This window comes from Solanum dulcamara, chromosome 8 (assembly GCF_947179165.1).
Source record: "Solanum dulcamara chromosome 8, daSolDulc1.2, whole genome shotgun sequence".
NCBI lineage: Eukaryota > Viridiplantae > Streptophyta > Magnoliopsida > Solanales > Solanaceae > Solanum > Solanum dulcamara.
The window spans coordinates 24,908,095-24,980,183 of NC_077244.1; the positions used below are offsets into that span (position 1 = coordinate 24,908,095).

The following is a 72,089-nucleotide window of genomic DNA, read 5'->3' on the forward strand; positions in this document are numbered from 1 at the left end:
AAGAGTCTATACACCATAAATAAATATGCAAATATGCTTATACACAATCAATAAAAGAGCATCAGTCACATTTGTAGGCAATGACCTAGGCCTCACACCCTCACGGGAAATGACCTTGGCATCACACTCACGATGGCAATGACCTCGGCATCACTCTTTCAACAAAAATAACCTCGGCATCACACTCTCATCGGAAGTGACCTCGGTATCACTCTCTTCGGAAATGACCTCGGCATCACACTCTCACTAGAAATGACCTTGCCATCACACTCTCACCGAAAATAACCTCGGCATCACACTTTTGCCGAAAATGACCTCGCCATCACACATGTCCAGCTCATCATAGTGTCCAAGAAAAAAATACAATTCGGCATGTCCACATGATAATGATAAAATGACAAGTTTAAGCAATTCACAATCATATTGGACTATCAAGGCATATCACAAGCTCCATATCAATGTCAATATCAAGCATTTCACACTCACAATCATAGCAACACATTGCCTTTTATTTATTAAGATCAACTCATGTGAATAAATAGGCCATCACCTCATTTTCATTACTCTCCAATGCATATAAGAAAGGAAATTCGAGGAATCTAAAGATTTATGGAGTTTTAGAAGTTCACCTGCCTCAAATAATCGAATAATCACTCTTGGACTTGAGCTTTTCCTTTTTGTTGGACTTCCAAATCAATGCAATCTATTCAAATAAATAATCACAATAAGCTTTCGAAACTAACAACACCTATATTACCATATGTCCAGCCCAGACTCAAAAGTTCACACAATTCTATAATCAATTTCCTAAATCTCAAGCCTACAATTAAGTCTCAATTTCCTACACCCTCATTATTACCCATATAATCATTGCAATCCTCAACTAATGATTGGCTATGGAAATTGTCTCAAAACTTGAACCACCCTACACGCAACAAGTTATATATATATAATATTTCCTTCAATGATCAGTGCATCACTTTAGTCATATACCTAGTAATTTAATTAGTGCTCACTTGATTGAGACTTTTAAAGTTCTAAACTGAATGGTTGTTGCTGATAAGTAAGTTTTTGTTGTTTTCTATTTTTTTTCCTTTTTCAAATTAATTATGTACTAAAAAAATAAAATGTAATAATTTATTTTAATAAATATGGGACAACTGGTATAGGATATTAAATAAATTATCAATTTATCCCATTAATTAAATTAATTCTCTAAAATCACCCATCAACTAATTAATCGTAGTTACCTAAAAGTCTAAAATTTCCAATTTAAATTTACGGAAATGATCTTTTATGAAAGAGGAAGGACTCGTTCTAAAAATAACCTAACGGGTCATTACAAAGTTCTTGCTCGTTAACCCAAAAAAAATTTCGATTTTCAATAGTGTTCTTGTACACAAAATCATATAATTCATATAAAAAAATGACTTACAGTTGGCGACGACAAGTGACAACGTTGAGTGTTTGGACAAAGTGACGGTCGGCGGCGATGAGGCGAGGTTGGTTGCAGAGGAGCCGCTGATGGTGGTCGTCTTTTCAAGTTTGAATGATTTTTATTTTTTAAATAGGTATATGTTGAAGAATGGGGTGTCTTTGTAGTTTAAAAAGATTAAGAAGTTTTGGTAATATTAATTTGGTCCCTAATTAACGTAATTAAATTTTTAAGTGACTTTAATCATTTCCTTGGTCAAAGAGTCACCAATATTAAAAATAAGATTTAAAAGAACATCTGGTTCACTTTTCACCAATCTAAAGGTATCTATTTATTTTGATTGTATTTATATATTTTTGATAATATCAAACACTAATTGAGTAGTCTTTTTACTTAAACACTACCTATTATATATTTTAATAGTATTAATGAGTAATTAAGTAATATTTTCGTTGATATCATCGAATTATCAAGCAATAAATGTAAATTAGTTAATGGCAGCTGCTTTTGAATAGTTTTTCTTTTCGATACTGGTGTCTTTTCCCTCAATAATATGGGCGAGACTTGTTAATAAAGAGGTAATCCTATCAACTATTGCGCCATCTCCTTTGATTTTGCGTTTATTAGGAAATATACTCGTTGGTCTGAGTCCCATTTGCAGGAGGAATCGTTCGGAAGTGTGGATTATTCAGACAATACACTGTATAATTATAATAATGGAAGAACTGGTAAGAAGCTATTAGAATTGCAGAATCAAGTGGGTCTTTTGAAAAATGACATTTTTGAATTCGGTCAATCAGCAATTATTAATCCTTATTTGCTTCGAATCAGAAAAAGGATGACTTGCTGAGTGAGATACAAAAACTACAAGAAAAAATTGACAGTGATCCTACTGCGCAGAAAGTATTATCGCTTCTCCAAACGTCCAAGGTGGGTGCTGAAGTTCACTCTCTTTCAGTAAAAGATTGTATATGCTTTGTTTTTGATGGGTTTAGTGAGCTCTTACTTTGAAATAGTTTTTCGCGTAGAAAACCTATCATTGTTTAACCTAAAATTCGTTTATTAGATCAATCAGTTAAATTATTAATAATGAGGTCATAATTATTGTAATTAATTCAATTTTTGTTTATTCTTGATAATGTGAATGTAATTGGAATAAAGATAAGAAAATAACAAGACGATTAGCCAAATTTAGTTAATTGATAAAATAAGAGATAAAGAGATTCTTATTGTATTTTCTGGCCCGTGGATAGTGAACAATGATCAAGGATAGCGTTCATTGGGAACATTTTTAGTAACATGTGTATTCAATTGGTTACAGTAGTGGGGAAGAGTGGGGGAATTTATAAGGTAAGCCAGTGATTCACGCTCATTTCAGCTCTTACATGGCTAAGATCATTGCCATTAGATGAGATTAAATGGAATCCCAGATATCTCGGAATCTGCCGTTGTTTGAATTATCTCCTGTCCGGGTACTCTGAACCTACCCGAATGGATTCTTCCAGGGTCCTGCTGTCCGGTGTTATTAAGTCGGGTATAGGAGATGATTATTGGATGGTCCAACAAGTATTTGGTCTGATTGGTGTTGATTGACTCAATGGTTGACTTGACACTCAACGGTTGACTGTGATCCTCTCTATGCTTTTAACGTGTCCGGTCAAATAGTCTTCGCTTCCGGTATATGTTTACCAAGACAATCAAATTGTTGCATACTGGTCCTTGTGGATGATTAAATAATAACACTGTTAAAATTGTTTCTACATTTTTGGATGAAATCCTTTTCTTGAAATGAAATGTTTAACCTGATATCTGCTGGCTTTTGCGATCATGTAGGTGAGCATCATTTGTTGCTTACCCAATATCTCAACCTAGGTCAGATTTTAAATCTTAAAAAATTAAAAGATTCCATGCAATTCTATTGAGATCAGTTAATCTTTTTTCGGCGTTCTCATCATCTTTCTTCTCTTATATATACTCAAAATAATGGAAGCATTTTCTTTTTTAATCTCATTTTAAAAGATTGTCTTGTCACATGGAGCTTCTTCTTTGATGTCCTTTTACCACGCTTAAATGGAGATGACCAACTTTTGCTTTGGATTCTTTTAGGCCCTTGACAGACAAGAATCTGAACTCCAATCTAGGTGCCTCTTAGAACATGGTAAATTGCAAACTAAGGTTGATGAGTTTGAGGAGCTACTGCAAAGAGGCAAAGAGGGGATGTTCTCTGAATGTTTGGACCATACTTTTCAGGTTTCCGCTGAGAAGCTTGATTCTGCAAAGAGGGTAAGAAAACACTTTACTTTTTACTAACATTAACAAAGAACTAATAGATTAAATTATGCCCTTTCACATGGTGGGCACGCAACGACATGACCCAACATAGCCAGCCCAGCTTTTAAATTTATGTGAGCCCCCTGACAAAGGGCGGTCTGATGAGAGCGGGCCTAGTAGGACTAGCCAGCTAGAAGGCTGGCAAACTTCTGAAGATGAGGTGCACATGACACCTTAGGCGAATCCCATATCGAAATGGGAGAGGAAAATAAAGAGCTTTATAAGGCATAGCTCAAGTTCACATGGTATGCACGCTTTTGGGGCTTGATGTTGTGTTGTACGAATGATAAATCCGCACCAACAATACGTCCCATGGATTAGGTTTGTGACAATTTTAATTCCCTTTTTGCTATGTCAACTTACCTCCAACTCACTTCCAACACCTAAATCGACATCTACATCAATATTCAAGCGCCAAAATTAATTATCAACATATAGTATAACTCAATTGACATGTTTTAAAGCATGACACAAGTTTAAAAGTACCTAAAAAAATGTGGGGAGTGATAGATTGAGTTCGGATGCATAGTGACCAACTTTTTCAGTCAGAATGATAAGCTAGTAGATGTTCTTACCAAATCCCACGGAAGACCTTGGATCGAGTATATTTGTAACAAGCTTAGAGCTTATGATAGATACGCTCCAACTTGAGGGAAAGTAGTATGATTGTATAAGATTTACAATAATTAGAATTGATTTTATTAGGAATTTGATTATGATTTGATTTCGTGATTATACACTTACTATATTACAAGAAGTTACAATAAATTCCCAACCAAACTTGGGGGATTAATCAAGCTTCTTACTTGATTTCTCTCTAATTTCTCATGGCTGGGCCAATGTTAGTAGCCTTTGTCTCGTATGCTTTGTTTATGCTTCTTACAAAAGTTTATGCTTTGTTTGTTGGCTTGGGTGTTCATCATACAAACTTAGATATTGCTTCAGTTTAATAAAAAAAATAAAGAATTATATTTACTTTGAATCACATCAACCTATTCTGTTTAATCTATCATGGTTTATTATGCTGTATGAATCTTCTGTACATCACTTCTACATTGTTATGCCCCTTTTCATGATATTTTTGGAGGTTGTAGTTAGTTGGTAAGGACTGAGACCATAATTACTAGATTCTGCTTTACCTCAAGAAAGGAAGACGAAAGAGGAGATGGGCATGGAAGATTGCTCCATTTGCTCTTATATGTGTAGTGTGGAGAGAAAGAAATATAAGAGCTTTTGAAGGAATTAAATATGATTTTGTATATTTGAAGAATAGCCCTTAATCCCTCATGTATCTTTGGTGCATGAAGAATAGCCCTTTATCCCTCATGTATCTTTGGTGCACCCATGAGTTTTCTATTTGTTCGGATATCTTTTTTGGTATACTACTTGTATACAAGAGTTTTTTCCTTTTATTAATGAAATTATTCCTTACTTGATCACAGAGAAAAAAGAAGTAAATAAATCCACATTTGTTTAGGGAGGTTGTTGAGAAACATACAAAATAGAAGGTATCTTCAGGCTCTAAAAAGGTAATCTAAGATGGAAGTACAAACTTGTGGGTATAAATCCTCTTTGCTAGATTTGGTGGTTATTGTGGGACTTGAAAATATCATGGGGTCAAATGGACACGTTTAACATTTACCTTCTATAGCTGGTGTTATTTGCAGTGTTCAACTAATTATACGTTTTAAATTATGCACAAGTGTTTGAAAAAGAGCTCTTTCTAAATGTTCCGCAAAAGTGAAATTACCTCCAAACTAGAGTTATTTGAACTCCATCTGAGACTATTGTTAGGTGCAGGCAAAAGCTTGCAGTCAGTGGCAAATGTGGATTCAAGGTATAAATGTTTGAGTTAATCAGATTATAACTAACAAAAAGTCAATATAATGGCTCAAGGTCTTAAGTTTCTCTTATGTAGGTGAGTCAAAATCTATGTTCTCACTAACTTTTCCTTGTTTCTAGGACATTATTTTTCATGTCTTACTTCAGAATTACACTATGGTTAGCATGAAATATTCTGTGTAAGTGTTAGTAATGAAGAATTTTAGGGGATTGAAAGAACTGGGGAAAAATCTTGCTTACGATGTGTGTGAAATACAATCTGAGAGAAAATATTACAATGATCCATAAATTAATTGTCTTTACACTAAGCCCTATTTATATATAGACTATACAAACACATAATACCTATCTTCCTATGTGGGATTATTAGTTATTATACTTAGTATCTAACACTCCCCCTTAAGCCGTTGCATATAAGACTCCCCCTTAAGCCATTGCATATAGGAATTCCTATCTTCCCATGTGGGATTCTTAGTTATTAGTTATTATACTAAGTATCTAAGACTCCCCCCTTAAGCCGTTGCATATAAGTCGTGTGTACCGAGCTTGTTACCGATGAAACTAATACGAGGACTAGTGAGGGACTTGATGAAAATAAATGCAAGTTGATCATTTGACTTCACAAATTTTGTAACAATATCTTTTGAGAGTATCTTTTCTCTAACGAAGTGACAATCAATCTCAATGTGTTTAGTCCTTTCATTAAACACCAATTTGGAGGGCATCTTGATTATCACACATTTCATCTGACTGATTTCTCTGAACTTCAATTCTCTGAGCAACTGTTTGATTGAAATTAGCTCGCACGTTTCCATAGCCATTGCTCGATATTCTACTTCTGCACTAGATCAAGCAACAACACTCAGTTTTTTGCTTTTCCAAAACACCAAATTACCTCCATGCAAAACACACTATTCAAACATAGAATGTCTACTAGAAGGTGATCCTACCGATCAGTGTTTGTGTATTTAACAATTTGCTCATGACCTCGATTCTCGAATAGTAGTCCTTTGCATAGGCTGATTTTATAAATCGAAGAACACGAACAATTGCATCCCAATGACTATCACAAGGGAGAGTCCATAAATTGACTTACAACACTCATAGGAAAGAAAATGCCAGGTCTAGTCACTGTGTGGTAATTCAACTTACCAACCAACTGCTATATCTTGCAGTGATCCTGTGTTCTGGTAGAAACTTTGCATTTGAATCCATAAAAGTGTCAATAGGTCTACAACCTATCATTCGTGTCTCTTCAAGAACGTGTAAATCGTACTTTTGTTGTGAAATAACAATATCTGATCTAGACTGAGCGAACTCAACACCTAGAAAATACTTTTAATCTACCGAAATCCTTAGTCTGGAAGTGCTGAAAGAGATGTCACTTCAGATTAGGTGATACCATCAGGATAATTGTTGGTAATAACAATATTGTCAACATAAACCATAGAATAAATACACAATTTGGGAGATCAACTACACTACGTGTCATACCATCAACCTGAATAATCGTGGTGTACTTATCAGATCAGACTTGAGGAGACTGTTTTAGACCATAGAGTGACCTAAGTAATCAACATACAAGACCACTAGACTCCCTATTGAGCGGCCAAATAAGGTGGTTTGTTCGATATAAACCTCATCCCAAGGACACTATGGAGAAAAACATTCTTAATGTTCACTGATAAATAGACCAATGGCGAACAACAACTATGGATAAAAAAAGGCGAACATATGCTATTTTAGACACGGAAGAGAAAGTATTATTGTAACCAAGGCCAAATATCTAAGTATACCCTTTGGCAATAAGGTAGGCCTTTAGCTAACTAATTTGGTCGTCTAGACCAAATTTGATTGCATAAACCCAATAACAACCAATAGTAGATTTACCTGAAAGGAAAGGAAACAATTTCTAAGTACTACTCACATGTAAAGTGGGCATCTCGTCAATCATAACCTGTGCCATCCTGGATGAGACAATGCTTCACCTGTAGACTAAATAAAAAGATACAAGCATAACGGGGTGATGACATACAATGATAACTTAAATGGGTATAATGGGGATTAGCATTATGAGTGGATCTTACAACTTTTCAAAATGCAATTTGTGGACTAGGAGGAGAGAAGTCCGCAGTAGGTGTAGAGTTAGGTGCAGGACGTGAATTAACTGTGCTTGATGCTAGACACAAATGACTATGATAAGTCAAGAGTGGTGGCTCTGTGGTTGGGGATGTAGGGACGCAACATGACTCATCAAAATTTGGTATAGGTAAGACCACAAATATATCAAGATGTTTTTTTTTTCTTTTACTTCTACTAACCATCTTGACTTAAGATACTGACAGAGGTTAGGTTAATAGCAACGATATCATTTTTGAACCCGAGAATAACCAAAAAGGACAAACTTGAAAGCACGAGGAGTTAACTTTATCTTTCCTAACAAAGTTATGAACATATAATGTGCACCCAAACACACGAGTGGGAATAGAATGTAAGGGTGACCGCGGAAACAATACTTAATGCGGAATCTGATTCTAGATGGAAGATGGAGGTATTGATTAATCAATAACAATCCATGAGAACGGCGTCGCCCCAAAACAACACAGCTGGACATGGGACTAAATGTGAAGTGAGCGAGCAGTGTTAGGGAGGTGCCTACTCTTTCTCTGCTACTCCATTCTACTGAGGCGTATATCATAATCTTGTTAAACTGAGAATATAAGTATTCCGAGGCATTGTCACTGCAAAAATTGCTAATATAAATACCAACTTGACTTTTTCTTCAACACAACTCTACAATATAGAAAACAACTCGGAACATTCTTTCATTAAGAAAAACTAAGTATATCTTGAATGAACATCAATGAAGATAACAAAACAATGGAATCCAAAGGTTGAACTAATTCTACTAGGACCCCATATATCAGAATAAACTAAAGAAAAAAACAAACTTTGCATTGCTCGGAGCACTATGTAGAAAGGTTGCTTGGGTATGTTCTCCAAGTTGATGTGATTCACAATCTAATGTAGACATATTAGGCACCATCTTTTGAGCCTGGGGTAAATTTTGATGTGTCCCAAACGTCTGTGAATTATGTCTGGAGGTTCTGTAACAAGACATGCTTGGGGCCATTGTGTTTCACGCCCTATGCTAATCGTCTGTTCTATACTGTGGTCTTGCATAGCAAAAGAATCATCAAGGAATATTATGGCTCAATTGAGGGGATGAGTCAATTAACTAACAAATGCAAGTCTAAAAAGATATCCAGAGGCAAAGAACAAAATTTAGAGTATTTAAGGATAGGGAATTAGCTTGTCTAACTCCTGCTTTTGTTTGGAACCCATTGGCTGAAGTAACAAAAAAAGGGGTTGTGAATATATATTATTTGACAAAAGTGATTTATTACTAGAAAAATGGTTAGAAGTGCTCGAGTCCCTGACCCATGGGCCAAGAGTATGCCTTTGATGCAAAGAATCACCAGCAACCAAAGTATCAGTTTGAGCAACTGAGGCTATTTGCGGAGATGTCTTCTTACTTGCTTGATACTAAATGAACTCATTGTATTCCTCTTTAGATAAGGAAAACCTCTGGTACCTTGGTGTTGATCTGAGCAACTTGAGCATTTTAGGGTGTTTTGACAAATGCAAAGAGTAGCATATTTCACGAGAATATCTAGACTTATTACAATAACTACACTTGGATCGATGTCTTCCAAAACGACCCCCTCCTTGTCGATTCTCACTATTTTGAGATGTCCAAGGAGTCAACATTTGAGGATGAAGAACTGTGTGATTGGGTGGCGTAGTTAGGCAAAGTAATTGAGATAATAGTTCATCAATTGTAGGAATAGTAGGACTAGACATACACATTGAGTCTAGGTCATTAGGAAGTCCAACAAGTGTAAGAACCAAAAACATTGTTTGTCGTTGCTCTTGTTGTTTTTCAATGGTAGCAATAACTAACATCAACTTTTCAAATTAATCCATGATTGCCTATTCCTGTCCTAAGTACATATCCAATTCATGTTTCTTTTAAATTTGTCACCCTAGGTATGACATCATAAAAATGAGATATCATTAGTGTATAAAGTGTGGTCCTTTTCCCAAACTGAATAAAATGTATGAAAGGGACAAAATAAAGGCATCAACTTGTAGTCAATAGATTGCCACAAGTGACTACATAATTGAGCATCAATCCTTTTTCATTGTGCTCGAGCCTTGCCATCTCCCTCGATAGTTCTTTGGTTAAGTGATCTTAAACACCTTGATCTTTGCACCACAACTCAATCGAGGAAGTCCTGGCTTAATAGTTTGAACTTCCAATTAAGGGTTCTAAAGTGAATATGAAACTTGAATTTCCTATTCTCATTTTCTTTTGAACCCAAGTATATCAAACTCAAAAGATATATTCGATGGAAGAGATATCTAGCAAAATCACAGCTGAAAAAAGTGAAGAAACAACCACTAGAAACAGGCTGAAAAATAGTGAAGTCACTGTACAGTTGGAAAACACTGTTCTAGTGACTGTTTACTAGAAAAATCCCCGTGGGTGGGGTTGGAAACAACAAGTGACCAGCATAGGAAAAGACTCCGACTTGAAGAATACCGGAAAACCACCTCACACTTCAGCATGTGACTTTACTTGCTTTCCATAACACCTAGATGCTGATGACGCATACAAGGTTGGCTGCCGAAAAGTCTTACTAGGGTTTGATCTCCGGTCGATGACGAATCTTGTGGTAGTGTTGGTTTTCACACAACACTGAAGTAAGAAGAGAATGATGCAAAACAACCAAGACAGTTGTCGGATAATTGAGGCTCAGTGATTGTGTTCTCTTTACCTGAATATTTTTCACCATAGCTTTGATACCATGTGTAATAATGACCCAAGAAAATATTATTAAGATGCGTGAATTAATTGACTTGCATTGAACCCTCTTTACATCATACATGATATGTGCAGTATAACATACTATACAAATTTTACATAATACATGATATCTGCGCAGTACAACAGAGAGTTTTATGCTGCATACGGGAATGATGAATCTCTCCCGAAAAGGAATCTATTGATTCTCTCTGAATTAGTTGGACCGTAGGTGTGATGATTTACTTCATGGGTGAGGTCTGTGGACATTTCTTTTTACTCTTTTTCAAATTTGATTAATATTGGTTGATCATGTATTTCATTATAGTTCTATTATTTTAGGTACTTTTTATCGAAATATGGACAAACAAAAGCTTAACTCCGAAGAAGCACTTCATGAAGCATTCCATCTTCAAATGTGGGACTCGCTGGTGGTTTGGTATGTAGGATGGGATAGACAATGATATCCCATGGGATTAGCTATCCCACCTTCTATATGGGATAGCTAATCCCACCATTTTAGTACAAATGATGGGAAATAATCTCGGTACTAATTAATACTAATAGCCGCACACATGATAAAAATAATCCCGGATTTTATATCGGGATTGTTATCCTTATCCACCAACCAAACAACTGCTTAGGGGATGTATCGTTGGTGGGATAAGGATAATAATCTCGGGTGTCCTATGAGATTATTTTATCCTGTCCTTGTAATGTGTATTATTTAGTCCGAGATTATTTATCCTACCATTTTAGTATAAATAGTAGAATAAGTTATCTAATATAAAAGGTGCTCAAACAATCCCATGGGATATCCTTGCTATCCCATCCCACCAAAAGGCCAATGACAAAAAATATTCAAAAGCACTCAAAGACGAAATTCTATTTTCAAGACAAGTCAAGATATGCATGAAAAGTTATATTTTCAAGACTAGACAAGATATGGATGAAAGAAAGATTCGTGTTAAACAATCAGCTACCCATAGACATGTGAGATTTACCTTTAGTTATCAGCTGCGTATAATAGTTATCAACTACGTGTAAAATAAATGGTGTGTATTAGTGTACGGACACATGTAAAATATATAGCATTTATTAGTTAGACAATGATATCCTATGGGATTAGCTATCCCACCTTCTATATGGGATAGCTAATCCCACCATTTTAGTACAAATGATGGGAAATTATCCTGGGACGAATTAATACTAATAACCACACACATTATAAAAGTAATTCCGTATTTTATCTTGGGATTGTTATCCTTATCCCACCAATCAAACAACCGCTTAGGGGTCGTTTGGTTGGTAGGATAAGGATAATAATCCCGGGTATCTTATGAGATTATTTTATCCTGTGTTTGTAATGTGTATTATTTAGTTCCAGGATTATTTTATACCACCATTTTAGTATATATAGTGGGATTAGTTATCTAATATAGTAGATGGTAAAATAATCCCATGGGATATCCTTGCCTATCCCATCCCACCAACCAAACACCCCTTTGGTATATTTATTATACTAATTATCTAATAAGATGCATATGATAGGCTATGTGTTCCTTGCCATCGTTATTGAACAATAAATGTTCAATGAAGGCAAAAAAGGATAATAGAAATAGTCTCGTGAAAACCCAAAAAGCAAATAAAACCATTCAAAATGGGAATGCTTTTTCTCTTTTCATATCTTGTGTATTGTATACTCTAAATTTTGCTTTTTGAAGTGTAGTTACCATGCTAACTAAGGAAATTTATAGGTCAACATCTCAATGGTCTTTTTGCTCCACTAATAAGTTTGCATTCTGCAAAAATCTTTAACAGTATACCACCCTAATTTTTACTCTCTCTGTGTTGACGCCAATTTGAAAGTTAAATGCAGAGTTATTTTCCAAAGATAGGAAAATATATACTCTCCAAAGTAAAAATGGACCACAGACTTAGTTGCTGCTTGTGAGATATTTCTTTAGTCTGGTACATAGAGAAAGCTTTGTATTCCTCCTCTCCTTGGCTAAAGAACTTCCCCAGGTCCGGTCCTTAACATGGATCTTGGTTTCTTGTTTTTTACTTCTTGCATATCTCACGATAAACCCCATATTGATGAATTTTCTTCTTTCAGCTCTTAAGAAAACAATGTCGAGTGGACAGCTCTGCGCATTAATTGCTTTTATGTTTCATATTTTAATGATCCAGGGAAAGTTGACATCAACTTAGACTATTTGTTAGATAGCCAATGTACCATTATCAGTTCTACATTAAGATGTTTAGTCTAACAAACATTAGGATTGCTAATACAAGTATGAGCGTCCTTGCTATGCAGTCAGTTCTTTTAGCTTCACCTGTCAACTTACATTGCATGCATCTTCCTACTTAAATTTATAGCATCTTTGTTTTTGGATAAGGTAAGATTTAGATTTACAGCATCTTTCTACTTAAATCACAGTACCGTTGTACTTATGTTCACTACTATAACTTCACCTTGATGATGTATGACATATTAGAATTACAGTTCTTTTTCTTTTGATAGGAACTTGCAGCTAATTTGAGGTCAACTCTGTCATTTAAACGGCAGCTCGATGATGTGCCATCACAAGCTGAACTCATTCAGTATGTTCCTCTATTAGTGCTTTTCCATTTTGTGCATTATATTCCTCATACCTGTTGAATGTGGAAATACCTCTTTAATATATTCGGTATACAAGGAGCATGAATGTTGAATCGGTGTGGAATTGTTTTATTGAATTAAAAACCAAAAAAATTCTAGCTCTCTGAAAAAGTTTGTCTGGAGCAAATTCAAGCTAAAGATTATGTGGGAGTCTTTTTTGTTTTGTTTTGTTTTAATAACCGTGGTGTTTGGGCCAACTTTTCCACCACTGTAGGTATTGGGTGACTCTGTCCACCAAGGTTTTGATAGATTGAATGAAATCACCTAGTACTTTTGTCTCCATTAAGATTTGAACCTGATATCTAATGATTGTTAACCCACTTCAGTGACTAATAGGCCACACTCCTTGGGTGCAAGGTTATGTGGGAGTCTATCCTTATCTAAAAGTACTTAAACTCTTTAAGCTTTCATCATTTATCAATGAAACCTCATTCCATCCTAGCCTAAATGTTGTAATCCCTTAACTTTGTGTAGAGGTGTTTGCTTCTAGAATTAATAGGGTTGCATTTAACTGTGAGATGAATGAAAGCAATTAGTTATGATATTTAGAAAACCCTGGAATTGGCTTTCACCTGTTGATTATCTGGTTTTAGTTTGTTGATGAAACAATCTACGCAATCTGTCTAACTACTTTATAGATGCTTCAAGTTTATTAAGTGAAAGTACAACTTTACAATTTTAGAGGATTTTATGTTTGGCTTTTGTCCAAGTTTCAATGTCTTACTATTGTGAAGTATCTAAGTAGGAGGGGTATTTGATTCTCCAGCATCCCTCCATGATGATTTGGGGACGAAAACGGCATAAGGGCATATTTGCTTGTAGGATTTAGATGTATTCTAATGGATTATAGGATAGATGGCCTTCTTAGTTCTTGGTTATTTAGGTAGTATTGAAATTCTGTTTGGATTAGCTTTTATAGGTGTTTTTAAGCCAAAATACCTTTTAAGCAGCTTTGTAATGTTTGGTAAAACAAAAAAGTGCTTATAAGCACTTATGTTTAAGCCAAAATAACAACAATAAGCCAAAAGTCAATCCAAACAGGCTCTTAATCTAGAAAGATGGCAGAACAAAAGAATAGAAAATTTGATGGCATCACATATCAATTGGCCCTTATAGAACCCAACAATTTGTTTTTTTAACTTTTAATGAGTTTATCCAGGTATAAGAAGTTTTTAGTTCCTCAATATTGATATCTTCTGATCTCTATCATTTTTCTTGAACAACTTAGGTGCCCAGTCATACTAGTTTAAGGTAAAAATAATCTAATTCACGGCCGTTATGTCATGATATCATATTTCTAGTAGAAGTTCATCCATCAGCCCACTGAGTACAGCAGATAGCAAATTGTGCTCAAGCTTGCATTCACTAACCAAAACAATTAAAGTGGTGGTGCAAAAACATTAACTTACTATCCTTCTCTTAAGTGCTTGAAGCATGCTCGTTAATACACACATTCTCTCTCTATTTTCACTTTCCCTCTTTCTGTCAAAAGGTGAGCTGTTGAACGTCTATTTGTTACTGTTAAAGTTCCATACTGGTTAAATTAGTTGTACACTTGTATTTTACTTTTATGCTTTTGGGCAATCCTCATCACTTGAGCTAGCTTTTGGGTTCGTATTATGCCCAATGTGCATTTTCCTAACATGACATTAAAGTTTGACCCCTCTCTGATGTTGGGTTACCCAACATTGGGCCACTCGATTATGTTACTACAAGCTTCAAATGTTTAGTCCAGGGCATGAGGGAATCCGACATCGGTAAGTGTATATGTTGTTGCCTCCTTATAAGATTTGTGAATTCTCACTACTTGAGCTTTCTTTTGTGGGCGAGTTATACTTAAGATCCATTTATCCAACACGTACCTTCAGTTACTTTCATATAATCATATTACATATGTTAATTATCTCATCACCTCTCTTAAAAATTGAGCATCAATTGTATTCACTCCCATAGAATTTGTCTTTATTTCAAGAATAACATTCCTTTGTTACTGGCTTTTTATGCATTTAGAGTGCAGCATAATGTTTTTTCCGAAGGATGAAAAGATGCTATTTTATAGTCTACATGGCTTGATCACTACATTGATCCTATTCAAGGTCCCATTGTCTCTTGTATTAAGTATTTATAAAGTTGAAAAGATTTCTGTGTAGGTGTGCCTGATAATGTCCATGAATTTAGTTGGATTTATCTAACATGCCTTGTATTCATACTTCTGACAAAGCTTTTCTTCTGCAGGTATGAACTCCGGTTTTCAGAACTTTATACTCATATACAGGTACAAGCATAGTTAGCGGCTTGAACCTTCATTTGACCATGACTCACATTTCAGCTCCTTGTCAATCACTTCTTTTTGAAATTGGTAACTTTGTGTTTATATATAAGTAAAGAGTAGTATATGGGTTGTACTACAAGCATACTTTACAGAATCCTATGATCCTATGTCTATAATGAATCTAGAACATCAATAATAGAGACCGGATCATTAGACCAAATCTGATTACACCAAAAACATAGAGTCAAGATACAATTCAACTTGATCTTCTGTATACTATTTTCGATGTTCTCAAAACACCTGGCATTTCTTTCCCTCCATATAGTCCACCATATACTGGCTTGTATGATTCTCCATCTGCTTCTGCTGCTTTTGCCCAATACCCCTATCTCTTCCCAACTTTGAAGTGTCTGTGTGATCTTTCCTGGCATGGACCACGATTTACCTCTCAAGTTTAGAAATGACCTCCATAATTGTCCTGTAAACTTACGGTACAAAAGAGGTAGTTTACAGTTTCTGCCTTCTCCCCACAAAATAAACATCTAGGGCATAATGTTATCCGCCTCTTCATTAAGTTATCCTGTCTAAGCATTGCCACTTTGGATAAGAGCCAGAAGAAACAGATTATCTTATAAGGAATTTTGACTCTCCATATGTTCTTCCATGGCCGGTTGATAAGCCATTCGTTGAGGAGGTTCAGTTTCTTGTATGCTTTGCTAACCTTGAATGTGCCGTTCTCACAGCCCTACCACCATAGTCCATCTTCCGTCTTGTGTCCCACTGAACAGGCCAATTATGTTGAAAAACTCTGCCACTCTTGGAATTTCCCAATCATTAATCTGTAAGGTGATGTCCCCACCCTTCCTGTGTCCACATTTCTGCTATGGTACTATGTTGTTGTATTGCTATGCTGTGGAAGTCTGGAAGAGGTTTTCCAGGACGCCTGCCTCATGCCATTCCTCTTTCCAAAACCTTGTCTTTCCCCATTGTTCACTTTAATCTTGGTGTTGCTCTTTAGTACATCCCATAGAGTTCTGATAGACCTCCACAGGTTCACTTCACATAGTGCAGTAACTTCCTTTGTCATCCACTAATCTTCCTCCTCATATTTTGCTTCAATGACTTTTCCCCACAAAGCTGCTTGTCATTTTCATACTTCCAGAGCCACTTCATTCTAAGGGACTTCTTGTGGTTTTTCAAGTTCTTTATGAGTTTATTCCCATTCCTCCATGTCTCTTTTCCACAAATCACCTCCTTCCATATAACTAGAGTATACCCTTTTCTTTCTTTATTTCCCTGTCATAGCAATTTCCTTCTAATTCTGTCCAATCTGTTGATAATTGTGAGAAATATTGGAGAAAGATATTATTGAATTTTGTCTCTACATTATTACACAGAGACCCTATTTATAGACACTACAATACAATCATTTACCAAGTTCTTCTATTTACTATTTCTATTCCTACTCTAAGTAGGATCATATATACTTATTCCTATTCTAACACTCCCCCTCAAGCTAGTGCATACAAGTCATATGTCCCTAGTTTGTTAGAAATGTAATTAATACGAGGAGCGATGAGGGGCTTGGTGAGATATCTGCAAGTTGATCACTCGACTTCACAAAATTGACAGTCAATCTCAATGTGTTTCATCTTCTCATTAAATATTGTATTTGATGCATAATGCTAGTCAATCTCCATGTGCTTGGTCTTCTCATGAAATATTGGATTTCGGGGCATAATGTCGATAAAACACAGAGTAATAAATTCTTGAATTGCAGTGTTGAACTTCCCAAACCAAGTTTGAGAACACTGCTTCAGACCATAGAGTGACTTACATAATCGATATGCAAGGCTACCAGACCCCCCTGAGCAATAAAATCAAGTGGTTGCTCCATATAGACTTCTTCCTAAAGATCACAATGGAGAAAAACATTCTTAATGTCCAATTGATTAAAAGGCCTATGGAGAACGACAACTATAGATAGAAGAAGGCGGACATATGTTATTTTAGCCACGGGGGAGAAAATATCACTGCAATCTAGCCCAAATATCTGTGTATACCTTCTACTTCTTTTTTTTTTGCAAAATTTGAAGTAGAAAGAAAACACTATAGGAAAACTCAGATTTCTCGTAAACAATGCAACGGTTGATGGAAAGTGCTCTAAATCTGGTATAAAATATGTGGAACATCTCGAAATCAAGAGATGAGTAGATCTTAAATAAGAAAATCATAGCCGCCCGCCGACAACGGAAGCTCTTTGATTCTCTACAAAGATCGTAGAGGCTCTGATACCATGTGAGAAATATTGGAGAAAAATATTATTGAATTGTATCTTTACATTATTACACAAAGACCCTATTTATAGACACTACAATACAATCATTTACCAAGTAGGATACTATTTACTATTTGTATTCCTATTAATATTCTTGTTTCTATTCCTACTCTAAGTCGGATCATATATACTTATTCCTATTCTAACAATAATCAATAGTGATATCATGTAGGTTGGAATGGAATCTAGAACAGAGTTAATTAGTTGACTCTGCCTCCAAGAGACAAGTATTGTCCCTTTCATCTGACCAATTTCTTCTCACATTTTTCAATCACTGTATCCAAATCTCAAAAGATTTGGATTTAGCTCCCAAAGGCATCCCAGGAATGTGGTTGGAAGGGGTCCCACCTGGCCACCCAGTATTGTATTCAGAGACTCCATGTTAGCTACATCATTTATAGGATATAGAAAACTCTTTCTCCAATTGATATGTAGCCCAGAAATCCCTTCAAACAGAACCAGTATCACCCACAGATACTTGAGTTGATCTTCTTCAGCCCCACTAAAGATGAGTGTATCATCTGCATATTGCTGATGAATCACTTCTAGGCTTTCCCTTCCCACTCTAGCCACATCAAATCCTCTGATCCAACCATTTGTATTAGCAGTCTTGACCATGTTGTTTAAACCATACATTGATTAGACCTTTTTGAGCTCTGAAGAATCCTGCAGGTGGTCCATCAACCTACGACTTCTTTCCACCCATTAGTACCACACTGAGTTGTTGTCTGTCCATCTTGTATTGTCAAAGGACTTGTGTTCCTATTGAAGTATATTCTGTTTTCCTCCATGGGCAGTTCTGAAAAGAATGGATTATGCCTGAGCATACAGCAGATCTACTTAGTTGCTGGATCAGTAGAAGGGGGAGAAAATCTAAGAAAAAGTGGTGGAGTATAATACCATCATGCATTTGGTGGGCTATTTGGAAAGAAAGAAATAGCAAACAAGGCTAATTCAATAGAGAAACTCAAATGGAACTGCTTGACTACTTTTGTTTTTGGTGTAAAGAAGAAGGGATAGAAGAAGCTGCACAAATTTTGGATTTTATAGGCACTTTGTAATCTATTAGCCTTTTTGTTTTCTCTTGTTGGGAACCAATTTTTGGAGGTCTCCAGCATATCCTTAATGCTGAGGAATACAACATTATCTTTCTCAAAAAAAGTTCTGAAAAGAAAAGGAGATAGGGATGAAGCTAACACAGAAGGTGCTAGCTTGTGGGAGGGGCGAAAGAAAAAAAGAATGAAAGGATTCCGGCAGGTCACCACTGGAAAAGGTGGTTTCTCTTTCCTAGGAGAGAGAAGGTTCTTGGGACCTGTGCCTGGGAGCATAAGTTTTCCTATTACAATTTTTTTTCACTTCCTTGTCAATCACTTTGTTAACCTCTAAAATGGGTCATGCAGGTCATGGATCGTCAAACCCGTAAATACTATGCTACTTACAACACATTGTTGGAGATAAAAGAATTGATGCTAAAGGAAACATCGTTACTGAACTCCATAAGGTCACAGGTATTGTACTAAGCAAAAGAAACCTATATCCTTTTGGTGTGTATAATACTTTTATGTTTTTTCTGTTTAAGTTAATGCTACTGATTTGGTGGGAACCCCGCATACAAAATGTAGAGAATCTTATTAAAAGGTCATGATTCTTCACATAGAATGTAGAGATACGAATTATCAACGCTCGTAGATATATCAAAAAGTGCTTCAAGAATATACCAAAAAAAAAGCTCATCTGTTCAAAAGCACTTTTGACTGCTTCCAAACCTCTTCTTTTTCTCTTTCCAAATTGTCCATGTTAAGGGTTCTGTTCCCATTCTATTCTTCTCGTCTTTCCTCTAAATTTCCATCCCAGGAATAATTCCCTTATCGTCAATGGCATCACCCATTCCAACCCTAGATATTCTTAACATCTTACATCATAAACTGTATGCAACCAAGAAACAAAGTAGTAAATGGTTATCTGCTCTGCGTGCATGCACATGAAGCACCGATTGAGGTGGATATCTTTCTTCTCCTCAAGTTCTTTTGTTAAATGGTTCCCCATGCTTCTGTCCAAGTAAAGATTGAAATTTTCCTTGATGGCCTCAGGATCCATATTGGGTATGCATAAACTATCTCTTCTCCCTTTTCAAAAGTCACTATAGAAATAGGTAACACCGAACACATGATCCTTTTCTCTTTCCATGACTGACATTCCTTGTTTTATATGATATTTCCTAACAAACTATTCAGCTCTTTCATATCTCAGTATGGCACGTTTGTTTCTTCAGAGTTCAGACGTTCAAATCCCTTGGTATGCTTTCTCCTTATTCCTTGCAATCTTGGCCACTTTTTCTGTCTTCTTGCTCGATATAGTGAATATTGTCAGGAAGGCATCATTGTAGAGCATTTCCCATCCGTCTTTCTTGCCAAAAACTAATTATAGTGCCCCTTCTTCGCTATTTCATTATGCCTCTCCATAAAGATATGCCATGTGGTTTCATCTTGTGGTTGGTTTTCCATCTCTCCATTTCCTCCCATAATTGTGAACAAGGATCTTTCTCCACAATTCATTCTCTTTCATCCTGTACCTCTGTGTTAAGGTCCCTAATTTTGGATCGAGCCGCTGGAAGATTAACAGGAATATCAGGCCCAACATGCAGGTCTAAGCCCTTGAATTTTGTTCATTACCTTCCTTTGATTGCTAAATTTTGCAATTCATTAAGGGGAATTGCAGACTTTGGAACTTGTTTGAGAAAGTTCCTAATATCTGTAGTTTGATGGAGTTCCAACCCATTTTATTGATAAATGTCAACTCAAGTCCTAATATCTGTAGTTTTGATGGAGTTCCAACCCATTTGTTGATAAATGTCAACTCTCTTAAATAGAGGTTGGATAAGCAAGAGTTCTAACAAATGGAAAAAAACAAGAGTCCTGATTCACTCCATAGAGGGTTGCAATAAGCAAGAGTTCATATTTTTTTATTTTTGTGAAGGAACTCCCAAGATTAACAAGAAAGGAATCCTAATAGAACGCTTTGATACCACTTGAGTATCGGGTTACTCAAAGAAAAACAAAAAATTATGCAGAAGCGAAATATAAAGATTAAATACGTGAAATTAAGATAGGCGCAATTCGAGAATAAAATCCCCAAACTTCGAAATGTAGTGCTAAGAACCCTAATTGATTGCAGTAGACCTAACTAGCGAAATAGGTCTAATCATGTTTATTAGCAAATTCAATTCAAGAACTTAGATGCAAGTGATTTAGACTCCTAATTGAATAATTAAAGACAATAATTAGTATAGGAAAATTACTTCTCTAATTAGTTCAAATAAAAACCATAGATATCAAGCACATGATTAATCTTACCTCTTAAAGAAATCCTTCTTGCAAGTTTATAAGATAAATCCCAAGTAGCCAATACACAAAGTTGTAAAGAAAAGGATTCTCAATAATATTGATAAATAATGTTGTTTTCTCAAAGAACAAAATCCACCTCATGATCCCTGCTTGTATATTTTAGTGTATCTGGTTAGAGAGGGATAGAAGATGTTTTGATGGGGAGTCAGCTTCTTTAGGTATTTTGAAGGCAAGGTGTTTTGTCAATTTGCTTAGTTGGTCCAGTCTGTACGTTGTTAATGCAGAGCAATTTCAGGGACTTTATGTCTCACTAGTTCTGGCTTAGATAGTTTGTATGGTCAGCTAGTGATTTTTTTGTAAGCTTCAATGCAAGATCTTGTAATTGTTTGCATCTTCTTGATTCCTCTATTAATACCACTTACTTCATCAAATAAATATCTCATGAAGTGGCAAGTCTAGTGCCGGCATCCAAAAGAAGAAAGATCCTCGTCATGTTGTTTAGAAGGTACTAAAAGGGGGTGCAATTCACTGTATTGGCAAAAGGAGGACCTTGATGTTTGTCGATATGCGAGTCGATTGCAGACCTATTCATGGAGAAAGGCCAGGGTTGTGTCAAGGCGATCAACTCCCTATCTCAGCCCGTTGGAGGAATAGCTTAGGGATTTCTGATAATTTGGCTCTTCCGAGGGAAAGTTTAATACTCCCTCTGTCCCATTTTATGTGGCACTCTTTCCTGTGTAGTCCGTCCCAAAAAGAATGTCACCTTACTATAATTGGAAACAATTTAACTTTAAAATTCCTTTTTTACCATTTATGAAATGATTCTCAGCCACGCAAATAACTAAGGATTGTTATAGACCACATGTTTCAAAAGACTTCTTTTTTTCTTACCAAGTCAAAGGGTGCCACACAAAATGGGACGAAGGGAGTATGTTCGTGGTGATCATGGATGATTTCAAGTTGATACTAGACTTGGAATTCTTGCAGGGAAGCAATACTGTTCCAATGTTGTAGCCTGTAGGCAGATGCGTTGTTGATGATGGGGGTAAATGGGGCGAAACCCTGTATTATTCCAACAACACCAGGGAAGATGTCCGACGGGAATATTTCATCCCTGCAACGAAAAAAGGGAGTTAAGATACAAGAGCCTACATTTCTGTCTACTCTTTGTATTGTTGACATCAAGCATTCTTCCAATCCCATTTCTATGACCGTGGAAAAGCTCTTGATGGAGTTTGATGATGTGATGCCGCAGGACCCACCAAAGCGACTTCCGTCGAGGCTAAATGTGGATCACCAGTAACCTAATCTTGTAATCTATCCCAAGTAACAAGATATAACGACACAGTTAAGTAAGAGCTCTTCAATCAATCACAAAAAGTATGCAATTGAACACACAATCTAAAAAACGGCTTAATTGTAGAAAACACCCTCAACAATTCATCTAATAATAGATTCCTTAAAATTTTTAAAGGAGAGGTTTAACTAGTCATAATCAAACTAAAAAACACATACAATTGTAAACATAAGATACATAACACAAAAATAGAGAAGTGGAGAAGCTTTTTGATGTGTCTTTTTTAGAATGAACTTGAGGGTCTTCTAAACTCAAATCTTCTTGAGCAATGGAGTGTACTTCCTTCCCAGGTCGAGTCTACAACTGAACAGAGGTTTATGGGCTTTTATATCATGTCTCAGCCGAATGACCAAATTGCCCTTAATTCAAAATCGTAGAAAGATGCCCTAGCACGATGCACAGTGTTTGGTTTGGTTATCCAGTGTCCAAGAGCAGTGCTTATTCTCTGGCCGCTACCAAATTTGCCTAAGCCGTGATAAGTAATCCTATATCCCGTATAGCATATAAGCCTCTGTATCCACATGTACGCCCATTTCACATATACGATACCCCCACATACATAGTATATATGTCAAACAAGTCAATTTGGAAAGAGTTCACTCAATGAGGTCAAAGCCTTAACTTTCTCTGTGTCCAAGCTAGCCTTTACCTTTGTGAACCGCCTTTCCTCGCTCTGAATCTACCAAATGAACTTTGTCTATGCATAAGAATACTGAACGAGGTCAAACAAGGTCACTGGACTCGATTCAATAATTCTAGACCAAGTGTAAGTCAACCCAAAAAGTCAACTCCGAACCAACATGGACAAACATCAAAACAAGATTCACAATCGGGTTATCCATTTTCTAAGGATTTCAAATTTATGGTTAGATTCTCATTTCAAGTCCATTTGCATGCTCAAGACCTCAATTTAGTGATTCTGTGGTTTATGTCTCAAATCCTCAATCTTATCCATCTAATTCCAAGTTTAGATGATAGATCTTAGGTTAGATTCATGAAATAGATGTAGATCCAAGTTAGAATGACTTATCTCAAGCTTGTAGATGAAGATCTAGTCAAAATCCTTCAAAACCGTGCTCTCCAAGTATCAAATGGTAAAGAATGAAATAAAAATCACAAAACCCGGGCTATATCTGCAGTGCTGGTCTCACTGGGGCACTGCTGGACGCACTTGGGTGAGCAATCCACCAATTTTCAGCTACAAAATTGGCCAAGTGCTGGCTGCACTTGGCCCTGTTTCAGTTGTCAAAATTTTAGCTTTTTGTCCGATGATGTAGAAACTCACCCCAGTCTCTCGAGTCCCAAACCAAACATCCCAACAAGTCCTAAAATATATATGGACCTTAGGGAAGTCTTGAACCGTGAAGTAAAGCACTAAAACTCAAAACTAGAGGTTGGGATATTACATCTCCCTACGCGATGACCATGTGATGGGGAGTTACTTTACTGTTTAATATGCAATTTCTTCACCAGAATCTTCCAGTCTCCGATGCTATGGCTATGCTATGCGCCAACCCTCATGCAATTACTCCAGATTTTGCATGTTTTCTTCATTTTAGCTCAAACTTTCTTCTTTTTCATCCATGACTTCCTACACATTAAAATCCTCAAATTTTAGATCAATAAGTCATTTTTCACTAATCAAAGCACATAAAACACCCCAAAGTATGAGGTGAAATGCATCAAATTATATGTCAAATGACTTATTGATCCTATTATCAATAAGTGAGCGAGTTGTATTTGATTGTTTGTTCTCTTGAAGAGTGGAAAGACTTTTGCTGCTTTTCTGAGTTCCTCTTCTTTTGTGTAACTGTACTGATTCAACACAGATTAAATTTAAAAGAAATACTTTGTAATCCGTCTTACACAATTTTTAGTTCTCTGTTAGTTTTCTTGTGTTTCTACCATGTAAGATGTATATTGATTTCTTGTTGATATTTCAAACCTTATTTGAATCTTCCTCCCTTTGTGTGATGATCCATCCTATTTGTTCTGTAGAATCTGTTGATTTCTTTGATCTTTTCACCTTTTTGTCTTTCTTTGTATAGTTCAAAGATGCTCTTACTAGCCCTGCTGGTCGAAAGAAATTAATTGATTCCATGGAAGGAATTCTGCACGGGACTCAACAGGTATCCATGCTCCTCGTTCTTGAAATGCATCTCTACTAATACACAAGGGAGAGTGAAGCAGTTTCTTGGTCCCTATCCTTGGGATAAAATTCGAATTTAACTAGTATAATTAAATGGAGCAGAAAATTGACACGTAAAAAGATGCACGTTGCGCTTGAAAAAATGGATGTTCTGGTGATTTAACAAAACCGTGTCATGTGTTTTAGTTTTATATCATGTATTCAGATATATATATATATATATATATATATATATCAATCTAACATCTTTTAACCTGAGCTACTTTTGGGCCTCAATGTAACTAAGAGCAAGAAGAAAAACGATTTAAAGTGAAAAACATTGAATAGAAACTACAAAAAAAAAACTGTTTTATACTTAAGTACCTGAAAAGAATTATCTTATAGTAGTTTTAATTCAGTCACAGGATTCGCTCAGTCTTTGCCAAGATTAATAGATTACTACTTTTTTCAAATGTCAGTTTGTCATGATTACTCTACTAAGCTTTTTCTCCAATTTATTTGATTGAGTGAGAAATTCTTAAAAACAGGAAAAGAATAATCTTATAATAGTTCTAATTCAGTCCTAGGTTTCGCTCAGACTTTGCCAAGGTTATTATATTACTACCCTTTTGCAAATGCCAGTTTGTCATGGTTACTCTAATAATTTGTCATGGTTACTCTAATGAACATTTTGTCCAATATATCTGATTGCGTGAGAATTTTTTTAAAATAGAAAGGATAAAGAAGATCAGTTTAACTGATACCCATCAGTGTCTTAAAAGGACTGAGTGCGACGGGAGACATTTTCTCTAATAAGGGGTGAGGCATAAACCTCGAGACACTTGGCGTAAGCCCAAGGAGCCTTAATTATGTAATATTTTATAAATTAATATCATAATAATAAATATAGAAAGAAGGAAAATGTGTATAGAAATACTTCATCTTAAGATGCTAATAAGAGTCATCAATTGATTTAAAGACTAATTAGAACTTGCTTCATCAAAAAAAAAAAAAAAACTAAACAGACTTTAAAAGAAAGTTGAAGTAGAGATTTATAAACTAGCTTGAAAGAGCAAAAGAACTTGAAAAGAAATAAAGTGAAAAAGAAACCTAATCAAAAACGTTGAACCAGAGTAAATGATGAAGGATGAAGTCTTTTTGCTTTTTAATTGCAAAGTAGTCATTTTCCCCTTTACCTGACAGCAGACGAAGAGATAGAACAAAAATTAGGACTAAGAATAAAAAAAATGACTTTAAGTTTTTTAACTTTTCAGAATTTTATAAAAAACTGACTTTTGTGTTTTGGTATTAAATTAAAGACTTGTTTAGCAATTCTAGTTCTAATTTGGAGAGGCTTTCTAGGCTTACGCCCTGAAATAAAAAACCGCCCAATGCCTAACGTCCTCCCAGAATAATAGGGCTTACACTTTGCAATATATATTTACCCCAGGTTGCTCCGGTGCACATTTACTTCTCCCACCCTGGCGCACCCTGATTCGCCCCAAAAATGCCTTTTAAAACACTTATATACATCTAGAGTGTTATGATTATTTACACAATCAAGTTACTTTTATCTATTGTCACTAAGCTACTTATTTTCAAGATTATGAGCTACTGGTGTTAAATAAATTTTACTACTACTGTTAATACAGGTTGAACTCTAAAAATATTTATATCCAACTCTTTTCTATTTTTTGTTTGTTAAGATAAATAATTTCCTCTTCCTTTTCCTGTGTATGTTGTTGTTGTTCCTTTTCCTTTTTCTCGCCAGTCTATTTGGGTAGCATGCAGAAAAGAGTTAGATCTTATTTTTAATTGTTTTCTCAAGTTTTGAAACAAATGACTTTGACATTGTAGTGCTATTATATTTGGAGAAAATAGCATCTGTGTAATAGTTTTCATGAAAGTTTTCTCTTATCATGACACCCTCAATTTCAAATTCTAAAATCTGAATGATCAACAAACGTGCAGAGAGGACACTTTTGTAACTTAAATAAAAAATGTTTAAAACTTCTTACACAAGACGCCTGCTCCCTCTGCGTAAAAGAATTTGCAATATTTCAATATTAGTTTGTTTTGGAAAGAATAACATATTTTTAAATTTGGAAATAGTATAACTTGAACTTTCCATTTTATCTTTTATGGCAAGCTTTTATGACAACGTAAGTGTTGTGGCATGTATAAGACCACAAATTTTAAAAATCTTACCACCACTTGAGGAAAACAATAATAATCACATGCTAGGACCGTGCTCAGCATGGGCATCACCCCACCTATCATTGTGCAAAGTGATGGTGGATTGCAAATAAAAATTGCTTGTAAGATCTAGAATAGGTTCTGTGTCGCGACCCAACCCCGTAGGCCGTGACTGGGGTCCGACCTGGACCCCCCGTATACCTAGCTATCAACTGTGGTCAAATTGAACTGTAAATAAAACAATATCATGTAACAGAGCCCCACTGGGCGATAACATTTTCATAAACTTGTAGCCCTTTTCGTTTGTATCACAACATGACAGGGCACGCAAGCCGACAAGACTGCCATAACATAATAACATATATCATATATCATGTAGACCCAGCTGAATCAAACTGACATACACAACCCACATATACATGTCTGCAGACCTCTAAAAATATTAACGACAACATATGAAGGGACAGGGCCCCCGCCGTACCCCTGAATAGACACAACAATTTTACACATCAATGGTCCGTATAAATAACTAGGCTTCGATACAATGGAGCCTCTTCCAACTGAGCTGAATGGAATCCTAAGCTGACGGACTCCCAAAACCTGTACCTGTACCTGCGGGCATGAAACGCAGCCCCCCGAAGAAAGGGGAGTCAGTACGACATATGTATTGAGTATGTAAAACATAATATAATGCCACTGGAAGCATATCTTAAGTAGAGAAGCAGGGGCTAAAATATCAAAATTGGAAACCTGTACCTGTACTCTGTGAATCATGAAAGCATGCATGCTCAATTTATACAATATAACCGGCCCTTTCAGGGATTCGGGGAATCACATCTGTAGGACCATCATAGGCCCGGCGCCATCACCACCTTATTACAACACATCAGCATATATATATATACATACATACTCAACCCTCTAGTGAGGGGCTCGGTGGACAATACAGTGAGTTGTGCACGATAACGTACCCGGCCCGGGACTCGGTGAAAGAAGGGTTACAGTATACACGAGTAGAGTAGTGAGTAACTATATGCAATTTAAATCATTATAAGAGACTCGACAAAAAAAGAAAGTTAAGCTTTGTTTGAGGACCCGAGCAACGGTGTAGTCATCTCGAGTATCCTCTAAATGCCATTATGGGCTGCCTCAAAAGTAATCTCGGGGACCCTAGACATGTATTAACATAGGGCCAAATCATTTATGGAATCAAAACACTTAGTATCGTATAGTCTTCAAGACTTGGAGCCTGTACATTTGGTACTTCTTTAATATATACAAGTTTCCAGGGAATAGTTCAACTACTACCAAAGTTCGATATTCAAAAGTAAATAAGAGATATTTAAGAATGGAGTTACTCCGGAGCTCATATCATATTTAACTTACAACTAAGACATGCCAGAAAAGAAAGAGAGTAAACTCTATATAGTCTGTACTTTCCTTCAGGTGGTCATTATATACGTATCTCGTACCCGGCCCATCCTGGGGCTCGGTGAACAACTGTGACATCATAATCTCATTTTCATACCAAGTACATATCTAGAGAAAGGGAAGATAGTTTCCCACACACTACTCTTTAGCACGTAGAAGCCTTAATAGGCAATGCTCAATTCTTGTAGGGGTGTCAACACCTAACTGTAGTTAGGGATTATGAGGCGTACTTGGAGTTCTGGGAATGGGATTATCCCCACATTCCACATACAATTCACTTAAGGCTAAGACTTGCCAAAAGGAAAGAAAGATAGTTGTACGTACTTATACCAAAACATGCCAAGAGAAAGCTTTACATACCTCTTGTGAGTTACTCCTTATCCCGTTCGCCTCGTCGTCCTTTGAACCTATTCAACATGAAAGTAATACGAATATCAACCACTCTTAACTTTTCAGCATCTTAGGTTGTACCTTAGTATTCACGGAATCTATTTCCTTGTTCATCTCCTCGGTTAGTTCTTTAATTGGTTAAGGCGTTAACGAAAATTGGGCAGCATCTCCCCTATAATGCGCCCTATCCAAATTTCCAATTAGATCCCTAAATACTACAGCCAACCAACAACAACAACCTACAACATACGTGTAAGCAATTCACACCAACAATATACAGCATAACCTCCAAACAACTCGCTCGAAATTACGATATCAAAATGGGGTTTCTAGTTTCCATTTTGTAAAACCTTTACCCGTACGAAGCGGGGGGGGGGGTCGTGTGGATGCAACCAGCAGCTCCCCCAACTCATTTAGAACATATTTAGACCCTGCAACACGCACCACACAACCAGCAGCAGCCTCCACACACACAACGCCTCATTTCGACTACAATTTAATTACGACGACTTCAATTTCGATTGTTTCTACCGTCGAGCATTTCCACGATTTTTTTAAACTTCCAGCAGCCTAAGAGGTGTGTAATACACCCTATAATAACACCATAAAGTCCAAATTTAAAGGAGAAGCCTTACCTTACCCGAAATTGGCCAAAACTAGCCAAAATTGTGCCTCGGAACTTTTTCTAGCGCGACTTGAACGCCGTGGCTGCTTGCTGTCCGATTTTTGCTGCACCAAGCCATGATTTTATACTACTAATACCTCCATATCATCGTGGTATACGCTAGATAATTACTTTACGGAACGAAATCGGGACTTACCTTATTTTTTCCTCCAAGCCGTCACTATTTTCTCTCAACTTTAGGGTTTGCTTTCTTTTGTTTGCTGCTGCAGTTTTGTGAGTATAAACTGAAGATAAGTCATGATATACATGTATATTGGTGGTCCTAGGAGGTGACACGTGTCAGCCCCTAAGGGGGACACGTGTCCAGCCCCTATTGGGCCACCGTATCTATGCAAGCAAGGAGAGGCTGCCACGTGGCAGTGGGGCCCACCTCCCCCAAGCAGGTGGGTCACCTACTTGACCCCAAGCAGGTGGGTCACCTGCTTGCTTGATGTGCTGCCACGTGTCACTCCTCCATTGGTTGCCACGTGTCATCTTTTCCCCCTTCCTCGCGGGTTCGTAATCTCGTCTTATTTTAAGAGCCTATGTAATCCATGGTACGCAAGCTTGGTATGTACTCCAATAGCTTAAGTATGTAGGACTTCCAAGTTAGTAGCTTACGTAGGTAAATCGAGTCCAACGCCTCATTACTTAGCCTCCAATTCCTTCCGGATTCTTATGACTCCATTTCCAACCTTCTCTATTATGGGGTATCACATTCTCCCTTCCTTAGAGTCGTTTGATAGTGTCGTAGCGTATCCGGCTCACATGATAATGCCTAAAGAACTTATGAGACATTCCGAGTTTAAAAGTGTGGGTTGTAACACTCTGGCTATGCTTTCACGAAGTGTAGCCAGTTTAACCTGGAAAAAGTAGAAGAGGTGCTGTCGATTAACAGGAGCCGGGTCATTTTAATTATATAATATGGTAGGTTATCATTCTTATGCCTATTTAGTGACTATTTTATAATAAAACACACAATTTCTTGTTAATATAATACTCCCTCCGTTTCAATTTGTTTGTCTTGGGTTGACTGGACATGTAGTTAAAGAAATTAAAGAAGACTTTTGAATATTGTGGTTGTTGACTAAAGATATGTCCAATGTATCAAAATGCACTTTAATCTTGTGGTCTTCAACATGCCATGTGGAATGTTGAAATTAAGGAGTTGTCAAATTAGGAAAAAGACATTATTTTTGAAACGGACTAAAAAGTAAAGTAAGAGAAGCAAAATTGAAACAGAGGGGGTATTCTACAGTATGCTTCTAACTCAAATTCAATAAATGTTGAGATATTGAGAACCTTAGACATATATAATGTCATTACATTTTTTTTTTTTACTTCTAACTTACCCCGCCACTTGAGGTGGTGAAGAAACTTGAATTTGCAACTCAAGACTGTAAAGTCAAGTTGAGTATGTTGGATTGACTTTTATTTCCTTTGTCACCGTGAAACGAAACTAGCTTAGATGATACCTCTATTGTGAATCCATTAGTAGAATAGAATGATACCTTTTTTGAAATAATGTCTGGATATTCAATGTTTAGAGGAGAAATCAATAATTAAAACTCTATACCTCAAAGAAAGAGCAGAGTGGAAGGCTTTTCTTGAACAGTTGAAATTCATTTTTCAAAGCATACAATCAATTCTCTGCATGTGAGGAAAAAATTAAGAGAAAAAAAATCAATTCTCCAGCGACTGCATCAATGACCTGCATTCAGAGATTGACAAACAGTAAGATAGATGTCCATTTTGTAGCATGTTGATCACCTCTGAGGAGTCTGAGGCTATTTCGATGGGAGTAGGATTATGTTGTAAAGCAATCTTTAATTTCTGCATGATAGTAATTAATTCAGTGGGAGTGTTAAAAGTAACATTGAGGATACCATTCATGAAACCAATAATAATGCCTTTAAAAAGAAAGCTTGAAGATCTCCTTGATGACTCTTGCATTGCTTATTTTCCTTAAGTCAGCATGTTTTGTGTAGAGGATTACTGGATCTTCTCTGTTTCATATTCCATTTTTCACTGACAGCTATATTTCTGCCATTTATATGCTCTTGACTCATTCTGAAGTTGGTAATCTAAAAGGTTGTTTCTGTACAGTTTTGAAATATATTGGCATTTCTATATATGCTCTTCATGATATAACATGAAATTATGTCCATCCAACCGAGTTTTTATCTTGAAGTTCTACCTACGCTTTTCTCAAATCAGAAACAAATTTCAGCATTCCAAATATACCTTTCTGAACATCATTTAGTGGTCAATAACATTAAAAGATCAAATTTTTCCCAGTGGCGTTTATATGGTCTGTAACATGAACTCTTACTAGTGAGCTGTGCATATCCCAGAAGCTGGAAAAGGTGCAAATTGCTCTACAGCCAGAGCAGAAAGCTCGTGAAGCTCTCAAGGGAAAATATGCAGCTGTAGTTTCAGAGCAAAGGCATTACAATTCTATCCTAAAGGATTTCCAGGTATGGTCCCTATTAATATGATCTGAAGAAAGCAAAATACATCTAGAAGCTATATATGAAAATTAATCTCAAAAATCTTGTTTTTTTTTTCTTACTTCTAATTTTATTGAAGATGTTGCACTTTGAGAATCATCCATCTAAACTTTGACTCATCAAGGGAAACATTTATTTTGCTCCTTTAGAATACATCCTGCTAAAGTTTGGCTCATTGAGGGACACAATATAGAAACAGAGTAGCATGTGGACTCTGCAGCTTGGTATCTCTATAAACCTCTCTAGACCACGAAGATCTGACGAGCCTGTCTTAATAGCTCTGTAGTGCCCGCGGGTATTGTAAACCAGTCATTTTAGTTTAGTGGGAACTATCTTTATTCATTTCTAATCTTCGATGAATTCTCGTAATGTTATGTTAGGGTTTATACAGTACTTTGGTTTACTCCAGTTTTAGTGGGTTTTCAATGAGAAGATGCGCACTGATGTTCATCTATAACACCCATAAGTCATGTTTACTCCATTTGTTAATGGCTCTTCAACAAGCAAAGGTGCCCTGGGGTTGATTTTATTTCCCTATTATTGTTGGCAGGGGTGTACATGGACCGGGTTGTGTCGGGTTATTAAATCTATAAACCAAACCAAATCAATAAAAGTTGGGTTTTTTTATATTAATTTTTCTCGGATTTTTTTGGATTTTTCGGATTTTTTCGGGTTTCTCGGGTTTTTCATAGTATATAATAAAAAGCACAGAGCAGTGCTTCTTAAAAAGAGTTCTAGTACAAAATATCAACATATAAGATGGAGGCAGAACACTGTTTGAAGATGGGCTTTTTTTTGTATATTATTTAGATGGGCTTCTCAAATTCAAATCTAAATGTAAGAAAGAAAATAAAAATTATGAAAAAATTTTAAAAAATATTTATAAATTACATTTTAATAAATATTTTTATGTATAACATAATTTAAAAATAGTATATCTATAATCGGGTCGGTTTGGGTTCGGTTTGACTTTTTTTAGTTAAAATCAAACCAATCCTATAATGGTCGGATTTTTTTTTCCAAACACCAAACCAAGTCAAACCAAACCACTAGTCGGTTTTTTTTTCCGATTTGATTCGGTTTGTCGGTTTGGTGCGGTTTATCAATTTTTCCTATACAACCCTAATTGTTGGCTTGGTTACACCCTTAAATCATGTGAGAAATATTGGAGAAGAATATTATTGAATTGTGTATCTACATTATTATATAGAGACCCTATTTATAGATATTACAATACAATTCTTTACCAAGTAGGATATTATTTGCTATTTCTATTCCTACTACTATTCATATTCCTATTTCTATTCTAAGTATGATTGTATGTACCGATTCTTATTCTAACACCCCTCCTCAAGCTAGTGCATACAAGCCATATGTACCTACCTTGTTACAAATGTAATTAATACGAGGACCGATGAAGAGCTTGGTGAGATATCTGCAAGTTGAGCACTCGACTTCACAAAATTGTCAATCAATCTCAATGTGCTTAGTCTTCTCATGAAATACTGGATTTGATGCAAGTGATAAATTCCTGAATTGTAGTGTTGAACTTCTCAAACCAAGCTTGAGAAGACTGTATCAGACCATAGAGGGACTTACACAATCAACATGCAAGGCTACCAGACTCCCCCTAAGCAACAAAACTAGGTGGTTGCTCTATCTAGACTTCTTCACAATGCAGCGGTCGCCGAAAAATGCCCATAATCTGATATAAAATATATGAATCGTCTTGGAATAAATAGACGAGTCGACATTAAACAAGAAAGTCACAGAAAAATTGGTAAGAACATACTCATGCGTCAGAGTATTAGATTTGATGGCTGAAAGTGGTCACAATCTGAGAAATAAAATTATATGGGTAGAGTCAGAATGATGGCAAGACCCTACTGCGAGAGAGAATTATATTAATAGGGTCAGAATGATGGGATGACCTTACTAGAAAATAGAAATTATATGTATAGGGTCGGCTTGATGGCACGACCCTACTGAAAAAGAGAAATTATATAAGTAAGGTCAGAATGATGGCACAATCTTACACAAACAAGAAAATAGTCACCGAAAAGATGGCACGGTGCTACGCAAATTGGATATAAGAAAGTAGTCACCGTAAAGATTCACGATGCTATGCAAATTAGATATAAGAAAGTAGTCACCGGAAAGATGGCACGGTGCTACACAAACACTGACGGATATAGGGTTGACACAAAAAAAACCTAGAAAGTCACCGAAAATTGACGCACAGTGACCTGTCTGACTGAATTTTCTTCCCTTGCATATGAGATTCATACATATAACATTGATCCTACTTTTGTTAACATAACCATGGGCCAGACGGACGGCATATATGGGCAATAGCCATCTGCCTACAAAGAAAGTTCTTTGATTCACTACCAAGATCGTAGAGGCTCTGATACCATGTGAGAAATATTGGAGAAGAATATTATTGAATTGTGTGTCTACATTATTACACAGAGATCCTATTTATAGATACTACAATACAATTCTTTACCAAGTAGGATACTTTTTACTATTTCTATTCCTATTACTATTCATATTCCTATTTCTATTCTAAGTAGGATTGTATGTACCTATTCCTATTCTAACAAATCATATACTGCGTTTAGAAATTTTTCTTACAGAATTTTGGGGAAGGACATCTAGTTTTGTTCGAATTGCAGGAAACATGATGTTGTGAGACAAGAAAATTATCTAAAAGAACATCTCACATTAAGTTTTTTTAATCTTCTTTTTATTGCAGTTGGCCAGTTAAAGAGCCTATTTTAGTTTTATGAGTGCGATTCGTTCTATCAGCAGCAAATGAGTACTTCCTAATGTTATGCTTCTATTATTTCCAGGTGGAATGTGCTAGGAATGAAAGAATACGCATGCAGACTTCACAAGGACATTTAACAAGTTGATATTATTATATATACTAAGTTTGTCAACAGTGCATTGCACGTGTATGTCAAAGTCGTATAGGATGTATATTTTAAAATTAATGTTTATTATTATTAAAGTAAATTTTTAATTATACATGAAGGTACAAATATATAATATATCTATAATATATTAAAAGAATGAAGATCCTTAAAATATTGACTGAATTTTTTGTCCTTCATTAAAAGAATTCGCTTTAGACAAAATCGTTTTTTCACTATTTTTCTTTCATTATTATATCATTATTTTAATGATATTGAATATTGACTATAATAAATATAATAAAAATTAAATGAAGAAGATTTTATTATTATGGTCAAATTTCAACAAGGTATCTGTTTTTAACTAAAACAGACTTGATAAAAAAAATGTCAAAAAACTTTCAAAATAATAGCATAAAAAAGTTCAAAATAGGGGGGAAAATGGTCCAAAGAAATAGGCAAAAAAAAAATAGACAAAGAAACATCCCAAAATAAAAGAGGCAAAAACATAGATAAAAGTAAAACGTCCAAAAAGAAAAACATAACAAAAAAAGGTCCAAAAAATAGGTAAAGTTTTCTACTAATATCTAACTTCTAAAGTTTATGGGACACTTGTAAATCAATTAACTTTACCTTTTATAAAAAAAAAAAAAAAATTCTATTGTTTTAAATTCTTAATATTTTACACTTCTAAATCAATTTAAATATTACCTTATATAATTACGTCCAAAAAGGTAATAAAAACACCATCAAAATAATCAGCAAAAAAAGGTAAAGAAAAAACATTCAAAGAAAATATAACCAAATAAAAGTCCAAAAAATAGACAAAAATTTTAGGAGACCATTAATTCTTCTTATATTTTTTATTTTAGGAGTCTTTTTCTAATTCTTCTTTTTATATATTTTAGGAATCTCCATTAATTCTCCTAATATCTCTTTTCATATATTTTAGTACTCTTTAATTGTTTCTTCCCCATATATATGAGGAGTCAATATTATAAGGTAATTAAATAGTGTATTATAAAAATAGTAAATAATGATTTTATCGTAAATTTTTTAATGAAGTGAAAAAAGTTTAATCAGCATTCTAAGGATTTTCATTCTAAGTTCAGTGTATTATTATTAATTAATAAGTTATTTAGTGTATTCGGTAAGTTGTTAGTCTATGTTTATCCTAACAAAGAATAATATATAATAATTTTGCAAGTAATTTAACTGTGTAAAATTCTTTATGGTATACATTTAATAGCACTAATTATTAGGATTATTTTGCTAATTTTATCTTTTGTGTCTATTCAAATTATCCTTTATTATCCCCACACTTTTTAGATTATTGATTTTAAAAAAAATAAAAATAAATTAAAGCTTTCTGATACCGTTGTTCAACTTCACATATAATTCTAGAGTGAGTTTGATCTGAATAAATTATGTAGGAAATCTTAAATTTTTGAACTTTATTAACGTTTTCCCTTATTTGAATAAACTACTGTGTAAGAAGTCCAAAATTTTAGAGCTTCATAAACAACTAAGATTTTATTTTATTATTGTTTGAGTCTAAGAGTATTATTTTTTGAGTCTGACAAGTAAAGTATTATTAATATTTCATCAGATTTACTTTGGCTGACGCTTTTTGAGTTGTTATATTTTGATCCATTTACTACAAATATCATATAAGTAATAAATTAAGAAGCTTTAAGCGTTAGTGATCCGGATGATGAAACGTTTAGCAATATTATTTTTTTATAGTAACAAAATTATCTTTTCATCATTTTTCTTTAATTATTATATTATTATTTTAAAAATATTAATTATTAATTATAATAAACATAATAAAAATTAAATAGAGAATGTTCTGTTATTATGGTCAAATTCCTACACAGAAAATCTTTTTTGCAACTAAAATAGACTTGAAAAAAAAATAGTAAAAAAAATACTTTGCATAAAAACGTTCAAAAATAGGGGGAAAATGGTCCAAAGAAATAGAAAAAACCCGTCAAAAACCATCCCCCAAAAAATAGATAAAAATAAAACGTCCAAAAAGGAAAACATAACCAAAAAAAGTCCAAAAAACATAGGTAAAAGATTTCTACTAATACTTGACTTCTAAATCAATTAACATTTTTAAAAAAAAATTCTAGAATTCTATTTTAAAAAGTCCTAATATTTTACATTTCTAAATCAATTTAAAATATTACCTTATATAATTACGTCCAAAAAAATAATAATAAAAACGTCCAAATAATAGCCAAAAAAAAGGTAAAGAAAAAACGTTCAAAAATAATATAGCCAAATAAAAGCCCAAAAAATAGAGAAAAATTTTCTACTAACACTTCTAAGTTTATGGGACCTTCTAAATCAATTAACTTTTCCTTTTGTCCTAAAGTATATTGTAAAAAAAGTTATTTTAAAATAAAAAATTCTAAATATATATTAATAAGTAGTTCTAAGTTTTCTCCATAAAAAAAAATTAACCAAGAGGCAACCGTCAGCCTCAACGTAGGAAAAAATCTTACCAACAAAAAAAAACGTAGGAAAAAAACTACTCCCAATTTTTTTTATAAAATAGGTTGGTTTTAAAAGACTCCTATTCATAATAAAGGAAATAAACCAATATCCTACTTAAGATAGAAAAACACATCTATAAAAGAACCTATGCACGGGAATAAGCCATAATGTGAGTTGGTTTTCTTTTCATTCTTTTGTTTGTCAAGAAACAATTCTGTTGTTTGTAATGAAAAATAAAAGAACAATCATGTTTAGGTATTTAGTATTTGTATTAAAATTTAATTAAATTCGAATTCGTGTAAAAATGTCTCATATTATGAATTAATCGGTCTCTAACAATAGTGATTCGATCCTCATTATGCGATCTAATTATAGTTGATAGGTTGTAAAGTGAAAATAAAATAAACGAAGGTGTATGCAGTAACTCAAATTTGGGCCATTATTCTTACTATTAACCATCAAGTATCTTTTTCTCTTCTATTTTTTTGCGTTAACTATTATTTTTTAATAATCTAATATAAGTCCTATGATGGAATATTATTATATCCCTACATTGTCTGATCATTTTAATTTGATTGAGCAAATGTATATTGAGCCTTCGTGTATTATTTTAATATTAACTATTCAACTAAAGTACTATGTTTAAATTGTTATAGGGATATCGTTTTCTAAAAATACTTCTAATGTTTAGTTATTTAAAATTTTCTTTGTAATTCTTTCCTTATTTGAACTATATTAAAAATCTTAACATTTAATACTTTAAACCAAATATAACAATTCCGAAAATTTTGATTTGAATAAAAATTATGTGAACTAAATAAATATATTATATTTCCTTTTTATATATAATTTTATATATTAACGTGAGACACACGTTCAAAGCACATACTCTAAACTAGTAATACTAAAAGTGAGAAGCCACAAACTTAAAAGTTAAAATATCATTTTACCCCTATTCTAATTCAAAATGTTATGAAATATCTAATAAATTAAATATTAATTAATCATAATGTTTTTACAGCCTTTTCATCTCCGAACTTAATACCCCTATTCTAATTCAAAATGTTATAAAATATATAATAAATTAAATATTGATTAATCAAAATGTTTCACAACCTTTTCACCTCCTAACTTAATTGCAAGCTAAAAAGTCATAAAGTGACCATATTCATCTGTAATTACGAAGTGACCAGTTAATTATCTAATTGATTATCATATAAAAAGACTATGTCATAAATCTTATTCTTCTTGTAACAGTAAGAACTTAGAGGACCAAATCAATGATATAGTTGGAATAGGAGAAGATAATATTCTAAATAATAGTTATTAAGAAAATATGTAAGGGTGTATTGATTTATTGGAATTATTGGCATTTCAATGTAGCTAATTTATTTTAAAACATTTACTCATAATTTATCATGATAAACGTATGCCTCCATATTTATGTGAGGTTTATCCAGCTTCAATTACATCTTTTAATTCCTATAAGCCCTATAACTTTATATTATCAGTACACTAAAAGGAGAAGAATTTAAAAGCTGCATTGAATATTTTATTAATTAGCATTAACCAAATTCATATGATAATTATCAAATACATATAAAAAGACACTGTTTACTACTATAAATATAAAAACTTATGGTTCAAACAAGTGCTTCAAGTTTAGGTGAAAAGGGATAAATAAAGACAAAAAGAGACCATTGATTAGTGCATATAAGGTTAATTGTCTTTTATATTGGTCTTTGAAATATGTTGGGTTTATGTGATTTGTTTTAAATTACTGTAAATCGTGATTTTTTTTATCACTTTTACTTTTTGAAATAATGGAATTAAGTGATTTGTTTGAATTTTACTTGAATGGAGATCATCTTCTTTCTAATTAGTTGTTGTGAATGTTGTCTTTGATATTCATATGTGATAATCAGGGATGGAGCCCATATACAGATTACGAGTTCGACAGAATTTAATAGTTTTCTCTCAAATCTTATGTTTGTATTAAAAAAATTACTTAATATGTATGAAATAGTTTATTTAGAACCAATAAGTTCTCTTTTGATTTTCTTCAGTGATTAAAAGTTGTTGAATTCTCCAAATTATTATCTTAAATAAAAAACTTATAAATGGAAATGCACTAAGCCTTCACCATTGTAAGAAACATTAGAAGAAAGCTCAAAATTATCAGGTATGTTCCTTTTTAATTGATCTATCTTAACCAAAGGTTTGTTGATAGATTTATAATTTATAATGTTGATATTCTAGGAATGATAGGACTCTTCCAAATATTGCTTTGCAACTTCCATTCACTAGCTTATTTATCTTCGAAAATTTCTGTAGTTATAATATATAGTTCCTCATTATTCTTACCAGAAAATAGATATTCAATTTAGAGCTCCACTAAAATGGAAGCACAAATATTTATTTAGTAGTATATAAATAGATAAAAGATAAAAGGCCTTTCTCGCTTGTTTAGTAAAGTCGACGTTTTTGGCCTTATTTTGCAGGTTCTTCTTCCTGCCGGTTCAGGAGCTTAGGCCCAAGCGGTAGTAGTTTCCTAGTTGGAGTTGGCACACGTAGGCCCGTGTGTCAGGTGAGGGGACAGAAACGTCCTCTTTCTACCAGACTTGTCTCATTAATGTGAAAACTGGCAAGCCCACGGAGCGGTGCCGGTGCGCTATCCATCCAAGGAATGAGCTTCCCCAGAGTTAAATCCCGTGGACTACAAGGAAAAGATAGAATCTCGTCCGGCAACAGCAGCTGGTGCTTTTAACCCAACTCAAGCCGAAGAAACTTATTCAATGGTCACCGCTAACCGCTTTTGGTCCCAAATCTTTGGGGTTACTTTTTCCAATAAACCCGCAACTTTCCCATTCTTCTAAAAATTTCCAAAAAAATGGGAGATTTTTCATATTTAGCAGAAGATAAGAAAGTCAAATTAGACCATAAAAGAAAAAAATAACTAAAATGTTTAAAAGGTTTTTCCTAAATTTCTATGAGAAAGTACATGAAGGAGTTTAACCTATTGTCTCTACAATGTAGAGTGAAGGACCAGACCAGGCCATGAGAATAAGAGGGTCCTTTCGAAAAAAATCAAGACAAAGCAAAGAGGTCGCAATGGCATCAACAACTAGTGAACTTGTATGGGTTGGATCTCTTCTGACTGAAATTGGGATTTCGGTCACAGAACCTAAAAATTTCCAAAAAAATGGGAGATTTTTCATCCATCAAATCCATACGAATGCCCTCATAGTGGCAGGAGTCAACATCGCTGCAACTTGTCTTTCTCGTGTGGGGAAAATCGTACAAACATTTTATATTATTCATTATATGAATGTGTTTCGTAGAATGTATAGTATATTATTTGAATGAATCGACACAAATTAACATGGGACATATGTGCAATGCACGTGCCCAAAATGAGTATAATTAATTTCTTATGGATGATATTCTTGGTGCATGTCATTTTCATCTATTTCGGTTGCTCTGTCTAGACTTGGAAGACACTTGGTGAGTTGTTATCAATAATGATATTTCTCTTGAAAGTGCAACGTAAAATTGGGGCTATGTAAGAAGAATTCATGTTTTGGTAGATGTAATCCAACATTGGAGATTATTTGACCCTATGTTTTACATTATTTATTGTTATTGCCAAACATAAATGTACAAGAAATTATTTTCAGATGAATTTAAAAGCATATTCCTTATATTCAGCAGGACACATTATAATGACACATTATAATTTCTACAGATATGACTCATATGGTTGTCAAATCCTCTTTGGATCATATCTTAAGCTGGAAAGAATATATGTATCTTGAGCTAAATATAATCATTATCACTTTAAATAACAACTCGTTAGCATAAATATTTTTAAATTTATACATTTGTCACTTATGAGAGATAAAAGGTCCTCCAATATAGTGATCGAAATAATGTACACATATTTTTGAAGGGCATATCTAGAAATATTGGTTATAAACTTATAACTTGCAAAAGTCCAAAATTGAAGAGAATAGAGGAAGAAATTGAAGGAATGAATGGCCTATCTATTGGTGCTACCTACTTTAAAAGGAAGTATTGACATTAATGTTATAAGCTAGTCTAGAAAATAACATGTTGTATCCTTAATGACAAAACATTCTTCTTTTATAGTGATCATACATGTCTTTGTTGTGTCATTTGTATACTCAATTTGTTAGGTTATTTTTTCGACTTATTAGTTACAGTTGAGTTACTCTATGCTAGATTGTAGTTTTGATAATTTTACAATCTAGGATATGATTGTCGGGATATATACTATTAATCATTGAATATATACTATTAATCATGAGTTTGGATATAGTATTTATTATAGAACAATTGTTTAGTCAATTTTAATAAAAGTTTTAATAGATCATATATTCATTTTATGCGTCCATTTACTTATATAGTAGATGATTTAGTGTATAGAGTTTTACCTTATATACAGAAGATTAAATCATCGGTTCTTATAAATATAAAATATTTTTGTTCACAATCTAAAATGGAAATTGGACAAGTCATCGATATGATTGTAGCACAAAATTATATATAATTTATCTTGATTATGAGAGCAGTGTAGTTCCAACTTCTTGTGTTAGTGCATTTTGAATGTATTGAACGAGACCGAGTAGAGATAGTTGTTTTAGACTGATTGACAAAAACATATTCTCGAAATTGTTAAATGTACTTATATTCTCTATCTTGATATAACTATTATGATCTGTATATATTAATTATCGTTTTGATTTATTAAAAGATAAAATTCTGAGATGAGTCAATATGCCTGGTAGATTGGATGATAATAATATATATTGGTGAAATAATAAGTTAGTTGATGGAATTCATGTCTCGATATAGATATTGATGATATGCCTTTTTGAAGCTTATAAGTTTTCATCGTGTCAAACCTTGTAAGTGGATTTATGAATCCGACACATGAAATAAGTTAAGTAGTGCTCTAAGGAAATTAATCTTTAAGTTAAATTCGTCAGTAATTTAATTTATTAATTAGTATCTTTAATCTTAACATAGGAAATTACATAAGTGTTTAATGGGAAATTTCAAAATATAAATGGAGGAGTGCAATTACAAATTTTTAGTGGAATGATTTGTACTTTATTATGGTAAGAATAATTTAAATTAATTATTTTGAATTATTTTCATAATAAGGAGACTCAGTAATTAATTCTATGGTCCTTACAGTGCTCATATTTAACTAGAACTCAGAATAATATTTTCTTCTCTTTTTTGGACTGAGAAAAGGTCCCTATAAATAGGAATTCTCCTAACCTAAAAAGATAGATGTAGTATTTTCTATGTGATACTTGCCCACCTAAGTATTGAGAGAGTTCGGCTATGAATTTGGGATCACTGTAGAAGACCGCAGAACTGCAGTCTAACTTTTGGATTCGCTTGAATGCATCTACTCACGCTTCAAGAGGTATTTATCGAATTAAATTTCAGCAAGTTTATGTGTTCTAGCATGATCATATGTGTTCTAGCATAAACGTATATGTTATCTATTATTCATGTAAGCAGTAAGATTCTCATATGCTTCTGCTGTGCATATAGTTTTCCAACAATGGTATGAGACCCGATCCCAGGATATAATCGTTTTGTGCAAACTAAAAGTGACAGCTACAAATAGTACACTTCCAGTAATTACTTTTGTGAGTTCTCAAAATGTATCAGTATGAAAGGCCTGTTGGCCAATAGAATTACTACAAAAGAACATGATCACTCTATATTATGTCTAATCAATATGGGCAAAAACTAGCTTTTGCACACCATCTCTTTCACAACCAAAAAGGGTAGATTGTTACTCTCAAGAAATATTAATGAAGTAACAACAAAGGAGCTCAAGATTTTCATTGTTATAGTTTACTGTTTCTAAGTTTTATTTCTTTGCTCATTTCATATAAACCAAGTCCTGATTTATAAAGGAATTTGGTGTTCATCTTGAATCATTTTTCTCATTCTGTAATCCATAGCTAAGGTTACCTAGGATGAGCTTTGAAGTCTAAATTAATTTGAGAGGATTAGTTTAGTGGGCAAAAGAGGTGTTGCTTTGTGGTTGAAGATTCCAGGTTATCATAGTAAGGGGAAGAGATTAAGTGTTTAATCATTGTTGCTCCTTGATCATAATGGAATCTTGCTAAAATTATGTGAGACAGGTCATAATTTTTCCTTCCTTGAGCAAGGTGGTTCCACCTAAAATACTTGTGTCTTTATTTATTGTTCTTTAATGTTCTTATTTTAGTAAGGGATCAGATGGAGTGTTAGTTGTGAGAGCGTATATGCCATCAATTGGTATCAGAGCTAGGACTCTCTATAAGGCTAACGCCCAGAGAAGATCCTGTAAGGCTGCTCCTACTTATCTGGAAGCTTCCAAAACAATCACCAACTCGACCTCCTCATTTTAATGGTTAGTTTTATGGAAAGTGGAAGACTAGGATGCATGACTACATCATGGTTAAAGATAGTGAGCTGTGGGACATTGTGCTAAATAGACCACATGTTCTTATGAATGAAATGAAAGAAGGTGATGTTACCAGTCTTGTTCTAAAGACATGTAGGGAATATAATGAAGATGATAGAAAGAAGGTGCAGAAAAACTATAGAGTAAAGAAGTTTCTTGTATATAGTATAGGATTGATGAATATAACTAGATTTCTTTTTTTGAATTGGGAAAAGAAATCTGGGACTGTTTGAGAACTGCTCATAAAGGTACTACTCAAGTGAAGGAGTCAAAAATGGACATGTTGACCATACATTAGGAAAGTTTTACTATGAAGGAATGAGAGTCTATTCATGAGATACATACCAGACTCACTTCTATCATAAATGAATCAAGGTGTTCGGGAGAACCTATTCACCCAAGCAAGCAAGTTAGAAAAGTTTTGAGAGTAATTTCAAAATTTTGGGAAGGCAAGGTTGATGCTATCATTGAAGCAAAGGATCTGAAAAACCTCACTATGGATGAGTTGATTTGTAATCTTCAAAATCATGAGCTCAATAAGCAACAAGACTTTTCTAAGAAGGATATTAAGAAAGACAAGTCTTTAGATCTTAAGGCTGCTCTAAGTGATGATAGTGAAGAAGATGAAGATATGGTATATCTGACTAGCAGGTTCAAAAAGACAGTAATAAAGCATGGAAGGATCATGAAGAAAGAAAACTCAAACAAGACAACAAATGCAATTGATTTGTGTCACGAGTGTGGCAAACCAGGACACTTTATTAGAGATTTTCCCATGCACAAATGGAAATAAAAGGACTATGTGAAGTCCGGAGATGAAAGAGATAAGAAGAGGGACCAGATCCATGACAAGTCTAAAAGAAGAGCTGTAGTAGATCAGATAGTGAAGAATGCTCTAGCTGTTTGGGGCAATTCCTCAAGTGAATCAGAGAAATCTGAACATCCTGAAGATGCTTCTAGTTGGCTATCAAAGATGATGAAGATGTATTTAATTCAATGTTTGCATTCATGGCAAAGTCAGATGATGAAGATGATGAAGAGGTAACTCCTAATGACTTTAAACAAAATCTGAATGCTTATTCTTCCAGAAAACTACGAGACCTAGCTGGGGTGTTGATTTATTCTCTAAATGAGTTAAATACTGAAAGGGACCTTTTGAACAATAGTCTCAATATTTTTCAAGATGAAAAGATTTCCTTAGTTGCTCAAATGTCTGAAATAGAAAGAAAAATGACACTTTTGGAATCTGAAAATTTAGAACTATCAAGTAAATTAGAGAATGAAGTCACTTGTGTTTCTTAGGAAAAAGGTGAATCTAGTGGATCACAGCTTGAACTTAAAAGCATGCTAAAATCTACTGAATCGAAGATGAATATGACCTTAGAAAGAAATGGTCAGTTAGAGAGAGACATGGTTCATGGGTTTCCAAAGATGAAGTTTGCAGATAATAAGATTTGTGAAGCTTTTGTTAAGGGAAAACATGCCAGATCTTTTTTCAAACAAAAAAAGCAAGTCAACACAACAAGACCTCTGAAATTGATTCACATGGATCTGCGTAGACCAGTTAAAATTCAGAGAAGAGGTAGAAATAAATATATTTTGGTGATTGTAGATAATTTTTCTAGATTCACTTGGACCATGTTCTTGAGGATTAAGAATGAAACTTACGATGTACTTATGATCTTTGCCAAAATGATACAGAAAAAGATGAACTGTAAGATTGTTAGGATTAGGTCAGACCATAGGACTGAATTCGAAAATGCTAAGATGAAAAACTTTTGTACTAAAAATGATATACATCATAACTTCTCAGCTCCTAGAACTCCTTAATAAAATAGTGTGGGGGAGAGGAAGAACAGACCCCTGGTGGATATTGCTAGAACTATTTTGATAGACTCTGGTCTTCTAAAGAATTTCTAGTTAGAGGCTGTGAATACTTCATATTATGTGACCAACAGGTGCTTGATCTGATCCATTCTTAATAAAACATTATATGAGCTATTGAACAAAAAGAAGCCCAAGGTGAATTATCTAAGGGCTTTTGGGTATAAGTGCTTTGTTCTCAATAATGGAAAAGGTGATCTTAATAAGTTTGATCCAAGAAGATATGAAGGTGTGTTCATTGGTTACTTTACATCTAGCAAAGCATATAGAATTTTCAACAAGAGAACACAGTGCAATGAAGAGAGTGTTCATCTAAAAGCTCTCCAACGTGTTGCGAGCCTTTAACTGTCGATATTTGATGAATATGGTGAACTTGAGAGATTGAAAAATCAAGATGAAGCTGAGTTTGAAGATGTCACAACCCAACCTAGGGTTTAGACGTGACATGACGAATGAGATGCCCAAAGGTACCTCCCCTAAGCCTCTTAATATTCATTAAGCATTTCATTGGTAATGGTAAACAAATCAAGCAAAAACATAAGGGATATAAGGACTAAGGGTCTTCACATTAATTAGAGTCAAAGACAACATAACATCCTTTACTATGTCCAACAATACCTTCTACATTAAGACTTGACGGGGGATAAGACATGTCCCTATCTCACCTTCAAGATTAAGTCAAAATACCAAACTTGATTTAAATGTCTAAACATAACATACTAGATAAGATAGGAGTGCCATTCCTGGAATATGGGAACTCACCAAAGTGGTAGCCTTCAATGCTCAACTTAGCCACGAGGAGGAGAGTGTGGAGCAACACTGGTCCCTACATGGTGATATCATATAGGCAAAAGTATGCATTAGTACTTTGAATGTACTAAGTATGTGAGTATGCTATGAAATGAATAACATAAGAGAGAGACATGCATAGGCAATATGCATAAGTGCATTCATTTTGTGGAGAAGCGACCATAACCGATATTTAAGACCATGCGAGCTATTACATGGAATCCAATATATCCTCCTACGTTGGCACGGGGAGACTACTTGCCAGGTAGAACTCCGATCAACTTTAAACATTCTTTAATTTTAACTTTAATGGCTAATAGTGGAACCACTAGCCTAAAATAGCCGACAAGGGCCCCTATAGTGACACATAGTTAATGCAACATGAGACTTTACTTAAGGACCCATTCGGTCGAGCCCCCATCTACATGCTACATTCGGTGCTAGGTCAAGTCCTACGGAATAACATTTAAACATTAATATACTGTAAGCATTATATAACTTTAACATTAAAGCATCAATCGATGGAATAGATCATTAAAACCTTTCATTGGATTCAGTGTGAGAATTATCCTTTCACATTGAAACCTTACTTTGGTTAAGAAGCCCTTTATCAATTAATCATTTCATAAAGACTCCATTCCATAAACATTTATTTCATAACATTTATTTAGAGTCAAACTTCATTTCAACTTTGCTTTGTCATAAGAAACTAGGTGGGTTCATTTCATAAAAACCTTTCAATGCCTTTAAAGAATTGTTGCATGCATGAGAGTAATGAAAATGCATAAAACACACATTCTTAAAGCAGCCCACCATATATATCTTAAAACTCTTTTCAAGATTTCACATAGGCACTTTAATAACATCATAACTTCATGAAATCAAGAGTCAATATCCATCAATATATATGTAAAGTAACTTCAAATATATCATAATCTGTGCATTTAAAGTCATCATGTAAAAACCCATAAGATTTCATTATTTGGAATTGAAATGCTAGGTTGAGAAAACATTTGGGCTTCATGGGTGGAAGGACCCATGGATGAAAATCCACATACCTTTAAGGAAACCGAATCCATAAGAATACTTGAGGAAGAAAGGAGACTTGAATTTGAAAGCCCTAGTCTTGGCTTGAAGCCCTTGGAAGAACTTAAGAGGGGAGGATTTGTGTTGGAGAAGTTAGAGTGAAAGAAATGAGGGCTTTGAAGGGTCTAGGGTCTTTTGATAGGTGAATTTTACTCTCAAAACGACACCTCCATTGGCTAAAATGCAGGAAAAGGCCAGAATATCCCTTTAAAGATCTGGCCGGAAGAGACTTCATGGGGATCCTTCACGGTCCGTGGTGGGGTCTCGTGATAAGGGACTTAGAGAAATTTAGAAAAGGGACTTGCAGAGTAGTCTTTGAAGTTTCTTCATGAACACCTTGACGGTCCGTAAAACGCATCACGGCCCATATAGGGTGACCGTGGTACAGGTCCTGTAGGAGGCCTATAGAAGTGGCCACCACAGACCACTACATGTTCCATGAAAGTCTCAATGGCCTGTGATGGTCTTCTGTGGACCCTGCTTTGGGAAAATTCCTGAGGACTTTAGGGAGTTCTTACCACGGAGGGCTTCACGGCCTATGGTTCTTACCATGGTCCGTGGTCCTCCATCATGGTTCTTCCTTTAAAGACTGAGCCTCTAAATCTCTACCACGGTTGTACACTACTGTCATGACCCAACTCGTAGGCCGTGACTGGGGTTCGATCTAAACCCCCGTATACATGTCTATCTGCTATGGTCGAGTCGAACTATAAATAACATAACACCATACAACAGAACCTTATTGGGTGATAACATTTTTATAAACCAGTAGCCTCTTTCATTTGTTTCACATTATGAAAGGGCACGCAAGCCAACAAGGCTGCCATAATATAATAACATGTACCATACATCATGTAGACCCAGCTGAATCAAACTGACATACACAACCCACATATACATGTCTGCAGATCTCTTAAAGTATTAACGACAACATATGGCGGGACAGGGCCCCCGTCGTACCACTGGATAAACCAAAACAATTATATACATCACCAGCTAGTGCCAAAAACTAGGCTTTAATACAATGAAGCCACTTCCAGCTGAGCTGAACGAAATCCTAAGCTGACGGACTCCTAAAACCTGTATCTATACCTGCGGGCATGAAACGCAGCCCCCCGAGAAAAGGGGGTCAGTACGACATATGTACTGAGTATGTTAAATATAACACAATACAACTGGAAGTATATCTGAAATAGAGAAGCAGGGGATAACATATCAAATCAGAGACCTGTACCTGTACTCAGTGAATCATAAAAGTATGCATGCTCAAATTATATAATACAGCCAGCCCCATCAAGGATCCGGTGAATCATATCTATAGGACCATCATAGGGCCGGCGCCATCACCACTTTATTACAACACATCATCATATATATATATATATACGTAACCGACCCTATAGTGAGAGACTCGATAAGTTTTTTATGTCATTGCATTATCATGTCCTCGTATAGTGTACCCGACCCTTTAGTGAGAGACTCAGTGGATAATGCAGTGAAATGTGTACGAGAACATACTCTGGCCTGGGACTCAGTGATAGAAGGGTTATAGTATTCACGAGTAGAGTAGTGAGTAACTATATGCAATTTAAATCATTAACAAAGACTCGACAGAATAAGAAAGTTAAGCTTTTGCCTGAGGACCCAAGTAGTAGTGTAGTCATCTCGAGTACCTTTTAACTGCCATTATGGGCTATATCAATTGTAACCTCGGGGACCCTAGACATGTACCAACGTAAGGCCAAGTCACTTATGGGACCAGAAATACTTGTTATCATATAGTCTTTAAGACTTGGTGCCTGTACACTTGGTACCTCTTTAACATATAGGGGTTTCTAGAGAAATAGTTCAACTATTATGGGAGTTCAATATTCAGAAGTAAATAGGAGATGCTTAAGAATGGAATTACCCTGGAGCTCATATCATATTTAACTTACAACTAAGACATGCCAAAAGAAGAAAGAGAATAAGCTCTAGAGTTATGGAAATGGAATTACCCCCACATTTCACATACAACTCTCTTACGGCTAATACATGCCAAAAGGAAAGAAATATAGCTTTACATACCTATGCCAAAAATATGTCAAGAGAAAGCTTCACATACCTCTTACGAGTTACTCTTTATCAAGTTTGTCTTGTCATCCTTTGAACCTATTCAACACGGAATCAATATGAATATCAACCATCCCTGACTTTTCAGCATCCTATGTTGCACATGAGTATTCATAGAACTCATTTCCTCAGTCGTCTTCTCGACTAGTTCTTTAGCTAGTTAAGGAGTTAACGAAAATTAGGCAGCACCTCCCCTATAAATGCCCTATCCGAATTTCCAATTAGATCCCTAATCATAAATCCAACCAACAACAAGTGCATCTCATATACAAATAAAACATGACAAAATTACACAACATAAGCTCTAAACAACTTGCTGAAAATTACGATACCAAAATAGGGTTTCTAGTCTTTATTTTGCAAAACCTTTAATTATATGAAACGAGGGGTCATGTGGATGAAATGATCAGCCCCCAAACCTATTTTAGAATAATTTTATGCCCTGAAACACACCACCACACACCTTCAACAGCACACCACAAGCACAACACCTTGCTTCGACTTTAATTTTAATATAGCGACTCCAATTTAGTTTGTTTCGAACGTCAAGCATATTTATGGGATTTGCATATTTTCAACCACTTAAACAATGTGTAATACACTTCATAACAATACCATAAACTCTAAATTTAAGTTAAAGGTCTTACCTTACCCGAATTTGGCCAAAACTAGCCTCGGAAGTTCCTTGTTGTGTTGAAACTTTAGCGGACTATTTGTATCGCTTCTTCACTGTCTAGAATTGAAATTTCTTGTTATTAAATACCTTCATATCACCGTGGGATACCCTAAATAATTAATTCGCAGAATGAAATTAGAGGCTTACCATTTGGAGACCAAACCCGTAGCCCTCTCTCTTTGGCTTTCTAAGTTTTCCTTCAACTTTCTCTTGTTTGTTCCAAGTGTAAAGCTGAAGATATAGTTCCGTAGGCATCATAAGACACATATATACATATCCATGTGGTTGAGTAACACCGTAGATAATTAATTCACGAAGAAAAAGTAGAGAGCCTACCTTGAATTCTTCTAAGTCGTAGCTAGTCTCTTTTTCTCTCATGTTTTTTTTGTCTTTGTTCTTGGCTTTTCTTGGCTGAATTTTGGATGAAGAGTGAGGTAATTAGTCACATAACATACATATATAGGGTGGCTTTGGAGGTGAAATGTGTCATCCCTATAGGGTGACACATGTCCAGCCCCTATTGGGCCACAGATCCATGCTTTGCCCCTAGGCTGCCACATGTCCTTGTGGGGCCCACCCCCAAGCCAGTGGGTCACCTACTTGAACCCAAGAAGGTCGGTCACCTACTTGACCCCAAGAAGGTGGGTCACCTACTTGACCCCAAGAAGGTGGGTCACTTTCTTCCATGTGTCACCTTCCCATGCTTCCACGTGGCGCCTCCTCTTGCTGCCACGTGTCATTCTCCCCTCTTCCTCGTAGGTTCATAATCTCGTCTTATTTTAAGAACCTATATAATCCTTGCCACATAAGCTTGGTATGTAACCAAGTAACTTAAGTATGTAATACTTCTAAGTTAGTAGCTTACGTAGGTAAATCGAGTCCTATGACTCATTACTTGGCCTCCAACTCCTTCCGACTTCTCCTGACCCTAATTCCAACCTTCCCTCCCATGGATTATCACATTCTCCCCTCTTTAGAGTCATTTGATGGCGTAGTAGATTATCTGACTCACTTGATAACTTCCAAGAAATTTTAGAGACATTCCGAGCTCAAGAGTATGGGGTGTAACAACCACGGTCCGTGAAGGCTTCTGTGTTCAGCTTCTGGTGCCAGTTTTCCACAACTTTTCTAAGAATTCGTCCTTGGTTCTTTGGTTTAGGACCTTTCACATTTTTGGGGTCTTACAATATCTCTCCTTGGGAACATTCATCCTCGAATGAGAATCATTGACATAGAAAAGGACATGGCACGAGGATTAGCAACCCAACATATATACAATGACTCTTGAAATTCATCAACCATGAGATCTTTAAACTTAAATATAAAACATAACTTTAAAATTCAACTTCATGAACATGCATGCATATGAAGACTTAGGAAAAACTGAAACATAAGAGTCTTAAACATTTGTACATGAATGACGTATTACCTTAGGCTTGAGTAGAATGAAAGAGATGAGGATAGCGTTTCATCATATCCACTTCCGCTTCCCATGTAGGATTTTTAACTTGTTGATTCCTCCAAATAACTTTAACGGATACAACTTCTTTGTTCCTCAACCTTTTGACTTGACGGACCAAAATTTCAATTGGGATTTCTTCATAGGGCAGATTCTCCTCAACATTCACTACCTCCAAAGGCACAATGGAGTTAGGATCTCCCACACATTTCCTCAACATTGACACATTGTACATCGGGTGAATCATGGTCATTTCCGAAGGTAATTCCAACTCATACGTAATTTTGCTAACCCGCTTTAGAATTCTATAAGGCCCTATATACCTAGGGCTAAATTTTCCTTTCTTACCAAACTGAACCACACCCTTTATGGGTGAAACCTTCAAATACACCCAATCACCTATATTAAATTCAAGATCCATTCTTCTAGTGTCGGAATACGACTTTTGATGACTTTAAGTCATCTTCAACCTTTCTCTAATGATCTTCACCTTCTCCAAAGAATCAAGTACCAAATCAGGACCTAACAAGGTCATATCGCCTACTTCAAACCAACCAACTGGGATCTACATTGCCTCCCATATAAAGCCTCAAATGGTGCCATGTTGATACTCGAGTGGTAGCTATTATTGTAAGAAAATTCAATGAACGGTAGGTAATCATCCCAACTCCCTTTGAACTCCAACACACAAGCTCTTAACATATCCTTTAGGGTTTGAATTGTCCTTTCGGCTTGTCCATCAGTTTGAGGATAAAATGTTGTGCTTAACTTTACTTTAGTCACCAACTCCCATATATACAACTTTGCATAATCTTTGGCCCTATAGGAAGTCTTAACTGCTTAGTCATTCTATCATCAATCACCCAAATAGAATCATGACGCTTTCGAGTGTGAGGCAAACCTACTACAAAATCCATATTCACATCTTCCTAATTCCAAGTAGGGATTTCAATATCTTCGGCTAGACCACCCGGCCTTTGATGTTCGGCCTTCACTTTTTGATAATTAAGACATTCAGATACGAACCTTGCTATGTCCTTCTTCATGCCACCCCACCAATAAAACTCTTTCAAGTCTCGATACATTTTAATTGAATCGGGGTGAATGGAGTATACAGAATTATGTGCCTCCATCAAGACCAAACCCCTTAGGCCATCCACATCCGTAACATATAATCGACCTTGGTAATATAACACCCCATCTCTCCCTTGAGAAAAGACCTATACCTTTGTTTCCTTCACCAACTCCTTTAACTCGATAAGTGGTCTTGTTTCGACATGAAATCCACTACCAAAGAGGATTTAGACCTATTTGGACAACCATACCACCATCATTGGTACCATGCAACTTCACCCCTAATTTAGTCAATCGATGAACCTATTTTACCAACTCCCTCTTTTCTTCATCAACATGGGCCATACTCTCCACAAATACTCTACTAAGTGCATCAGCAACCACATTGGCTTTATTTGAATGATAATGCACACTCATGTCATAGTCCTTGAGAAGCTCTAGCCATTTTCTTTGTCTTAGATTGAGGTCCTTTTGGGTGACCACATATTAAAGGCTTTAATGATCGGTATACACATCTACATGTACCCCATAAAGGTAGTACTGCCAAATTTTCAAAGCAAAAACCATGGCCGCTAACTCAAGATCATAGGTAGGGTAGTTACACTCATGCACTTTCAATTGCCTAGAAACATAGTCTATGACCTTATCATTCTGCTTTAAGACACAAGCCAAACCAATCTTCGAAGCATCACAATAAACCACAAACCTTTCTAATTCTTTTGGTAGAGTCAAAATAGGAGTAGAGGTAAGTCGATCTTTCAAAGTTTTGAAATTCCTTTCTTACTCATCCATCCATATGAATTTCGCCTTTTTTGAGTCAAATTTGTCATAGGAGATGAGATGGTAGAAAATTCTTTGATGAATCTTCTATAGTAACTGATTAGACCCAAGAAGCTCCTAATGTCTGAAGGAGATAATGGTCTAGGCCAATTCTTGACCACCTTTGTTTTTTTAGGATCTACCTTTATCCCCTCGCCGAACACTATATGACCGAGAAATGTCACCTCCTTCAGCCAAAACTCACACTTGCTAAATTTTGTAAACAATTGCCTATCCCTCAACATTTGGAGCGCAACCCTTAAATGATCTTTATGTTCTTCCTCACTCCGAGAGTAGATCAAAACATCATCAATGAACACCACAACAAAGGTATCAAGGTAGTTTGAACACCTTATTCATTAGGTCCATGAACACCGCTGGCGCATTCATTAACCCAAAACTCATTACCACAAACTCGAAGTGACCATACCTTGTACGAAATACTATCTTAGGAATGTCACACTCCTTCACTCTTAGTTGGTGATAGCCGAACTAAGGTCGATCTTGAAGAAATGACTCTCCTCTTGAAGTTGATCAAGCAAGTCATCTATTCTAGGATGTGAATACTTGTTCTTAGTAGTCACCTTATTCAATTGCCGGTATTTTGTGCAAATTCGAAGCGACTCATCCTTTTTTCTTACAAATAAAACAGGGGCATTCCACGGCGAAATACTTGGTCTTATGAACCCTTTTTCTAACAAATCCTTTAATTATTCCTTCAACTCCTTCAATTCAATCGAGGCCATTAGGTAAGGAGGAATAGAGATAGGTTGGGTATCGGGTAGGAGATCGATACCAAAATTAACTTTTCTTTTGAGAGGGACAGTGGGAAGGTCATCGGAAAAGACATCGAGAAACTCATTGACTACGGGGACCAACTCAAGAGGTAGACTTTTGGATTCAACATCCCTAACTCTCACTATATGGTAAATACAACCCTTAGCAATCAATATTTTTTAGCTTTGAGACAAGAAATAAATCTACCCTTCACCACCAAATCATGACCCTCCCATTAAAAAACAGACTCATTTAGAAATGAAAACTTGACTCGATGAGTCCTACAATCTGTGGTAGTATAAGATGCATGAAATCAATCCATACCAAGGATGACATCAAAATCCACCATGTCAAGCTCTATATGATCACAAGGAATGACTTTATGCAAGATGGACACGGGACAATCCTTATAGACCTTTCTAGCCACAACTAACTCATCCACGGGGATAGACACCAAATAAGGCTCTACTAATATTTTGAGCAACAAATCAAACCTATTAGCTAAGAATAGAGTAACAAATGAAAAGTTTGCACCCAGGTCCAATAATGCATATACATCAAAAGTCAAGATCCTTAACATACTGATTCGTGAAGGCTTCCGTGGTCAGCTTCTGGTGCTAGATTTCTGCAACTTTTCTCAAAATTCATCCTTGTCTCCTTGATATAGGACCTTTCACATTTTTGGGGTCTTATGGAACATCTACTTCAATTTTAGAGAGATAAAATCAATGAAAAACCAACTGATGATAATCAAAATCAAGATAACAATGATCTTGACTTTCCTAGAGATGAAGGTGTTCTTGATGAGGGACCTGGTTTGGCTGATAGACAAGAGCAAGATAATGAAGATCAACTAGAAAATGTTGATGATGGTGATGCAAATGCAGAAGCAGAAGAAGGTTATTAGGAAGTAATAAGGTCAACATGGAAACATCAATACTTACATCTCCTATATAATATTATTTCTCCTTTAGATTCAGGTATTCAAACCAGATCTAAAATAAGGAATATGGTGGCATTCTCAACATTTATTTCCTCCATTGATCCCAAAAATGTAAAGAAAGCATTAAAGGATGATGATTGGGTTGATTTTACACAAGAAGAATTACATCAGTTTGAAAGAACCAAGGTGTGGCATCTGGTCTCTCAACCATCTGACAGAACCATCCTAGGGACCAGGTGGATCTTTAGAAACAAGCTTGATAAACATGGTACAATTGTTAGAAATAAGTCAAAATGGGTGTTTCATGGGTATCAAGAGAAATGCATTGATTATGATGAGACATTTGCACCTGTGGCATGGACAGAAGCAATAAGAATACACATTGCATTTGCTTCCTTCATGGCTTTCAAGTTGTATCAAATGGATGTTAAAAGTGACTTCTTGAATGGTTACTTGAAAGAAGAGGTTTAAGTCATGCAACCTCCTGATTTTAAAGATGTGATCAGCCTCATCATGTCCTTAAGTTAGACAAGGCCCTTTATGGTTTGAAATAGGAACCAAGAGCATAGTATGAGAGGTTGTCCAAGTTCTTGTTGGAAAGCAAAATTGATAACACTTTGTTCTTAAAGACAAGAGGAAAGGACCTACTCATAATTCTAGTATATATGGATGATATTGTTAGACCCCATATTTTATACGTCAAGTTATTCGAGAAGGAATCGATATGAGATAGAAACCTCGGATTATTAATTTCTAAACTAGAACTAACTGGTTATAAATTTTACTTAGTATAAAAATGTTATTGGAAATTAGGAATTAATTAATTGTGGTATTAAGTAAAAAAATAAAATAAAATTGGGACAACAATGAACCAAGAAGGAACATCAACATGCAAGGTCCAAAAGATGACTTCAAGTCATCTAAAATAAGGCTATTATACAACTAAAACAATATTTCTCTCTCAACGACTATACTGTTCATTATCCCCGGCAAGTCAGAATGGCTTCACCGCCACCGGTGAAGCTCCCTTGGCCACCGAATATAGATCATCAAACATCACCCCTTCATCCAACTAATGACACTTTGAATCAAAAAAATAATACTGAAAACACAGTAGCAATTTCAAGTGACGCTGGTTTGACTAAACTACAATCGATCGGTCAACAAAATACTGATGCAATCACTGTTCATGTCTCTGAAGAGGAGCTGCGAATTGCACACAAAATTATCGCTCTACAAAATCATAGATTGATTCGAGTAACAAAAGCTGGTGTAAATGAATCCTGATCATTTGGACTACATACAGTCCAAAAATTAGATGAAACCACCACACCAATTGAGAGCACTGATCAGGCGACTACTGAGATGAAGAATGCAGAGTCGCTAGAACTGCGCTTGGATATTCGAATAGGCTATGACGACATTCAAGACATTGGACCCTCTAGGGTTTGTTCTCTAGGTCAAGACGCAGCTAAGGGTTTAAGTTTCACCGGCATAGAAATCTCCGGTAAAACATGTGACGTCGACACCAGAGCTTCGGCAACCCAATCGAACCAAATTCAATGTCAAAATATTTGTGAGGGTCTTATGCATTTTCCTAGCAACAAGCGCCAGCTCGAATCTCTTGGCGACCTCTTCTAACAGGTTGACTAAAGAAGTAGCAGCTTCAGCAGTTCAATTTTCAGAAAATCATTCGCAAGGAGTGACAACTACAGGTATGTCTATTCCATCCAACTTTATGCCTTCGACTGATGATGTTTTGAAATCCAGTGGAGCTCATTTGCTTCATGCAAATGAGTCCCCTGGTACTGCTGCAAACATGTCAATGCAGGGGCCTAATCTTATCAACATCAAGACTACTAGCCACCCTAAAATTATACCCAAAGTGCTTAATAATGCCAATTCTCAACCTAGTAACCAGCACCATAACTAGCAGCCTACCATTCTCCACAATAACTTTCCTAAGGTATCTAGTAATTTTGATACTCATATTCAAAATAATCAACCCAAGGTGCCTAGCAGCTCTGTTAATACTGGTCCTAAACATCATGCAACCAAATTAGCCCATACTCAAATTCAACCAACTAACACTAATTGAAACCCCTAGAAAAACAACTTTCCCAACTTGAAGGACCAGGTCCCTCAACCAGCCCCCTACACTATAATTCAGTCCTTTCCTGCCAAACTCAGATCAAACCAAGCAAAGAATGAGGCTCCTTTTGAGTTAGATGCCCCTGAGTATACTACCAAATAAGGCCTGCCTGCTGTGTTCTTCCAAAGAGAAGACTTCATGCACAAACTAGCTGAAAAATGCAAGTATACTTTGGTTGGCAAATTTAGCAACACCATGCCAAAAATAGAGTTGATAAGAAGGAGCTTCATCCTTCAAACCCAGCTCTCAGGAGGTGTCAAAATAGCACATTTAAATAGAGAATGAAAATAGAAGGCCAACTCATAAGGATTCAGACATGGACACCCACTTTTAAACCTGATGAAGAAACTCCAATAGTGCTAATTTGGGTAGCCTTACATGAACTACCTTGGCATTGTTACAACAAAGAGTTCATAACTGCCCTACTAGCCTCTGTAGGGAAAGAGCTCTATCTTGATATTGCTTCCATTCAAAAAATAAGGGGAAGCATAGCTAAGGTGAGACTACAAGTGAACCTCACTGAAGAAAGACCTCCTCATATTTGGATGGGATATGCTAAAGATAATAAATCTCTAGGGAGGTGGCAGGCTATCCAATATGAAAATGTACTTGATTATTGCATGTACTGCAAACATCAAGGTCACTTGATACATGCTTGCAATATTCAGAGGTGGGATGAAGAACAGAAAAAAAGAAAAAAAAAGGAAGCTGCTAAAAAGAACAAAGTCAAGGAGGGCATGTTCAACAAGGATCAGGATGAGACATACACCAATGGACCTACAACTGGTGATCCTGCTCAGCCACAGATTACAGATTATAATACAAAAGATGAGCTATGGCAAGTTCAGAGGAAGAAACAGTCTAAGGGACAAAGCAAGCCTCAATAAAAAATCACAGGGGCAGGTAAGTCTATTAGTTTTACTCCTACTTCTAATAATTATGTTGATCTTATTACACAAGATCAAACCACTAACCAAGATGCAGGAGAACATCTCAACCAAAGGAACTCAAGTCTAAAGAGTTCATCAACAATGCAGGAACACACCAAACTCCAAAGACATGGTATTGACTTAGCTCTCCTAAAGACCCATTCCCCCCATATTGAATGCATAGATACTGTTTTAACAGGTACTACTCAAAGGAGCAATGTAGCAAACAATGAATCAAGGTCCCCAGGTATTGACTTTCTCCTCCCAATCCCTAGGATGCCCCCATTTATTAATGTTGTTGATGTTAAAGCTGTTAGGGGTTAGGATGAAAAAGTAAAGGAGACACAATCTAACTTATAGGAAGGGGAAACCAAAAAGGGAAGGGATTTGTCTCATATTTTGTATGAGAACCAAAACACTGACCCTAGGAGTGACCCTAGAGCTCCTGTAACCACTGAGCATAATGATATGAATGATTTAGCACCTCCTGAAACTACAAAAGGAAATGATCCTACACAGGTCTCTACCATGTTAACTAACAAAGTTTCTATGGCCAAGGACTTGGGGTCTATTGCCAGCACTAGTGGCAAAACCTCTATTGCAAAGAAGAACAAGTTGAGTAAGAAAAGGAGGGAGTCTATAAATAAGAAAATTGATGAAAAGAACCATATTGAGAAATGCCAAATTCCTAAGCTCCTTGACAGCATAGCACTACAACAATCAGATCAAGGTTACCAATAATTTGTGATTGATGCTGATCAGGTGGGTATGGATATCAATCCCCTCCAAGCTCATTACATCCTCACAGCTCCCACACATTCAGCAGGCAACACCCTTGAGATAATTATAGAACACACCAATACTGAAGCTCCTCCCGGGGTTGATGAATATGTAGTGTGTGAATTAGAGAATGAAGTAGAGGATGATAATCAACAAATGAATGATCATGATGAAGATGATGTTGTGAGTGAACAGTTACTCAGAGCTTTTAGCCCCTCTAGGGACAATGTATTTTCAGATGAGGTTCAACAAGTGTCCAGCTCTCATGGCCTGTCCCCTAGAGGTATACACATAACAAGTTTCATTCCTAAACCAAGTAGCCCTACTTATTCTGCACCCATAGGTAGACCAAATACAAGATTATATACCTCCAAAACCCCCCAATGATTAGTACACTCAGTTGGAATGTGAGGGTATTAATACCCAAGGTGCCATGGAAAGGATTAAACTCCTCAAGAATATCCATTATATTTCCCTTATTTCTATTTTGGAGACTTTTTCAAATAACACTCATTTGCAGTACTTCAGAAACCACCTTAATACGAACTATGTCATTCATAATCCAAATGGTAAGATTTGGATCTTTTGGACTAAGGATGTAGATTGCAGAATTTTGGAGAATGATAAGCAGTTGATCACTTGTGAGATCACTAATGTAATGAACCCTAATCAGTTCATTACTACCTTTGTCTATGCCAAATGTAAGGACCATCTCATAAGGCCTCTATAGGATAGTTTCCTACATCAGTCATCCACTCCTCTTCCTTGGTGTACCCTAGGTGATTTCAATGTTATCACTGACCCTGAAGAAAAGCTTGGAGGTGTCATGTATAATATGAGAAAGAGTTTTGAGTTCATTAGCATTATTGAGGCCTGTGGTTTGCAATACCTTGGCTTCAATGGTCAGAAATACACATAGTGCAATCAGAGGGGAATTATGTTTAGAATTTGAAAAAGGCTAGATAGGGGAATGGTTAATGATAAATGGTTGGAAACCATGCCCCATACTACCATTACTCATCTCCCTTCTGTGGGTTCTAATCACTATCCCTTGCTTTTGGAAATGATTGATCAATATCACAATCCTATCAAGTACTTTAAATTCTTAACTACTAGCCTGAGCAACCTTCCTTTATGGACATTGCTCAGAATTGTTGGAACAGATCTATAGAGGGTAATCTAATATGGATCTTTCACCAAAAAATGAAGAGACTTGATAATACTCTTAGTAGTTGGTCCAGAAATCAGTTTGGAGACATCCATGCTAAGGTTAAAGAGTATGAAGAGGAAGTTAGACAAGCTGAAGATAACCTGATCAACATGAATTCCAATAAAAACATGTCCAAGCTTCATGCCATCAATGTTGAGTACATTAGATACCTGAAAATAGAAGATGCTATTCTCAGACAGAAGACTCAGCTACAATGGTTCAAAGAAGGTGATATGAACTCTAAATATTTCCATGCTTTGATTAGAGGTAGGAGAAGAAAACTGTATATTTATAGGATCCAAAATGAGGATGGCTCTTGGGTTCAAGGTGATGCTGAAATTGCTGAAGCAGCTTGTGAGCACTTTCAACAAATATTTACTGGAAAGGAGAAGTACATCCAGTAACAGGCCCTTCAATGTATCCCTCACATGGTTACTGACAAGGACAATGAAGAACTCCAAGCCTTGCCTTCTATAGAGGAACTGAAGACTGTTGTATTTTCCATGAATCCCAATTCAGCTGCTGGTCCTGATGGGATGAATGGAAAATTTTTCCAAGTGTGCTGGGATATCATCAAAGAAGACCTTCTTAATGTTGTCATTTCCTTTTTTTATGGATAAACCATGCCTAAGTACTTTACCCATACTTGCTTGGTTCTTCTCCTAAAAGTAAACCACCCTACCAAAATATTTGAATTCAGGCCCATAAGTCTTAGTAACTTTACCAACAAGATCATTTCCAAACTTGTTTGTCTAAGACTTGCCCCTATTCTTCCTACCCTCATCTCTCCTAACTAGTAAGGCTTTGTTAAAAATAGGAGCATTTCTGAGAACATCATGCTTGCCCAGGAAATCATCCACCAGATCAAAAAGACTAACATTGGAGGCAATATTGTGATCAAGCTTGACATGGCCAAAGCCTATGATAGGGTCTCTTGGTCCTACACCTATCTGGTCTTGAGAAGAATGAGATTTGGTGAAACATTCATAGACATGGCTTGGAGAATTATGTCAGATAATTAGTACTCAGTCATAGTGAATGGCTCAAGGCATGGTTTCTTCCATTCTACTAGGGGTCTTAAATAGGGTGACCCCTTTTCCCCTGCCTTATTCATCCTTGGTGCTGAAGTGCTCTCTAGACTCATGAATAAGCTTCATCAGCACCCTTAATTCCATGGTTTCTATATGGCTCAAAAGGGTCCTCAGATCAATCACCTTAGCTTTACTGATGATATTATTGTTTTTGCTTCTTGTAGAAAGCAGACCCTGCAGCTCATCATGGAGACTTTAGGTGCTTATAAAAAGGTCTCTGGACAATTGATCAATAAGCACAAAAGCCATTTCGTGGTCCTTTCCAATGCCTTCCATTCTACTGTAAAGAGGATCAAGAGTATTACTGGTTTCAACCAAAAAAATAGCCCCTAACTTACCTGGGATGTCCTATCTATATTGGTAGGCAAAGGGTTATCTACTAATCAGACCTTATTGCAAAGGTTGTTAACAGGATCACTGGATGGCATGCAAAGATTTTGAGCTATGGAGAAAGAGCTATACTTGTCAAGCATGTCTTACAAGCCATGCCAATACACCTTATTTCAGCTAGTACCCCTCCCTCTACCACCATCAAACAAATTCAGAGTATCATTGCTAATTTTTTCTGGGGCTGGAAGAATGATAAGAGGATGTACCACTGGTCCTCTTGGAAGAACCTGAGCTTCCCTTATGATGAGGGGGCATAGGGGTTAGACAAATCTCTGATGTGGCTAAATCCTTTTAATACAAGCAATGATGGATTCTTAGAACCAAGAACACTTTGTGGGGAGAATTCATTAAAGCCAAGTATTGTCAGAGAGCTAATATCATCACCAAGAAATGGCATACTGGTCAGTCCCTTACCTGGAAGCATCGAATGCAAAACAAGCACAGCATAAAGCCCCATATTCAATGGCAAATTTTGTCTGGTTCTTATCTTTTTTGGTGGGACAACTGGTTGGGTGTTGGTCCTTTAGCACACTACTCTTCTAGCAGCTGCAGGTTCAACAATACTCAGGTGTCATCCTTCATCAACAATGGCCAATGGAATGTTGATCTTATCATTCAAAAAGCCCTTCCACAATTTATTTCTACCATTTTTGCTACCTATATAAACTATCAACCCTTCCAACAAGACCAACCTTGTTAGACTCTTAACAACACTGGGAAGTTTAGTTGCTCTATTTCTTGGGATCTGATTAGAGATAAAAGGCCCAATACTAAACTCAACACTTGTACCTGGTACAAGCTCATCCCCTTCAAATGTTCCTTCCTGGTCTGGAGAGCCCTTAGAGGGAAATTGCCCACCAATAAGAAGCTTATCAGATTTGGAAAAGCTCTCTCTCAATGCTATTGCTGTTACATTCCTGGCCAAGCACCATTGATCACAACTTTGTTGCTAGATCCTTTGCTACTAACATTTGGAAGTTTTTCTCTGATTCTTTGGGCATTAATAAGGAGTACACACTCCTCAGAACCCTGTTGATAAGATGGTGGACATCAAAGCACAAGAATCAGGCCCACAAGCTCATCTTACAAGCTACCCCTATTTTCATTTGTTGGAACCTTTGGAAAAATAGATGTGCCTCTAAATATGATGGAAAAATTTCCAATATTGCTAGAGTCAAGTTCTCTATCTACAAAGATACTCATAACTTGCTCAACACTACTTTCCCCTATATTACTTGGCCAACCAGCTGGAAAGAACTGGTCCTTTTGATTGATCAGTGTTCACATGCTATCAAAATCACTCCTATGAGCTGGATTAAACCAACTGGCCACATGGTCAAATTGAACACTGATGGCAATGCCCTTGACAACCTTTGTAACATAGGTAGAGGTGGAATTCTTAGAAATGCTCATTCACATCTTATCTTTGCCTTTGTTGTCCCTTTAGGTACAGGTTCAAACAACCAAGCTAAGATTGAAGCTGCTATCTTTGGCCTTTCTTGGTGCCTTCAGCTTGGATACTTCCAGGAAGAACTAGAAGTGGACTCTGAGCTTCTCATCAGGTGGCTACAACAACAAGCAAAACCCTCCTGGTCTATCAAAGAGCTCCTGGACAAGTTGAATAACATCATCAACTAATTCCAACTCTTCAAATGCAACCATACCTTTAGAGAAGCCAATTTCACTACTGATGCTTTGTCAAAGCACAGTCATAAATGCTCAAGAGAATCAAGAAACCTCCCTGAACTCTTCCCTGATGTTCTAACTCATTCTTCAACATGGGTATTACTATGTATAGTTATAACTACCTCAAAGATTCCATAGTTAGAACCATTATAAAGGGGAGAGTTTCCCTCATTTATTGCCTTCCTAGAATAACCAACTTACCATTAGAGGTAAGGAATAGAGTTGTATTTACCTTTTTATCTTCTTCTTATTGGCTGTACAGGTACATGCAATTGGGTTGGAGGCCTAATCTTATTTGTTTTTGGTTCAGCAGTGGCATGGTGCATCAATTGACAGCTTGGGCCATGTATTAGAGAAGCAAGAATGGTGTAAAGCTACAGATTTCTCCATGTGCAACATTTTTACCTTGCAAGCTACATCATACAACAATAATCATAGCAACTTGCAACTCACAAGGAACACCTACAAGTCCTTGCTTGGATGTTTGTTTGTATGTTTGTGTAGAAACTTTAATGCTTTGTAGCACTGGTTTTTGGTCCTTGTTTGGTTGGTTGTTTTTTGTTTTTTGTTTGATTGTTTTTGTGCAGACTGCAGCTAATGCAAAGGTGCAAAAATACTCACCAAGAACATCACACACCAACACCAACAATTACCATGAACCTGTAGCAACTTACCTCATATGTCCACTCGAACTGCACCTGTTACACTTTCCTGGCTACTTTTTCTTTCAATTTCAACTTTACATTCCAATCGTACTTCAATATCTTACCTGACGTATATCTTTTGTGCCTTTGCTTACCTGCGGGCTTTGTAATTTCTAATATCATCAGTACCTTTCTTCCATAAATGTCATTTTTCTATTGTAGTCAGAGGTTAATATAAGGAATCTCATTGCCTATGACTCGGCTCTATCGCACGATCTTAGATATGAAAGAAAGGTAACATCCTAAATATCCTGTAGCCTCCTGTTTATAGATGTGGTGCACAACACACCGATAGACAAGACTCTACTAGACACGGTCTGTAGACACTCCAAGAATGAACTGCACTGATACCACTTTTGTCATAACCAAACCCCGTAGGCCGTGATGGGTATCCAAGATGGACACTCGCGTAAACCCCTATTAACTGTAAGTAAACTTATTGCATGATTATGCATTGGCACAACCTGTCTCCTAAGGGGTCACAACTTATCATTTAGGCAACATAACACATAAGCTGACGAGGCTATCATAGCAAGCAGGGTCGTCCCCCTATATACATACACGCGAGCTGACAAGGCTGTCATGACGAAAGAAATATCCTAAAATATAAGTCGTATGGACATAATCGAACATATATATATACACAACTCATACACATGTCTACAGACCTCTAAGAGTATTAACGATAACATATGGCAGGACAGGGCCCCCGCCATACCCTTGAATGAACAATATACATATCAGAAGGCCAGTACCAAAAGCTAGGCTCCGATATAATGGAGATTTTCCCAAACCGCTGTGTGGAATCCTAAGCTATCGGATCCCCAAAATGCATGTCTATACCTACAGGCATGAAATACAGCCCCCTGGAGAATGGGGGTCAATATGATAGATATACTGAGTATATAAAGCATATGCCACCACTCCAAGGTTGCCACGTGGAAGTGTAGGACCCACCTTAAGTAGGTGCATCACCTACTTGGTCCAAGTAGGTGCATCACCTACTTAGTCCAAGTAGGTGTATCACCTGCTTGCTTCCAAGTAGGTGCTATGCCTCATTTCGCCTCTTCCGTAGGTTCGTAATCTCATCTCACTTTAAGAGCTTATGTATTCCTTACTACTTAAGCACGACGTGTACTCAAGTAACTTGAGTACGTAGGACATCCAAGTTGATAACTTAGGCAAGTATATTGCGTACCACGACTCATTATTTGGCCCCCCAACTCCTTCCAAGTCCCTCTAGACCTATTTCTAATCTTCACTCTTATAGGGCATCACAGTCTCCCTTCCTTGGAGTTATTTGGTAAGGTTGTAGATAATCTGGGTCACAGGGAAACCTTTAAGAAGTGTTTTAATGTACAAAAGTATGGGGCATATTCTTCATTCAGGAGCATTTACACTCTGATGACCCGTGCTGTGAGCTTCATCATAACACTAGCCTTATCCCATTGGTATCAACTTCCAAAGCATACTATGGACTTATAGCTCATTCTTTATTCTCTTTTTTTTTTTATTTCTGGGAAAATTTGGACAGAGTTTCCTCTATTTTTCCTACTATGTCAACACCTGTACACAGAAAATGCCAACAATGCCTCACAGGACTAATATATATTCATATCATGCCATAATGTAGCCACACAGGGCGCCCAATATCAATAATAGTATAAAATGATGGACTTACCTCGTATGTCCACTGAACTGCACTTGTTACACTGCCTTGTCTACTTTTCCTTTCCATTTTTAACTTTACACGTCAATCGTACTTCAATACCTCACTTGACATATATCTTTCACACCTTTACTTACTTGCGTGCTTTGTAACTTTCAATATCGTCAATTGCCTTCTTCTATTGATGTTGTCCTTTTGCTGAAATCACAAGTTAGTATGAGGAATTTCATGTCCTGTAGCCTCTTGTTTATAGATATGGTACACAACATACTAATAAACAAGACTCTACTAGACACAGTCTATAGACACTCCGAGGATAAATTGCTCTGATACCACTTCTGTCACGACCCAACCCCGTAGGCCGCGACTGGGTTTTGACCTGGATCCCCGTATACGTATCTATCGGCTATAGTCAAGTTAAACTATGTATAATGTGATACAACATACAAGAACCCCAATGGGCCAAAACCTTTTCATGTACATATAGCCTCTTTCCTTCGTATCATATCATGGAAGGGCACGCAAGTCGACTAGGTTGCCCTAATATAAAAACATTTACAACGTGTCGCATAGGTGCAATTGAAACAAACTTACAAATAACCCACATACACATGTCTACAGACCTCTAAAAATAGCAATGGTAACATATGGTAGGACAGGGCCCCCATCGTACCCCTGAACAAACAAATATATACATAGGAGGACCAGTACCCAAAAAGCTAAGCTCCAGAATAGTGGAGCAGTTCCAACATGGCTGAGTGGAAATCCTAATCTGATGAATCTCCGAAATGAACATCTTCGAAATGAACATCTGTACCTGCGGGCATGAAATGCAGTCCCCCGGAGAATGGGGGTCAGTACGATATATGTACTGAGTATATAAAGCATAATATAACATAACTGAGATAACAACTAAAATAGGGATGCAGGAAATAAGTATAACATTTAACAATTCACTGTACCTGTATATTATAAAATGAGGGTATGTATATCATCCTCCCACACCGTACCCGGCCCGCTGTGGGACTCAGTGTTATCATATCGTCAAATACAGCATCATACCATCGTATACGATATCATCTCATATGTTACAAATACATCATTATGCATTCATATGCATGCCTATATATTGTATCCGATCCTTTAGTGAGGGACTCGGTGAAGGGAGTAGTATATATTCATATCGTACCATTATCGTCTCATACCATCATATCTTATCATCATATATATATCATACCGTACTCAGCCCATTATAGGACTCAGTGTTATAATCACATCATCATATATCACACCCGACCCATTATGGGATTTGGTGTCATAATCATATCATCATATACCGTACCCGGACCACTATGGGACTTGATGTCATAATCATATCATCATATATTGTACCCAGCCCATTAAGGAACTCGGTGTCATCATCATATCATCATATACCATACCCGTCCTATTAGGGGACTCGGTGTCATAGGCAACCATACACAGGCAGATCATTATCTGAAAATTTTTAAGGTAGTGATACGGAACTATCATTTGTGGATCAAGATAATAATCATATCAGGTGCCCTTTGAGTGCCACTAGGGCTACATTAAGTGAAGTCTCAGGAATTATAGACATATTTTAGGGTAATGCCAACTGACTTAAGGAAATCAGGGACATCTGTCATCACAGAGTCCTTAGGAATAGGAGCTTTACATCCCACTATTAATCGACATATAGCGCATTCAGAGCTTAATAATGAAATTATCCTAGATTTCGTATCATGTATCATCTATCTTTAAGACATGTCAAACGAAAGGAAGGGTAGGCTTTACCTGTTTATCACTTCCCATCCCAAAGGAGTTTGAGAGACAATAACTCAACTACCGTAGGCATTCTAATATTCAGAAGTGGATAAGGATCAGGAGGTATGCTCGAGTCTTTATGCATGGGATTATCTCCATTTGCATACGCAGATATACACACTGCACTTCTATCAAGGATATGCCAAGAGGAAGGAAGAAACTTTACATACCCTCTACTTCTCATCATCTAGGGGACAGTGAGAGGCCCTAACTCAATTAGCATGGGAGCTCTCACTTCCAGAAGTAGGTAGGGGTCATGTATCATATTCAAAACTTCATGAGTAGATTCGTCCCCACATTTCATATACACATCATACTTAAGACTAAGACACGCCAAGAGAAAGGAAGGATAGCTTTATATACTCATCACTTCTTAACGTATAGAAGGCTTGAGAAGCCTTAGTTCAATTACTGTAAGAGTACTTTCATCAAGAAGTAAATAAGGACCGTGAATTACGCTTGGAATTTATGAGTAGATTTACCCTCAAGCTCATATCATTCATTACTTAACTTGAAGACATGCCAAAAGAAAAGAAAGAGTAGCTTCACATACCTGTTATGGGTTAATCGCATCCATACTCACTTCATTATTCCTTTAACCTATTTAACACGAAAGTAATACTAAAGTTAGTGACCTTCGACCTTCCATCTCATAATTCTACCACCAATTACCCATAGGAACCAATTCCTTATTCGCTTTTCTTGACGAGTCTTGACTAGTCTATTAGTTAGTTAGAAGTTAACGAAATTCGGGCAGTATCTCCTCTATAACTTGCCCTATCCGAACTTTCAATTTAACCCCCAAACCTTAGCATCCATATTAACAATAGAAACCAGCAGCTATACAACCTTGAATTACGACAATACGATGCAATACAAGTTCCCAATGACTCGTCCAAAATCATGATACCAAATAGGGTTTTTAGTCTTTATTTCATAAAATCTTGACCACACCAAAATAGAGGATTACATGGATGCAACCAGAAGCCTATGAAGTAATTTTTAACCATTTTCCAGCCCTGAAACATTACAAAACAATGCCCAACACAACACCACAATAACAACGACTCTAGCCAAATTTTAACCCATTAGAATCGCGTCAAATCAGGCCCTACATGACCTACAACATTCTTTAGTCATAACATGTATATTTTCATGTTTTCAATACATATATATACCTTCATAACATGTCCAAACCCTTACCAAAATGTGAAAGAAGATAACCAAGTCATACCTTAACAAATGGCTTCCCAAACTTGCTGAAAATTAGCTTTGGAAGTTCCTTAACATGCTGAAACTTTAGCAGACTGTTTGTATCCTTTTGGTGCTGCTCCAAACTATAAATTTATATTACTAACACCTTCATTGCACCATGGTATATCCTAGATAATTAATTCACGGAATGAAAATCGGAGCCTTACCTTGAAGGAGCCAATCCGTAGCGCTCTCTCTATGCTTTCAATGTTTTTCTCTTCTTTTTTCCAAGGATAAACATGCTGAAATGAAATATATTTCATCATAACATACATATATACACCTCCTTAGGAGGTGACATGTGGCAGCCCCCTAGGGCGCCACCTCATCCATGCGGTCACTCACATGCTGCCACATGATAGTGGGGTCCACCCCAAGCAGGTGAGTCACCTACTTAGCCCAAGTAGGTGTGTCACCTACTTGTCACCTGCTTTCTTCCTTTTTGTGGATTTGTAATCTCGTCTTACTTTAAGAGCCTATGTATTCTTTGCTACTTAAGTTCGACGTGTACTCAAGTAGCTTAATTACGCAGGACATCCAAATTGATAGCTTACGCAAGTAGATCGGATCCTACGACTCATTACTTGGCCTCCAACTCCTTCTAGATTCTTATAACCCTATTTCCAATCTTCCTTATTATGGGGTATCTCATTTTCCTTTCCTTAGGGTTATTTGATAGCGTGGTAGATAATCTAGGTCACCTGGCAATTTTTAAGAAGCTTAAGAAAGCGTTCTGAAGTACAAAAGTACGGGGCATAACAACAACAATAATAATAATAACAATAACAACCACAACAACAACAACAACAACAACAACAATAACAATAACAACAACAATAACAACAACAATAATAATAATAATAATAATAATAATAATAATAATAATAATAATAACAACAACAACAACAACAAGAAGAAGAAGAAGAAGAAGAAGAAGAACAATAATAATAACAATAATAATAACAACAATAATAATAACAACAATAACAATAATAACAACAACAATAACAACAATAATAACAACAACAATAACAACAATAATAACAACAACAATAACAATAATAATATCAATAATAATAACAATTATAATAATAATAAAAATAATAATAACAATAAGAAGAACAATTATAATAACAATAATAAGAACGATAATAATAATAATAATAACAATAATAATAATAATAATAATAATAACAACAACAACAATAATAATAATAACAATAATAAGAATAAGAATAACAATAATAACAATAATAATAATAACAATAATAATAATAATAATAATAACAACAATAATAACAATAATAAGAATAACAATAATAACAATAATAAGAATAACAATAATAACAATAACAATAATAACAATAATAACAATAACAATAATAACAATAATAACAATAATAACAATAATAATTGGTTTATTTTGGTATCTTATATCACCACGCTAGGCTGTGTTGTGGTATTCTGAAAGAACGTCAGAGAAGTTACCTGATAACAGGTTGGGATTGAAACATCCGATAAAAGTCTCGACGGATACCCGGAGTATTTATGGTCAAAGTGGGATGGGTATGAAAGCGTGTTGGACCCTTATCTTTTTATTTAAGTTAAGATGTTATGTTGTTATAATAGTATGTTGCATAGGAAAATTACTCAAATTTTTGATATTATGATTTCTCTAGACATAACATATTCCCCTTTGGAGGATTGATTTTGTTTGTTAAACAAGATGATAGTGTTCTTAGATATGAAAATATACCTACTCAGATTATTGATTTATCGAACCAGCGATTTTCTGGACCCCTCCCCTAGTTGGTATCAGAGCTATGATGGATGTTAAACACGTAGAAGTAGATATTACACAAAACATGTCAACTTTAGGTATCACAATTAGACAAGAAAATAATAAAGATGAATTTGATAAAATAATCAACTCCTTATTAAGATGTACTGAAAGCTTTAATGATATAGATATAGAATGAGAGAGAAAGAAGAGAGGTTTTTCGACCTTGCCCTTCTCGTTACAAAAGGTCTCCTTTTATAGATGGAGGTGACTACGGACTTCAAGCCTTTACAAACGGATTTCAAACTAAAAAATGAACAATGACCTAATTACATTATTAAAAGAAGACAAAAGTAGTGGGACCCTGTGATTTTACATGATTACAAAATGACAAAAAAAAAGGTCGCTATTCTATCCTTAACTTCATACTTATCTTCTTGCCTTAACTTCATACTTATCTTCTTGCCCACCTCTTATCCTTATCTTCTTCTCTATCTCTTTGTCTGCCATATCTTCTTATCCTCCGTCCATCTGTCGTCGTTCTATTCAGAGGATGTAGATATGACATCTTCTATCATTTTCTCCTTTTTTGGAGAATAAAATCTGCATGTGCCTTTGACGTGCTTCCTCATTTCGCACAATTATTGTTGAGCTTGAGGGCTGAACTTAATAATACCTTTATTAATTAAATTTATCTTTGTCTCCATATACTATTTAGTTGCAGGCGGAGTGTTCTTTGCTGGGGCAATCAAAATAGAGGAATGTATTTTGGTTCCTCCATAAGTTCTAAATTCTTTTTTGACACTATGTTTCATATTTTGTAAAACAATTCTTAATCCAATAGCACGTCTGTAGTGCGTATCTTTTTTAGTAAATCTTTGAAAAGATTTTTCCTGAAAATTATTTATTATATTAAAATCTTTAGCCTTATCAATTTGCATAAAATGGTAGGCAGGATATCGTTCATCTTTGTAAAAATCAGGTCCAGCGAAAATAAATTTGAGGACCAAAATATTTTTTACCGTAATCGTTGGGTTATTGTGATAACAATCTTTTACTCCATCTTGTACCCATGATGGTAATCAACTAATCTTTGAAAAATTTGGAGAAGTAAGATAAATGGAATTTATTACTCCAAAATCATATCAATATATAATTTTCTGAGGAGATGAACCTTGTAAATAATTAATTCGAGGATATATCCCCGTGAAATCAATATATCTATTTGGGATAGTTTTGAGAGAAAATAAATCTCTCATTATCTGTTCCTGATTTTCCATGGTATAAAACAACA

At 35.8% G+C, this 72,089-nt stretch overlaps 1 protein-coding gene across 3 annotated transcripts; it reads left to right on the forward strand.

The window, feature by feature from the left end:
• The first annotated feature begins 1,911 nt into the window (after positions 1-1,911).
• On the forward strand, positions 1,912-34,860 carry LOC129898751 (uncharacterized). 3 transcript variants are annotated; one of them, XM_055973407.1, is made up of 10 exons: positions 1,912-2,013; positions 2,097-2,163; positions 2,267-2,365; positions 3,542-3,718; positions 13,000-13,079; positions 15,373-15,412; positions 19,148-19,255; positions 24,497-24,577; positions 31,612-31,734; positions 34,623-34,860. In XM_055973407.1, the coding sequence occupies exons 2-10, from the start codon at positions 2,152-2,154 to the stop codon at positions 34,683-34,685; spliced, it is 783 nt and encodes a 260-aa protein (XP_055829382.1). In that variant the 5' UTR covers positions 1,912-2,013; positions 2,097-2,151; the 3' UTR covers positions 34,686-34,860. The 3 variants fall into 3 exon arrangements, with proteins under 3 accessions (XP_055829382.1, XP_055829385.1, XP_055829384.1); XM_055973410.1 differs by lacking the exon at positions 34,623-34,860 and adding an exon at positions 31,917-32,542; XM_055973409.1 differs by lacking the exon at positions 34,623-34,860 and adding an exon at positions 31,847-31,933.
• The last annotated feature ends 37,229 nt before the right edge of the window (positions 34,861-72,089 follow it).

What these genes read in the sequence shown, in the direction of transcription:
- LOC129898751 (XM_055973407.1), top strand. An exon ending in AACTTTATACTCATATACAG is followed by an intron (nt 15,413 to 19,147) that starts GTACAAGCATAG and finishes TGGGTCATGCAG; the next exon opens with GTCATGGATCGTCAAACCCG. An exon ending in TTCTGCACGGGACTCAACAG is followed by an intron (nt 24,578 to 31,611) that starts GTATCCATGCTC and finishes TGCATATCCCAG; the next exon opens with AAGCTGGAAAAGGTGCAAAT.